Source organism: Leptodactylus fuscus, chromosome 5, assembly GCF_031893055.1.
Source record: "Leptodactylus fuscus isolate aLepFus1 chromosome 5, aLepFus1.hap2, whole genome shotgun sequence".
NCBI classification, from domain to species: Eukaryota; Metazoa; Chordata; class Amphibia; order Anura; family Leptodactylidae; genus Leptodactylus; species Leptodactylus fuscus.
In genome coordinates, this window is record NC_134269.1 from 145,837,186 (window position 1) to 145,909,274 (window position 72,089).

The 72,089-nt window shown below is 42.7% G+C and overlaps 1 protein-coding gene across 1 annotated transcript; it reads left to right on the forward strand.

The window, feature by feature from the left end:
- The first annotated feature begins 5,358 nt into the window (after positions 1–5,358).
- On the forward strand, positions 5,359–49,854 carry RAP1B (RAP1B, member of RAS oncogene family). Its single transcript, XM_075274439.1, has 8 exons — positions 5,359–5,508; positions 27,676–27,762; positions 34,037–34,105; positions 36,766–36,822; positions 37,908–38,048; positions 42,546–42,689; positions 46,120–46,235; positions 47,818–49,854. The coding sequence occupies exons 2-7, from the start codon at positions 27,706–27,708 to the stop codon at positions 46,204–46,206; spliced, it is 555 nt and encodes a 184-aa protein (XP_075130540.1). The 5' UTR covers positions 5,359–5,508; positions 27,676–27,705; the 3' UTR covers positions 46,207–46,235; positions 47,818–49,854.
- Positions 49,855–72,089: the final 22,235 nt, after the last annotated feature.

Sequence of the window (72,089 nt, forward strand, 5' to 3'; positions counted from 1 at the left end):
TGTAATTTTTGTGACCGTATAATGTTTCTGACCATGTGACTATAACAGGCCTCTTTCAAAGTTGCAAAATGCAGTACTGAATGGAGGACCAGAGAAATAGTGAGCACTGCATCTACAGCTTATGTGCAGTGTGTAGTACACCCAGGTCCTCCATTGCTGTATTCAGTGGTATAAATACCGGGTTAGAAATGGTATTCACTGCCACAGGACCAAGACATTAAGGGGATGTTTATTATTATTACTAGCCTCTGCCCGCGACTTCGTCTGCGTGTTGTTGGCGTCAATGATCTGCCTATATTCAGCAAATTGCCGTCGTCGATGGTTTGCCTGCTCTGGCGTTTCGGCAGCTCTCAGGGAGCCTTCACACGGAGTATACGCTCCACTCATTCTGACCGTAAAACTTGTTCAGAATAAGCGCGTAAAAACCAGCTCCCATTGATTTCTATGGGTGCCGGCATACGTGCGCTCCCCATTGAAATCAATGGGAGGCTTTTTCCCTATTACTTTCAACGTGATACGCAATAGAAATCAATGGGAGCTGGTTTTTACACGTTCATTCTGAACGAGTGTTACATTCAGAATGAGCGCAGCGTATACTCCGTGTGAAGGCTCCCTTAAAGGGGCTCTAGCAGCAAAATTTTGCTGTATGAGGCCCACATATGCGTGAATAGCCTTTAAAAAGGCTATTCAGGCACCACTAATCTTATTTTAAACCCCGTCACGTTTTAAAATAAAACTATAAAAACATATACTGTAGGTAAATCATACCTGAACGTGCATCAACGTCATCTTCTGGCACGCCTACCTCTTCTTTCGGCAATGCCCTCCAGTCTTGGCTCTTCCCCGGCTTCGTCTTCATCTTCTTCCAGCGGTTCAAATCCAATTGGTTGAAATCCAGGCCATGTGCAGTAGCGCTCCCTCCGGAGCTACTGTGCACACTCCGGCGGCACTGTCATTGAGAAAAATGGCACCAGAGTGTGTGCAGCAGCTCTGGAGGGAGCGCTACTGCGCACGCGCCAGATTTCAACCAATCTTATTTGAACCGCCGGAAGAAGATAAAGATGAAGCCGGGAAGAGCCAGGACCGGAGGGCGTCGCCGAAAGAAGATGAAAGAAGAGGTAGGCGTGCTACAAGATGACGTCGTATCGTGCACGACCACCCCCCGTGCATGCAAAGGTATGATTTACATATATGTTTTTAGAGTTTTATTTTAAAACGGAACGGGGGTTTAAACAGACCTGGCTTTATCAGAACCTGAGATAAGCTGCTGCAAAAGCAGTTTAATATAGTATGTGTTAATGGAGGTTACAAACTATGTATGTGCCAAATTTCATTCAAATCCAATCAGCCGTTTTTGCGTGATTGACTAACAAACATCCATTTATAATATTAGTAGGATAGGATAGGATTAGTAGGATAGGATAGGATAGGATCCCTTCTTTCCCTTGCTGTTGGGGTTCCTCAGGGCTCGGTCCTAGGCCCCCTGCTCTTTTCTCTCTACACAGCCCCCATTGGACAAACCATTGCCAGATTTGGCTTCAGGTACCATCTTTATGCTGATGACACCCAATTATACACATCTTCTCATGACATCACCCCTGCACTCATACAGAACACCAGTGACTGCCTTTCTGCTGTCTCTAATATCATGTCCTCACTCTATCTGAAACTAAATAAGATAAGATAATCCTTTAATAGTCCCACAGTGGGGAAATTTCAGTATGTTTCAGCTGCATAGTAATACAGATACATGATAATACACAGTAAATATTACAGAAGTAGTAGACACACATATGCTGAGAAAGATATACTAGGAGTCCTAAGGAACAGAGCAGCTAAGGAACAGAGAAGAAAGAAGGAGGACATTCATAATCATTAGTTCTCTGTGCGGAGTGTCTTCGCTTGGTCTGATGTAGATTATACAGCCTGGTTGCGGTTTGTAAGGAAGGACCTGCGATAGCACTCCTTCTCACACTTGAGGTGAAGCAGACGGTCACTTACAGTGCTGCCAAGTGCCATCAAGGTCTCATACATGGGGTGGGATTTGTTCTCCCGCATGGAGGTCACCACGGACAGTATCCTTCTGTCACCCACCACCTGTACTGGGTCCAAGGGGCTCCCCAGGACAGAGCTGGCCCTCCTGATCAGCCTGTCAAGTCTATTTCTGTCCCTGGTTGATATACTGCTCCCCCAGCAGGCCACACCGAAAAAGATGGCTGAGGCAACCACAGAGTTGAAGAAGGCCCTAAGAAGTGTCCCCTGGACTCCGAAGGCCCTCAGCCTCCTGAGCAGGTAGAGTCTGCTGTGGCCCTTTCTGTGCAGCGCCTCCAGGTGATCAGCCCAGTCTAGTTTATTATTGAGGAGCACACCCAGATACTTATAGGTCCTGACTATCTCAATACATGTTCCTTAGATCTCCACGAGGGTCGGAGCACCTCTCCGTTTACTAAAGTCCACCATCATCTCCTTGGTCTTCCCAGCATTAATCCTGAGCTGGTTCAGCTGGTACCATTCAACAAAATCCCGGTTTAAGTCTCTGTATTCCCTATCGTCACCATCAGTGATAAGGCCGACTATAGCAGAGTCATCAGAGTACTTCTGTAAGTAACAGCTGGAGGAGTTGTGCCTAAAGTCAGCAGTGTACAGTGTGAAGAGAAATGGGGCAAGAACTGTACCTTGTGGTGCCCCCATACTACAGATCACAGTGTCAGACACACAGTCCCGGGCTCTCACATACTGAGGGCGGTTTGTCAGGTAGTCTAGTATCCAGTTGGACAGGTGATGGTCCACTCCACCAATGTTCAGCTTCTCCCTCAGTAGCTCTGGCTGAATGGTGTTGAACGCACTGGAGAAATCAAAGAACATTTTTCTCACAGTGTTCCCGGGTTTCTCTAGGTGAGAGAGAGCTCTATGAAGAAGGTGGATGATGGCGTAATCCACCCCAATACCCGGCCGGTAGGCAAATTGGAGGGGGTCCAGAACGGAGCTCACTAGGGGGCGTAGGTGTGTCAGGACCAGTCTCTCTAGGACCTTCATCAGGTGGGATGTCTGTGATACAGGTCGGTAGTCATTGTAGTCCATCGGGTTGGGTTTCTTTGGGACTGGTACCACACAAGATGTTTTCCACAGTTGAGGTACCACTCCCAGCTTTAGACTCATATTGTACATGTGCGTAATAATACCACACAGCTGGTCACTGCACATTTTAAGAACTCTTGCGCTTATCCCATCGGGCCCTCCGGCTTTGTCTGCCTTAATCCTCTTGATTTCCCGACACACCAGAGACTCCTTGAGGATCAGGCATTCGGATTGCAATTTACTGCCAGTCGGTGGGGGTTGGGTCTTGGAGTGTGAGGGGAGGGGGGTTGCTTGTGAGGGGGGAGTTGGTTTGGAGTCGAATCTATTGAAGAATAGATTAAGCTCATTAAGCCACTTCCCGTCAGCTTCAATCTGATGAGCTGCCTTTTGTTTATGTCCGGATATCACCTTCAGACTGTCCCAGACCTCTCCAAGACTGAATTACTACTGTTTCCACCATCTAATAGATCTGTCCCTGATATATCCATTGTAGTCTCAGGCCTTACTATAACTCCTAGGCAGCAGACTTGCTGCCTCGGGGTCATGTTTGACGCAGACCTTTCCTTCACCCCTCATGTTGTATCGCACGTTCATGTCACCTCCACCTCAAAAACATCTCTAGAATACGCTCTTTCCTCACCAGAGATACACTAAAGACACTTATTGTCTCTCTGATTCATTCTTGCCTTGACTACTGTAACTCCTTACTAATCGGTCTTCCCCTCACTAAACTCTCCCCTCTACAATCTATTCTGAATGCAGCGACCAGACTCATCTATCAGGCTAGACGCTACAGCGATACCTCTGGTCTGTGCCAGTCGTTACATTGGCTGCCTATTCATTATAGAATAAAATATAAAGTTATCACCCTCATCCACAAGGCTCTCCATAATGCCGCACCTCCATACATTTCCTCCCTCAACTCTGTCTACCGCCCAACCCGTGTTCTCCGTTCACTCAATGATCTAACACTTACATCCTCTATTATCAGAACCTCCCACGCTCGTATGCAAGACTTCTCCCGAGCTGCACCACTTCTCTGGAATGCTGTACCCCGGACAATCAGATTAACTCCCAATTTCTACAGTTTCAAATGCAAACTAAAGACACATCTTTTCAGACAAGCCTATCACAATGTCTAACGTAAACCCTTAACCCTCCTCTGTCTCCGCTCCCACATTTCCCCACATGATATGATGTCATCTCATGCTAATTTTATAGGTCCAAGCTCCACCACATGTTAAAGGACACGACTGTTGACGGCTCATAAAGTCTTATGTTTGTGTAATGACAGTCACCTCTATTACAAAAGTGTCTGACCTCTGCATAAGCAATACCGCCCCTGCTACCTTTTGTCACCCCCTCTACCTCATAGATTGTAAGCTGTTGCGAGCAGGGCCCTCAGTCCCATTGTGTGAAACGACTTTCTTTGTAATGCATCTTTCTGTCTGTATTTGAACCCTACAAATTGTACAGCGCTGCGGAATATGTTGGCGCTATATAAATAAAATGTATTATTATTATTATTAGGATAGGATGTATCAACTTGTGTCATTGCAACCCTTGTACTTTTTAGTCGCACTCAAGCGTCTGTCAGAGTTGTGGATGTCTCTCAACTTTTGGGGGGTCAAAGAGGGGCACATTGTTCACTGGGGGCAGTTTATAATATGTAGACGTATCTATATGCTTGAATAGGTTTTAATTAAAATATTAGCACGAACAATACCTGAATACAGACATTTTATGGTCAAAATAACCAAATTATGACATATTATACAAATGTGGGTGTAAGATACAGCTAGGATTCAGAGAGATAGTTTTATGAAACAATATTGTTATATATTCTCACAGAGGGACAAAGGGACTTGGGTGACAGGTAGGGACTACACTTGTGAGGTAAAGTCCAGTGTGCCTTGTCGGTGGTCACACTGACTTACAACAATGTAACCTTATGTATTCCTGTGTGGTAAATGTCCCGCATTTCCGCAGGGTAACGTTACTTTATGTTACGTAGGGATGACATGTCATACGACTCTGAACGTTCATTTGCCTTGCACTGTTCACATGATATGTCCCACTCGTTTGGATATTGTACACCAGCAGTATGTAGGGCTGCAATGTGCCCCACCCCTTGTGGTGAACGGGTTAACACTTGTGAGACGCGTGCACACGCACAGTCCCTCCTAAGAGCCGGTGACGCGCGTTGTGGACGCGCACAGCGAGCGACAGGTCACCTCTCACAAGCCGATCTTCGGGAGCGCGCACGGGCTGAGGGAGACTGGCGCGGTGACGTCACGGGAGGGGGAGAGCTGGGAGCCTCACCCAGGCTGGGTTGGTGGCGCTGTGTGTCCCGAGCGGAGGAGGACAAGCGGGAGGCGGCGGGGATCCCAGGCAGCGCCCGGGCCCATCCAGGAGAGGGAGGACAGCAGGGTGAGTGTACGGGGCGTCGGTATCGCCTATGCCGAGAATGCACGGGCCACCTTTTTGGGCTCCAGGATGGGGTAGTGGAGTGAGGGCTGGGCCCAGGTACTGTACTACAGGGGCCGGCTGCAGTATACCGCTGGGGATGCCGGAATTGGGGACTTAAAGGGCAACTCTTTGTGACCGAGGGTGTGGGCAGCGCATCTCCGTGGGCAGACAATAGCTTGGTGTGTAAGTAGACGTGACAGGAGATGTGGCTATGCAGGGGCTGGCCACTCCTGGAATTGCTTGCAATGCTTGCCATTTTCTGCATACTTGTAATGTTTGTCATGGCACTCCTTTATGTGTGCACACATAGTGCCAGCTGTCCTCCCTAAGTGCACACTGTGGTATCTATGTGCAGGGCAGCCTTTGTGGCATCCGGGCTCAGCTCTGCTTGTTTTTTCTTCTATCACTGCTGATAAAACAAGAATTGCTTGGCTGCTAAGGGAAGCAGTTCCAAATTACTTAGGCTGGCACCAGTGGGCAGCGACTGTCACTGTCTCCTGTGCTTGCTGATCTTCTCTGAAAGTTCCTGTATTGTAAAATGTCTTCTGCTGCAGGAAGTCAGTGATGCAGGCAGTGGTGATGGACCCTGGGCAGTGCTGGCCTATGCAGAGATTGCTGTGCACTACTATTATTAACCACTTCACTGACGTGCCCAGGTGGACCAACACTACAACCACAAATGACTTCAGGGCAGCTGAGGTCAGGTAGTAGCGACTAATTAAAAGGTATTAGATGACATCTAGCGAGCAGCCCTACAATAAGTGATTAGATCCAGACCAGTGCAATAGTTAATGCAGCATCAGTTCCCTTGTATGGACCTACAAAATTGAGAAAGAGAATTGAGCCCCACCTAAACCATGAACGGAAAGAGGTTACTGAGCAGAGGATCTCCTCCCCTTTGTGGCCTGCAAAGGGAAGGAATATCAGTGTCTTGGAAAGAATGCTGGTTCCTGCTGATTATTAGTGACTGCTTAAATAATGTCACTTTTCTAGCACATGTGTAGCTGACCGATCTGTATTTAATGCAGCAGATCGTGTAAATCACACTTGGTATGGTCCATGTCTTGCTTTTGTTGCTGTGTTAAGCCTTAGCAAAGAAATTGTGACATTGGCAGAGGATGGCTCAATAGGGCTAGCTTGCAGAAAACAAGGGAGGGAAGCTGATTAATGCCAGATTGTATTAGAATAGATGATGTGTCTCACTTGCCATGTCTCATTGATGTTTCTCCTCTGATGGAGCTTGTATAATTCCTTACACTGTTGAAACAAAAATCAATGGCAATACTTTCCTTTTTGTAAATAGGCAGGCAGAGCTCATTTTCTTCCATTTATTGTAAATTTGCATTATACAGGCATATCGCATTCATTGATCGCAGTCGTAGTGTGTCTGTCAAAATCCACTGTACTTCTTGAGTCTTCAGTTTATTTTCACTTGCCATTTCTCCATATGGCTTGTGAATGTCCCACAGCAATAAGAGTAATTAGATTACTATAAAGGAATTGTCATCATATCTGGAATCTGAGTCACACTTAAGTATTTGACATGTGTGATAGTGAATATAGCCTGACTTTTCTCCTGCTTTAGTGATATTCATAGGTTATTTGTTGCAACTTGTTAGATTCTTTAGAGGTTTTTAGGCTGTGTTCCATTGTTGCAGTAGTGTCCTGGTGTGGATTTTTTATTTATTTTTCTTTTTTACAGGTGAAACCTGCCGGCGAGATGTTTCACCTGTAAAAATAGAGGCGCCAGTAACCATATTAACAAAAGTGGCATTTTACAGTAGAAATGTGTTTAACCATGCAGTTTTTGGCCACTCAGTGCGCTACTATACTATGTGAATCTTTGGAATTGATCACCAAATGTGACAATATCTCAGTATGGGGCTGGGCAGTTTTTCCAGCTTATTAAAAATATATCAGGTCTAATAAAGTCCTAATATAACACACTAAATTATGCTTTCATCTCTCAGGCATTGTCTCATTGGTTCCAACAAGGCCTAGGTGCCCGCTGGGCATTTTATCCTGGTATCTTTGGACTGTGTGTCTCAAGACACCAGGAAGCAAATACCAGAGGGGACTTGCTCAGTGTTGGAGCTAAACTGGCATGGGGACTGGAAATAGTTGACCGCCTTTCCTCAGATCTCTCTGATGCTCCCATAGAAGTGGATGGGCGCACTGGCCACCAAGTGATATTTAGCCTGGCATTGGTGTGTTTTTGAAAGACAGGCACAGATAAAATACATTTGTTGTTTTGCAAATGGCTTCCATTTGAAGACTATAGGACTATTATGTGAGTATTTTTTTCCCAGTATTTTTGTGACAAAAAACTTGTGCAGATATTCTAATTGTCTCTCTTGATTACAGTTTTATTTATATAGATCCTTTGTGTTAGAACATACTGTGGTCTGTTGCATGAAATTATTACATGGCTACAAGTAGGAATAGTTACTTTTTGTGATAATTTTAAAGAGAAGATGGCACCAGGAATCCAAAGCCCAATGACATACATCATCTAATGTGCGCTGTCGCCTTGAGGTTCTTTGTATATCCAAATTAACAATTCCAAAGATATGATTCCTTAGTTTTTATGTAAGTTTAGTCCTGGGCAGTGACACTATGAGCATCCTCTGTGTGCTGTGATGTCATTCAGCCTATCGACTTCAATAACCTTATTTCCTGGGCTATAAGGCTGGGTTTACACCAGTACTCTTTCTGTTCAGGGATTCCGTCCCCGAATCTGCTTGAAAAATGTGGAGTGAAGAGTCCTGCAGGCAAGACTTTTCTCGCTGCATTTTTTGGGCGGATTCGGGGACAGAAGTGCTTTTTATGCGTATTGGGTTTCCATTTTCAGGTCACCAAGCTGACCCAAAAAACAGAAACCCGAGCGCAGGTGTGGACTTACAGGTAAGACACACTTTTTAGCAAGGACCATTATACTGTGAGGGGGAACAAATGTCCCATGAGTGCACCCCACACAGTGTAATGCCACATTAGTGCTCCTCAAAGTGTAATGTCCCCTACATTCTTTATAAAGAGTACTTTTCATGTCCTCCGACACTGGCAGTATTATTTAGCACTAAGCCTGGTTCACATCTGTGTTTGGTATTCCGTATGGGGGAGACCGCTTGGGGACCCCACAAATGGAATACCGAACACATTAAAAAGCGGTTAGCTAAGAAACCACATGGACTCCATAGACTATAATGGGGTCCATGTGGTTTCTGCACAATGACCGCACGAATCATGTGGGGAGAAAGGTACTGCAAGCAGCATTTTTCTCTCCACATGATTCGTGCAGACACCACGCGGAAAACATACAGACTCCATTATAGTTTATGGGGTCTGTGTGGTTTCTTAGCTAACCGCGTTTTAATGCATTTAGTATTCAAAACAAATACTGAACGCAGATCTGAACCAAGCCTTAGAAAGCTGGCAGTGTACTGAATTCACAAAGTTAGCATTACTGGTATCCCTTAAGTGTCAGGCGATTTTTACAGCCTCGGATCATGGTTCAAACACACGCAGCAAAATCTGCAACAAAAAAAAACTGCATTTCCGCAACATTGGGCCTCAACCTTAGAGGGATTCTATCATCTAAACCCACGTAGGAATAGCCTTAAGAAAGGCTATTCTTCTCCTACCTTTAGATGTCATCTCCACGCCGCCGTTCCTTAGATATCCCGGTTTTAGTCCATATGCTAATTCGTTTTCTCGCAGCACTGGGGACAGTCCCCAGCTCTCAAACAGCACTAGGGGCATCCCCAGTACTGCAAGAAAGCTATCCAGCACAGCCTTCTTCTGTTTGCTGCCTCCGCCTCTTCTTTCTGGTTTGGCCGCAGGAAAATGGTGATTGACATGAGCAGTCGACGCTTTTTGAAGAAGACGTAATGGGACAAGGAAGAAGAGGCGGAGACCAAGAAGAAAGCAGCGCTGGATAGTTTTTCTTGCCCCTAGTGCTGTTTGAGCACTGGGGGCCATCCCCCAGTGCTGCGAGAAAACTAGCATATAGACGAAAACAGAGATATCTAAGAACGGCAGCGCGGAGAAGACTTCTAAAGGTAGGGGAACAATAGCCTTTCTTAAGACTAATCCGACGTGGGTTTAGCTAAAAACGGGATTCTAATGATAGAATCCCTTTTAAAAAAGTTGTCCAGGACCTAAAGGTGACCTATGATTATCATCAGTGTTAGATCACTAGAAATCTGACATCTAGACCCTGTCCTGATCAGGTGTTCCGGCTGCTGGAATCCACATACTAGGATTTGGCTACTGTACACCGCTACAGGTTAGCCCCTATCAGTTTTGCAGCGACAAGCCCCCTGAGAATGTCATGTGTGTCTTATCACTGTTATATTTAGCTTAGCAGATCTCTCCCTTTGATTTCTATGGGCTTAAAAATCATAATGATCTGTCAGGAGATCTGCATGTTGAAAGAAAGATATGAATGTAAAAGTCATGCTTGAAAAAAAGTTAAATGTGTATACAATCTTTTAAAGGGGTTATCTAAGTTAGCTCCCTACTAATGAGATATTAATGGCCTCACAGCTGGCCTCTGCACTGATTAGCTGGTCAGACTGTTGTCTCACTGTACTGTACATTACATAGAGCTGGAATTAGATGGCTCTGTACACTGTATAGTGGCCAAGCGCCATCACTACATCTCAGATCCAGTTTACATGAATGTGAACTGAGATGCAATCACTGTGCCTATCCATTATATAGTGTACAGAGCCACTACTGGCTCCATGTAATATAAGGGGGATAGACACACCTTCAAACAAGTGCTTCTTGCAGGGATCGGCTGTTGGCCCTGCCCTGTTCAGATATTTATGGTTGATACTAAGAATAGGCCATAAAAAGATATTACAAATAAAATCCCGTGCAACCCCTTTTAAATGTTGTTTTTCAGTGAATGGGGTGGTTATTTCAACATGAGCATGGATATCTAAAAGCCCCATTTAGATGAATAAAACAGTTGTAAAATTTTCTGCTACTATTCTGAAACGTGTAAACCTTGTCTTGGTTTGCCTTTTGCACATTGCTGGAAATTTACTGAATTGTTCTTACTTAAAACATATGCAAAGGGATTTTCTGACATATTTGTATTATTTAATATTGCTGTTGGGGGGGCTATAAACCTAACAAACCTGTTTTTGCCTCTCTTGTGCCCACATTGTTGGTGGTGGCAGCTTCATTCGTCTGTATATAGGTCCTCAGTCCCTTTGTGTCAGATGACCTTTGTAGCCACCTCTTCACAAACAGTTCATCACAGTAGTCACATACCTTTGTGAAGAGGTCAGTGCTGTGGTCTTTGACCGGCTGCAGCACAAGTGGAACCTATATATAGAGTAAGGGACCCTTCACATGGAGTAAGCGCTCGGCTCATTCCGAGCCGTACACGCGAGCGCTTCTAAACACTTCCCATTCACTTCAATGGGAGCGCGCGTAAAGCCGGCTTTACGAGCGCTCCCATTGAAGTGAATGGGAACTGTTTAGAAGAGCTCGCGTGTACAGCTCGGAATAAGCCGAGCACTTACGCCGTGTGAAGGGGCCTTAATGCTGCTGCAACTGGAAATGGAGGCCTGGGGTGAGTTGGCGAGTACTGGTTTATGTTTAAGGTCCCACTAGTAGCACTATTAAATAATAAAAATATGCGTTGGACAACCCTCTTAATATCCAGTCCAAATTTCTTCGGTTAAGGTTCCTATCCGTTCATGCCTTTTTTCATGGCAATATATTCACTGCACTCAGTAGAGCTTGTGCCATTTGGGGGCTCACTGCATCATATTTGACCATGCAGACTACTGAATTCATGGACTGTTTTTCCTGGATGAGACTCTGTTGTGTGCACGGCCACTTCACATTCGGGTAATTAAAACTTTGAGAAGTCTAGATCTTCATGTGAATCTAAATTTCCAGTTTTTGCTGGGTGTATCACTTTAATAAAGCGCCTATGAACAGAATTGCTCTTGGTAGTTACAGAAATGACATGAAAATAAACTGTTGCCGCCAGATGATTATCACATTTACCATGTTTGCACTCAGTTTTGTGTGCTGTCGTCTTCTTCCAGGATGTAAACTCTCATGACAGAGAAAAAGGAAGTTTAAAAAGTCACATTTTTCTATGGAAATGCATATATATATATATATATATATATATATATATTTATTTATTTTTATTTTTTTTGCATACGTATCCTTTGAACACAGCCTAAGAAGTCTGTTTTATTGCTTGCATTATCCTTTAAAGGACACTGATGATTTTTATTTATTTATTTTTTTGCACTCTCCTTTCAGGCAGACAACCTGGCAAGGGTCGGCCTTATTTATGAGGAGGCATGCTATTAGTCATAAATGAGGCGCACCCTCCGCCAGCAACAGCCATCATAAATCTGCCCCATTGTCTTTCTTTGTCCTTCTTTCTTCTTCTTTAGTAAGTCGTGTGATCACGTTGGGACCACTTTTTTAGTTTTTTTCTTTTTTTCTGTCATAGATTTCTGTGAAAATAAGAGGCTGTAATGTTAATGAAAACCACAGTGTGACCTAGGACTGGTTTTTATGACCTAAATCAAAATCGCCAGAAATTGATCATTTTAATTTGATTATGATTATTAGGTTCACACTAGTGTCGCCTCTCCGTTGTTCAGGTCCATGGGGGGACCCGAACATTGAAGAGGAAAACCGCTAAAATAGTAATAACACAAGTAGACCGACAGACTCTATTGACTATAATGGGGTCTGTCTTTATAAAATTGAAACCAGCAAAGAAAAAAAGCCCCCAGTGCAGGACTTTTTTCCCCGATGATTTTCAGTGGACACTCCAATGCAGTTGTAAATGTGGCCTTTGGACACTCCCCTACTTGTATGCCATGTCTCGTATTTATATGCCATACCTTGCCACTGAACTTTGGTTGTCCACATATTAGCACTGCTGTTGGAATAGTGTATAGTTAGTGACATATCCTTTAGTCAGTGGCAGTGTGAGACAGGATGGCATGCATAAAAAATAATTGAAATAACTGATGTGAACAAGTTCTTATGGATTTATTGAATTGACTTTCAGCTTTGGTTAGTTTGCAATAAATCGGCCAATTCTACTGTGACCTCAAATCGCGATTAATCGGGTATTTTACCTCGATTACTATTATTGGCGATCATTTAGGTCATGTCCCTTTTGAACCACACACCTTTCACCTACCCTGCACTCTGGCACAACTCCCTGATGTTTTCAGGGACCGCTGATTGGGCCAAAGTATCATGTGACATTGTGATACATAGACGCAAGCGCCCTAAACAGCAGGGAGACCAGGAGAGTTGAGTGATACTGTTTTTAATGTTTAGGGCCTGTGCACACGGAATAAACGCGCGCTCATTTGTGCATAATACACGTGTAAAAATCAGACTCCCATTGACTTCAATGACATTTTTTACACGTGTAAAAAACGCTTGTTTTTTTTTTTTTTGCGCGTTTAGGCCAACCTAAACTGCGAATATTGTAATAACTGAACTGAAAAAACAGATGTGAACAAACATTGCTTATCCTGGTTGATGTTAGGTTTCACCCAGTCCTACCTGAGACTAATCAAAGTCCCCATTCTTCTATCCAGTGGTTGTACTACATTTTTTTGGGGGAACAGTAAAAATACTCCTCTCAGCAATTTTGAGGAGTATTTGTTTTCACAAAGGAGTTCAAAATAAGCATTAATGGAAATAAATACTGTGTAGGCATAATAATGTTAAGCGGCCAATCAGCAAAGGGACAACTGGCATCTTCAGCGGAATTCAGGACGACACACAGTAGAAGCCCTCGAAGCAGAAGAACCAGGATGTTCTGGGAGGACCCCGGTGCATTGGGGACAGGTGAGTATACTTTTTTTTTTTTTTTCCTCTGCCCCTGGCTGATTTAAAAGTTAAAGGGGCTATCCAGTTTTGCCTGAACAATCCCTATAAGCAGAGAAACCATTGCTATAATGGTCTTCTATGTATAAACAGTGAATTTAGGGTTTCGTTATTGTGTAGTAAAAAAACAGGTTTCTCATATTCTTTGGGTTGGCATGATCATAGCATAACTTGTGATTATTTGTGGATAATAAGTGAATAACTATTAAGGCCTCATCCTTGCAGTATAAGATCTTGGCAGGTATATAGCCTATTATGAGCTCTTCAGTGTTTTGGGTTGATGTCAGCCACTGGATTACAAGGTTTGATATATTACAACTGTTACATGTAATGATTAGTATTAAAGGGGTTGTCTCATCTCAAGGATCCGATCTATACTGGTAGTTTATGTAAATTGAAGACTTTTCCTAAATATACTGCTTTAGAAATTCTGCTTTGTTCTCCTGCTATGTCACTTTATTCCTTCCATTGTTTTCACATCCTTACTGTAACCACGGACCTATAAGACAAGTGAGGTCACTTGCTCGCTGCTGCACAATTGTTCAGCTAATTGCAGTTTGCTGATAGTCTGATATCCCTCTATGTAAACAACCAGATAACATTGAGTCCATTCTGAAACAAGTATCTGTATATTATCTGATCTGCATAAGTGTTGTGAGACTTCTCTGCCCGTTTAGCAAGGGGGGGGAGGAGGAGGAGGAGAAGAAATACAGGAAGTGAAAATAAGACTGAACCAGACTGCAGAAACACTGACGTGGGAAAACCCCTTTAACTATCACTATTGAAGTCTTTGGTGCAAAAAATAATTAGACTGACTAATAGAATTCTACTTTGTCAATCACACTAGTTGGATTCACTGTGGATTCTTCAGAAAGCCCTGTGTGAATATTGCCTTATCATTAAAGTGATTGTCCAGGGAGATTAGAATCACTTACCTGTTCTGCGTGACTCCTGATGATGGACCTGGGAGTTCTGGCCTTGTCCTCACTACTAGGTCATGCGATCTGAAGAAGCACTCTGACCCGTATGTCAATCAGCCCTCTAACAGGTAATTTACCTGTTCCATGGGGCCTGGCATAGTTAAGCTTATGGTCATTTCAACAGAATGTAATGTATTTCTTTGGTAGATGCTGTGGAAACTAAGCCCAGGTTCACCAGGATGTAGTGGCAATGATATTTATGATTTTCCTTAGGAAAAAGGTAGAACTTGAGTCCTCAGATGTTTTCACTTAGCTTTTTAAGCTACCGGTATCTGCTGTACAACTATTGTTTTCTGGGTAATATCCTATTTGTTGCATTGCTGTATGTAAGTTTGCCTTGGATGTTTGTAAACACTGTTATCCAACATTTTTCAGAGTCTGATTCCTGTATGTACCACTAAAATCCCAAATGCGTACATCAAACATATCCATTGACCCTCAATTACCCAGTGGAGGACAGAAAAGTATATATCATTATATCTTTTACTCTATGGAATAGTGCTGTCTGCTCTGTTCCATATAATAGCATCCAGTAAAAATTCCAGATTACGCTAGGTTCAACTAAGCTAACCTGCTTAAAAAGTGGCTACCCGCGGTGGGTTTCTACCTAGTTTCCATTCTAAAAATGAGGCTACAAACCCTGAATGTAGTACAAGCTGCTGTGAACTAAGCCTTATAAGATAAGATAATCCTTTAATAGTCCCACAATGGGGATGTTGGGAAATCCAAGGGTATATTCACACATGATAGATTTGTTGCAGCCGTTTTTGCAAGAGATTTTGTTGTGCGCTGTATGAATATACCATATACAGATCCAGGCATAGGTTAGACCTTTCAGTGGGGCTAATCCATGTAAGAGCTCTCTTTTGAATCCACTTCAGTAAGTGAAATGGAAAAAATATGAACAGCAATCGTTCTCATCTCCTCTATATAATGTGGGGGTCCTCCTGATAGCATATGGAATTAGGGAATGATTTGCTGTAAGTTTTTAGACCATTTTATATGGGGAGAATTCTGGTACTCATGCTCTACAAGTATAGAGTGGGGAGACCGTACCTACGATTAGGGGATAAAAAGGTTGGGAGGCAATGCTGCCACCACTGATGCTGCTTAGGTGTCTTGTGATAACTAATAATTTTATGATTGTCATTGGTGATTGTTAATATTTACTTCAGTGGCCAATGGACAGTTGTCTGCACTTGTGCATGGTCAGGCAGTCACTGATTGGGACCGCCCACTGGACTCCTAAACTCAGAGTACGCAGAAAGTTAAATAACAAAATACAAATTGTACTATATATTTTCCCAGAAAACTCCTGACAGCTGCCATTTATATGACTCCCATAAAAGGGATAGGCCATAAAAAAAAAATACATACATAATTCCCATACAACTAATTTAACAGAGCAGAGGAAAAAGAGTCTCAGCATGGCAGCCCTTCATCAGGAACAGAAAACAGAATAAGAAACTCTACAATCTGGAAAATGGATTAGAAGTGATTTCTTTCACTATCTGGTTTTACTACATAAATTTGGTGACACGGTCCTTTTAAGTGAAATATGTAAGTTCAGGTGAATGCTGCGTTCTCGTCTGGGATCTGCTATACAATACTTGCAGCATACAGTCAGGTTCACTGGCACAGAATGTGATGCCTTTTATCTATGCCTCACTAGTACATGTCCTTGGGAACAATGCTACGGGAATGGCTTAATTGAAAATTAGGGGAAAAAGGATCAGCATTACATTATAATGGCATAGAGGTTTCCAACTACAACTGCATATACCTAGATAATTTACTGCCTCTAAATGTCCTCGCTGTGTCTCATAGTTATGCGAGTGTGTTGTAGATAATGGCTGGAGTTTCTTTATTAATGAGATTTTTTTGGAATCGGCTACACTGTGTTCTGGCTGAAAACGCAGCTCCACTGTCTGTGTAGTGGCTGTGACTGGTACTATAGCAATAGCTAGGTGCAGCCTATGTAGAGCTACGTGCTTATGGCTGTACTGTGTAATTGTCCTGTAGCTATCCTTACGTATTGTTGCCCACATTCATGATGGTTTCTGAAGTCAACTATGGACACTCCAATACTAAACTGTATAATACATTTGTATTGGTTAAAGAAAAACTCCACCAGTGTGACAGAAAAACTGCAGAATTTGGTTTACACTATTCAGAGTCCTGCGTCTCTGACCATGAGTGCTGGCGAGTACATGCCACTAGCCCGGTGTGTTAGGTCACCCAGATGTGAAATATTTTAACCCTAGAGATACAGTGGACTAGAACCATCCTTGCTGCTTTGTATAAATTATATGTGAATGGCTGGTGAGAAACATCTGTCTTGTTGTTCTCTAGTCATATTAAGTAGGGAAATGCTTTGACTATCTGGCAAGTGAGCATGACATTGAAGTAATGTGCACGCGCTTGGGGTGAGCTGCTAGAGAGGCCTCTACAGATGAGGAATTCAGGATTTGGCTGTACATGACCATATATGGCAGGGTCCGTCTGTTCCTACAAACTCAGGGAGCCTGTGCAATATTAGAATGGGAATTTACCGAAAACTCCTAGTTACCCATCGCGTTTTAGATGGAAAGTGAATGATGGTCAACTGTTTGCGTGTTATCCTGCATATTTTATTATTTTACCCTGTGTGTGATATTAATAAGAGAACTCTGTAGTCTGCAAATTATTCCTCATGTAGCAGAAATACCCGTAATGTATACAAATCTTAGGGCAATAACGTCTATAACTAATATGTGAACCTTCTATATAATACTGTATTTATATTAATGTGTGCTATGTGAATATTCATGATTTCTTTTCATGTAGTGCCATGAAATTTAGCATCCATTCAGAAGAATGATTTTCACGTCCATGGTGCAGTAGCTTGCCTTTCTTGTACTGAATGGGACAATATACACTACAGTGTTCTTTGGTCCTCCTGAAAAAAAATAAAACTGTAGTGTACATCCTATTGTGATCTGTTATTCAGAATAGCACGTGTCAGTGTGCAGTATTAGGCTATATGCACATAAATGTGTTGTTGTAATGACATCCACACGTCCACCCATGTCTTCATGGGCCTATTCATTTACTTTGAGTCAGGAATAGGTCCTGTCCTGAGTTTTGCCCATGATAATACACAGTTTGGTCTATGGGGTCATTAGAATATAATGGGTCAGTGTGCTATCTATGAAAAACACGACTAGTACACATTCATGCACATTAAACTCAATATTTATTGGGGCTGAACACCTAGACCTGCACTCCTTATTTATTTATTTACAGCCTTGCTTGGTTTGCACCAGGGAAACTAAATGGTTTGTGTGAATAGAGGCTTGAGGTGTATATACTAATTCTAGCCAGTGTCTTGTCACGTTATAAAGAAAAACTTTGAACCCCTAGATGGCTGCTGGTATCATTTGCTGATCATGAAAGTCTTGCTACTTAGTCCATTTCACCTGAAATGGGGAATTACTTGAGTATGCCACCACAGAAGACTCTCCTACAGAGTGTCTTTGTGTTCTGGGTTATAGAAGGGTCCTAAATGGTGAAACCCTCTCTATCTGAGTAGGAGTTATCTTCATGTGACAACCCCTTTAAGTGATTGCTGAAGTAGTAGATTATTGAAGTGTATTCAATCAAGTACATCTTAAATATTACACCAGCCTGTAGTGTGGACTGCTTAACTATTATAAGGAGTCTATCATAAACAAAGCTGTGTCTAAACCACTTATAATCTGTTGTAGGACTAGTTATTAGTGAACATACCTTTCACAAGAAAGATGTATTCACTATCCCTTAGCATATAAATACTATGAAAGCATTTTTGGTGGTAGACTCCCTTTCAATCATCTCCCGGTAATAGTTCTGTTGTGGGGTAATACCCAAATGGACTTGTCTATCCAGGGACTGTGTAAAATGCACATAACAGTAGAGTATGGCTTTCTACATATTTTTACTACTATGACCCAGTCTCTTGAAGTTGATGGTGTTTGCATGCTATATTTGACAGTAGTAGGGCTGGCATTTCTGGCCATGCTTCCATTAGGCCTCACGTATGCTCTTTTCTGCAGTCCGATTGGTGGATGAATGACTGTGCACAGTGCAGTAGTACGTCCTTAGTAAATTAATTGTTCCGGCTGAAGGTCACAAGGGGGTTTTACTCCCTGAAGCAACTCCCTGCATTGTCATGTTTTGTACACATCTGCCGGAATGATAATGAATGGATTCACAATGTAGTATATGGCACTGTCCAGAACATCAGAGGGATTGCTTTTCCTTGACTAATCCTCTGATTGGATTTGATAATGGGTGGGTTTCCAGTCCTGTGAGTCCTGCGACACATCTACATCCAGAGGAATTGTTACGATGCCCTCTGAGCAGACTAGGGGTTCATTTATTCCCAGGCCCTGAGTAAGTAGATCTATATATAGAAGGTTAATGAGGTAATATGCTTTAGGCTGGAGGGTCTGGGAAGTGAATAGGAAGCAAACTAACTCTGAGCTTTGACTGTCATTACTGCAGATTCTACCTGGCTGGAAAGGCACAAGATATGTGCAATGGGGCTTAACATTTCTCTTGTCAGCTCAATTTTTGGCTGTCAGTGCGTTTTATAGTGTGACTGAATCCTCTCCTTAAAAAGAAAGTCTCATGCTTTTAAATTTAGTTTATTAATTAGGTCTAAGGCTATGTTCACATCTGTGCCAGGTGTCCGCCTGCACAAATCCATCCGAAATTGTCGGATGACTTTTTCATCTGAAGACACCCGACGGACCCAGTTATCCTCCAATGGAACAGAACAACAGAAATGAAGGACCCTGATTTATAGTGTGTTTATTTCAATTTTTTTTTTTGTTTCAGCCATTTATTTTTAGGCATTTTTCCCGGAAATAGTGATAATGGAGACACCAGATTTCTTCCCGTATTGTCTATATAGATAGCATAGGAAGGTATGTATGTATGCTTTATGGTTGCTGAAAAGAATAGCAGAATTGACAGCTCTTGAGACCCCCACATGAATTCTGCTCGAATCAACTGAATCCTAGTAATGTCAGATCATAATTTGTGTTGGGTCCCCTATAGATCATATATTTTTATCCTATCCTGAAGATAGGCCTGGACAACCCCTGGAAGCATTTGTATACAGGACTTTACCACTTGACAGTCCAGGATAATACACTGACCTTTGTTTACTTGAGTTATATGAATTTTGGTGGCAATGCTCTCTTAGCGGACTGCGTTCTATAATAAGCGCTGTTCTCAAACAATCGTTTTATAGGTCTTAGACCAGAAAATGTAAAACACGTACAAATATAGCAATTCATTTCTTAATCTACAGCGCTATTTCCTGAAACACTGGGTGTTGGCTGCTTACAGAAGTCAGCTTGTCACTCTCACACAAGACATCAGATCTTCAGTGTCTTTGGTAATGGTGTGTTATTACTTTGGGTGGATCTGACAAGTGCACTTAAGGCGATATCAAAATAAACCAACTTCTGCTATATGGTACTCTAGTTTTGTGTGTTCACTTTGTGCCTACATGATGGCACCAGGGCTCTCTGCAGGGAAAACATTCACACGTACCGGAGGTGGTATGTGTAGTGCTTAAGCCGCAAATAGATGAGAAGATTTATCCTGGCTCACAGAAGCCTTCTGATGTTTTTTTGTTAATAGGATATTTCTTTATTAATCTGCATCAATGATTTTATACTACTCTTCTAAAAGGCTTCCACAAGGTTTCCTATGAAAAGAGCCGTATGGAGACAGGCACACCATACTGATTCCTTGCTCAATGCTTTGCTTTGTACATTAGACCTAAGATTTCTTAATCGCCATGGTGACTGAAGTTTGTCCTGTTATGTTGTAGAGGCTTTAGTTATGAATTATGTTTATTATTAGTAACAGAAGATCAATAAAGTGATAAACTCATAGAAACAAATGTAGCAATTTTCTTTTGGAACTTCCTCCTTAGTTCATAATCTCGAACCAAATTTGCAACAAAAAGCTAATTTACATTGCGCCACATTTATCATGTGTCCTAGACACTTTTTAGACACTCTTACGACTTGTGCAAAAAGGGTTAAGGCTTTACAGGACAGGCTGTGGCTTAGCATGTAGTGAGTGTGACACAAGTTGCTACACCATGCCCAAAAATTGTGATGCATTTTTCTCCATAAAGTAAGCCAGTTAAGATTTGTTGTAAAGTTAGATTAGAGAGTCTAATAATATGGCAGGTTTATCATCCAGTATCAGACTATGATAAATCTGGTGCATTTTAAGACTGTTTAGTTTAACTTTGCACCATCTAAATTTTAGACTGTAATAGTAAGTTTTCCTCATTGAGTACACTTAAAGGGATTCTATCATTAGAATCCTATTTTTTTTTTTTATATATTAACACATAGGAATAGCCTTAAGAAAGGCTATTCTCCTACCTTTAGAAGTGTTCTCCGCACCGCCGTTCCGGTGATATTCCCGTTTTCTGTAGTATGCAAATGATTTTTCTCGCAGCACTGGGGGCGTTCCTCAGCACTCAAACAACACTGGGGCGTTCCCAATACTGCTTTAAAAAAATCTCCAGCGACACCTCTGTCTTCTTCTGGAATGCCTCTCACCATGTCGTCTTCCGCCACCGGTCTTCAAAATCCTAGGCATGTGCAGTCGGCTCTGCCATCGGGCTTCGGGCAGAGCCGACTGCGCATGTCTGTGGCCATTTTCCTGTGGCAGCTTACACTATACGCTTGTGTCAGTTTTTTCATTCACACATGTTCTAGGCCACAAATATCCATTAAAGGGCCTGTCCAGGATAACCCCTTTTTTGTATGAAGTGAGGGAAGGTGGGAAAAACACCACTCTCCTGTCTCCAGTACTCTGGTGTCTTCCAGTGCGATCCAGTCCTTCTGCTCCAGTGTTTTCTTCTGGCAGAAGTGTCTGCCACATACATGATGCGTAATGACATCGATGAAACCCCTGAGACCTAATTGGTGGCTGCTGATGTCTGACAAGTGCTGAAGAGGACAGGAAGACGCACCTGAGTATAGTGAAGATGAGAAACATAATTTTTTTTTTTGTTTGATCACCTCTCCTAGCTCTCTGAAGAGACCCCAGAGTACAGTATATTATTAGATTGTGAGTGATGAGTTCCAAAAGTTTGGGAAAATTTATTGACACCACTATGGGACATTATACTGTGTGGAGGGGTCACTATGGGACATTATTCTGTATGATTGTGTGTTTTTGCACAAAAAATGCAGGCAGTTTACCAATAAAAATGCTTGCATTTTTGTGCAAAAGTGCACCGTGACTGCAGATTTACAGTGAACTGACCAAAATGGCCCAGGACTAGATGCAGCTATAGCTGCATCCAGATACATAGTTGTCACCACCCTAAGGATGCTGCCACATGGTGCTCCTGGACGCATACATTTACCAATAATTGAGGTCTACACATGTACTGTCGTTGCTTCTAAGGCTTAGTTCACACTGAGTTTTTTGGTCAGGGTTTTGAGGCCGTAAACTCCTCAAAACCCGGATCAAAAAGACAGTTCCCATTGAAATCAATGGGAGCCACTCAGGAGGCTTTTCCAAGGGCCGGTTTTGCCGGCTCCTGGAAAAAAGAACGGACGTGTCCATTCTTCAGGCCGAGTCGCAGAAGAAATCCCTCCTCCGGATTAGGCCCATTCATTGAGCCTGATCCGGAGGAGGGTGCGCGGATGGAAGTCGGTGCCGTGCACCGGCATTTAGTTCCACAACACGTTTTATGGATCGGAACCTGAGGCAGCCTAATGTAACTGTAAGGGGGTTAACCTGCAGTAAAATCTTTATGGATAAAGCTTAAAATTAGCCTCCTATTTAATAGGATTGACTGTTGCCATTCATACGGCTTCAGCATTTTCTGCGGCATATATAAAGTTCGTATAGCAGTGGAGAAGAAATAAATGACTTGTTACTAATTGCTGCGAATTCTGCGTGAGAGTCTTGCAGAAATCTTGGCAGGAAGCAACATGACGATTAGTCCCGTTAAATGAGGCGAATCCATGTGCAGCTCCATTACAAATACACTAGATTTCTCTGACGTTTTTCTCGCATGTGAACATACTTACTGTTATCAGTAATATGCCATGGCGGGACTCAATTGCCTATTTACTAAAATATTTTTCCATGGTTTAAAAATTCTGGAAACTCACATTGGTATTGGTTTATTTCAATGGGTTACCCCTGTTTCTGATGTTGATGGCCTATGCTTAGGATGTGCCATCAATATTAGATATATGGGGGTCTGGCGCCTGGGACTCCCGCAGAACACCTGTACTGTTTACATATGATCAACTGCTCTGTGCTCTCGCTGTACAAACTGTAGCGGTGGATGTAGGCACTGAATGACTGCCCCATAGACATGAATAGGACAACACTTCAGTACCTACACTCTCTTAGTACAAGTGATCTGCATGGGTCTTGGGTGTTGGACCACTGCAGATCTTGACTTCAACTCCTCTATTTTTCTACAGCCCAGCTTTGGCTCAGACTCCTTCATAAAGGCTGACAACCATGGTCAGACAGCTGCTGGCAAAGTTCCTCTAATTCAGGGGAATTGCATGATGTAATTAGGAAGTCAGAAGCTGCCTCAGTGTTGCAAACCAATAGAGGGCGCTCACTGGAATGTGCAAGCCTGTCTTCCCTGATGTAGTTAGGATGACAGATTTCCAGTGAAGTAACCCGATAAAGGCTGCTCCCTTTAGCATCATGCTCGACCTTCCAAGAGGCCTTTATTTTGCAATGACGCTGGGATTATTACCAGGTATAGTCTCTCAATCGAGGACGGCCGTTTTGATGTACTTGCATCTCATCAGCTCGATGTAGAGAGGACTATAACCTGGTAGAGTTGAGAGGCTTAAACAGGGTTAAGGGGATATTGTCACTCCTTAGGGAGAGACCACCATATAGGTGTGTGGAGATTTATTAAGCCTTTAGCACTCCACTTCGTAAGGAACCATGGGAAGAATATGCAAATCTGTCTTCCATGATGTAATTAGGATGTCAGAAGCTGCCTCAGTGTTGCAAACCAATAGAGGGCACTCACTGGAATGTGCAAGCCTGTTGATTGAGAGACTATACCTGGTAATAATCCCAGCGTCATTGCAAAATAAAGGCCTCTTGGAAGGTCAAGCATGATGCTAAAGGGAGCAGCCTTTATTGGGTTATTTCACTGGAATTCTGACTTCCTAATTACATCATGGAAGACAGATTTGCATATTCTTCCCATGGTTCCTTGCGAAGTGGAGTGCTAAAGGCTTTATAAATCTCCACACACCTATATGGCGGTCTCTCCCTAAGGAGTGACAATATCCCCTTCAGGGGAATTGTCAGTGATTGTGACAGTAATGCAAAAGAGGAACAGAATGAAGAAAAGAGGCTTCACTGCCTCCTGAGGTGGAACAATCATGACCCTCAGGTGACACCAAACATATCTTCAACTGACCAAGAGAAGGAAGAACACTCTGGAAGAAATGGTCAACTATATCGTTTTATATAGGGACCTTTGTTTCATAGAACGTAGGATAACTCTTCTAAACTTTCTTCAATTCCTAAGAAATAATAAATAATCCAGCAGGTATATCTAAATATTAATATAATATTTAATAACTAATCATTTTATTCCGAGACTACTCAAAACTGGTCAGGACTCTGACTTCACAACTCTGGAGGTTTTTGATGACAGACTCCATGTAAGGGAATTTTCCATGTTGTCGACATGGTGTTTGGAGCCCTCATTTAGCATATACATGGTTCCCAACATATATCTTACCAAATGTAAAATTACCATTGTGCTCTAGTTACTCTATTTCATACAAAGCTATAAAGTTTAATCCTGTGCTACACATGTTCTTACAATGGGATCCTATAAGCGATATATCTCATTGTATGCCTATATACTGGGACAGGCTGCAGCCTACCTTGGATGAAGCCTCTGAACATGATGTGACTGGAGCCTTAAACATGGTAATTCTTGAAGCATTTATGTTTTCAGTAAGATTCCAAAGTAAACTAAGCTAATTCTAAAAAACATATACATTGGTCCCTCAAGTTACGGTGGTGCATGTAATGGTGTTTTCTCGACTATTGTCACTTTAAACCATGCATTGAGGAGCTATATGAGCTTACCGTATTTTTCGGACTATAAGACGCACTTTTTTTCCTCCCAATATGGGAGGAAAATGTGTGTGCGTCTTATAGTCCGAATGCAGCGTGTGCTGCGTCTGTGTCCTGTCTATGAGGAGCAGCACGGAGAGCAGCACGGTGCCTGCCTGCTCTGCCCCTCCTTCCCTGTCTGTGTCGCGTGTTTGCAGGAGCGAGATATGAGAGGCAGGGAAGTAGGGGCGGGCCAGACAGGTGAAGGAAGCGTGGTTTCAAGCTTGCCGAGAAAACCACGCCTCCTTCACCCGTCTGGCCCGCCCCTACTTCCCTGCCTGTGTGGCTTCATTGCAAGAGCCAGATCTGAGAGGCAGTGAAGGAGGGACGAGCCAGATGGGTGAAAGAGGCGTGTTTTCAAGTTTGCTTAGAAAACCACACCTCCTTCACCCGTCTGGCCCGCCCCTTTTTCTCTTCTTGCATAGCTTCACTGCAGGGTGTCTCTTTCCATCCATGGATGAGAATAGATAGATAGATAGATAGATAGATAGATAGATAGATAGATAGATTAGATAGATATGTTCAAATCACCCCCATATCCCTAGAATACATATAAAACAAAAACATTACTGTGAAACACATACACATTTGGTATCCCTGTGTCCGAAAGCCCCCGGTTCTATTTACATTGGTGAAATATTATATTATTAGGTTATTAAATATTTCACCAATTTTTTTCCTTAAAATTTTTTTTTTCCCTATTTTCCTCTTCTAAAACCTTTAGTGCGTCTTATGGTCCGAAAAATACGGTATATACTTGTCCAACATCATCTAGCATTTTTCAGCACAAGTACTGAAAGCATTTAATAAATGTCATTGACTTTCAGGGCGGATCTGAGTGAAGCGTATCATTAAAAAAAAATTGGGTCTGTCTTGTAAAGAATAGAATAATACTTCAAAGTATAAAAAGTGCTGCCACTGGCGTTTACAACTTAGGCTAGATTCTCATCTGTGTTAGAGATTCCATTAGGAGTGTCTAGAATTTCAGAGACAATAGTGCGTATTTTATTGTTCTGCACACTTGAAATACACTAGATTGTTTTATGTTTAGGTTTTTGATTTTTTTTCTCCACCTCCACCTGACATCTACTGCATATGGTCAACTTGGCAAAATGCATGATGTGGCACAAAAATGCAATGATGTTTAACGTATTTGTTTTTACTTGATCTTGTGACTTTGAGAAGACATTTGTGACAATAAATGCATTGTGTCTTTTAGACAACCCCTTGTTATATGACCTGTTATCGTGGTAGAGACAAACTTTTGTACATGGCTGATTCTAAAAGCCCATCTACAAATTATTGAAGCTATTATTAAAGCCTGGTTCACAGTGTCATGCTACTGCCTGTGAAATGGGATTTTCAGTCACCTTGTGTCAGATTGCTGAGCACACGCTTGCTCTCCCAGTGTAAGGACAGAGCATCTTCAACCTTCGACAGTTACGTGCATGGATTAATAGATTTGGTGATTATTTTATGTCTGGTTTGCTGATCACTAGAGATGAGCTAGTATTCGATTGAGTAGGTATTCGATCGAATACTACAATATTCAGAATACTCGTACTCTGTCGAATACCACGCGACAAACGCAGTAAAAATTTGATTCCCCTCTCACCTTCCCTGGTGCTTTTTTTACACCAATAACTATGCAGGGGAGATGGGACAGGAACTAGGACAACATAGGCATTTGAAAAAAACTTTGTGAAAGGAGTCTTATTGTCCAGTCATGTAGTAAGTTTCAGCTTTATATCTGTAATAATATTGCTATTATCAACAGGAGAGACAAAATAATTGCTGAGACTACTTCTCTCTGTCAAACTTACTCAAACCCCATAGCAAATTAGCTTTATTAGCAAAATTTACAGTCTTTTAGCTCTTTCCAAATCAAATGAGAATACTGTTTAACAGCTCTATACAGTATAATAATAGGGATGTAACAAGTGGTTTCTCAAGTGCTACTCAGAATGCCATTTCTAATGACAACTACAGGCGCAGGCTGGGTTCACAAGTTCAGGTGTATACATGCAGTTTTTTAAGCCAAAACCCAGAGGCGATTTGAAAAATAGAGAAATAGTATGTTTTCTGTACTGCATCTGAAAGACTGTGTATGTGAACCCACACTCAATAATTCATATCCCTTCATGAGGTTAGGGTTCCACAGTAAGATTTGTTCAGATTCTTGGATGAAGTATAGGGAACAGGTGCTACTGACTGTGAATAAAACTGTGTTGCTACTGAACAAACCTGACTGTAGAAATGCAGCCTAAGGGCCCTTCCACACGACCTGAGTCCCGTCCATAGAAAAGGGTCCATGTGTGCAATAGTTTCTGGACTGAACTGCCATGTGCATAGGAGTCACAATAATGCATTTATGATGTACTGAGCTCCCGAATTGCATAATATCATTATGTCAGTTCATTACTATAGTTATCAGATCATTCGGGAGCTCACTGTATCATTACTGAGTATAGAGTGCTATACCGGCAAAGCTAGATGGCAAACGGTTTGTTCAAACAACCATCCTGCTGCTTTCAGACTAGTGATGTGCCCCTTTTCAAAGACTGGGCAAAATGTCTGAGTACATCATACAAAAATGTCTAGCAGTTAAAGATATCTTGCCAGGAGGTATACTTGCCAAAAGTAGCCTCAAAGATCCTTTTTATAGGGCAGAGGGGGAATCAGTTTTACGCCCTCTTGAGGCAAGACTATAATCACTTGCCTACTGAGATCTGACATTTCTGAGTGTTTTCATTTTTATTTTTTTGTCAATTAGTGAATTTGGCATTTAGTTTTTCTTAAGCATTTAATAATGTGTGTATCAAGCCATGCATGTGTTTGCATGTGACCGTACTGAAAAGAGTCCTTGGAGACACTTTAAAGATTGTATTATTGAAGTGGTTAATGTCCTAATATGATATCAGAATCTGCTCTCTTTACATGCAAGAGCAATTTCCTGCTTTCCGATTCCCAGCAGAATACACAGTCCATTTATACTTGTGATATTTGTTCTTTGTTTTGTTTATGGAAACCGTATTTAATATGGTCTCTTTTCTTGTTCTAGGTGTGGAGTGGTTAACTCAAAGCCTGCACCATGCGTGAATACAAGCTGGTTGTCCTTGGGTCAGGTGGTGTTGGGAAGTCTGCATTGGTAAGTAGTTGGTTTATTATTAGTCATAGGGTTTGTTTTTTGTTTTGTTTTTTTTTATCAGTGGAGGTCTTGATACTCCCAAATGATCACAAGGACCAAATGGCAGAAGTGCTTGGAGATGAGAAATTCATATAGATGCTGAACATGTCTACCTTATTGCTCTAGCACTCTCTTAGGGGTCTTAACTCCTAGTACCCCGCTGATCCAAACCCTCTGATATGCTGCAGATTCTCCATACAGATTTGTGGGTGAAAAGCTCACAGTGTATTACCACATGCTGCTGAACAATATCTCTACCTACTGATATGGTGAAGATTTTTTTTAGCCACATTTTTGCACAGTTTTATATGGAGTTATCCTAAATCATAAACTCTGTAAATGTAGATTCTTGAAAGAGTTGTCTTCAGCTTGAACTTTTACTCGGTAGATTTCCAGTTTGAGTCTGTTCTGATTTTGCTGTTATCCGCTTAGTGCAACAGCTCAAATTGAGCAGCTAAACTAGGACAGAATTTAGAAAAAATAAAAAGAGAGAAAAAGTACTGAAACATTAGGGCTAGTTCACACGTGGGCAAAGGGGAGTTTTTTGACAGCGGATTTCGCTTCAAAATCAGCCCCTTTACAATGGAGCCCTATGTGAACAGCTAGCTTTTTTTTTCCGCTAGCTTTTTTTTCCACTAGCTTTTTTTTTCTGCTAGTTATTTTTCAGCTAGCAGAAAAAAGAAGCGACATGACCTTTCTTCAGGCGTTTTCCGCCTGAAGAAAGCAATAGAAGTGAATGGGAGGCAAAAACAGCGCAGGTTTTTTTCAGCACGGTTTTTTGCAAAAAACCGCTAGCTGTTTTTTGCAAAAAACTGCGCGGAAAAAAACGCTAGCGTTTTTTTTTTTAGCCCATTCACTTCTATAGGAGGGGAAAACAGCCTGGCTTTTTTTGGAAGCGGTTTTTACAAAAAAAAGCTCCAAAAAAAGCCTGGCAATGTCAAAAAAAAGCTTCCTAATTAGGAAGCGGTTTTTTTCAGGACCAAAATAAGCCAGGAGGTTTTTACGTGTGAACTAGCCCTTAGGGTCAGTTCACACGTGAAAACCGCCTAGCTTATTTGTGCGAGGTAAAAAACCTCGGGGAGTTTTTTTGACGCTGTTTTTTGCATTCCACGCGGTTTTTGACGAGGAGGGGAAAACAGCCTGGCTTTTTTTGGAAGCGGTTTTTACAAAAAAAAGCTCCAAAAAAAGCCTGGCAATGTCAAAAAAAAGCTTCCTAATTAGGAAGCGGTTTTTTTCAGGACCAAAATAAGCCAGGAGGTTTTTACGTGTGAACTAGCCCTTAGGGTCAGTTCACACGTGAAAACCGCCTAGCTTATTTGTGCGAGGTAAAAAACCTCGGGGAGTTTTTTTGACGCTGTTTTTTTGCATTCCACGCGGTTTTTGACGAGGTTTTTGACGCGGTTTTCGCTAGCGGTTTTTGCTAGGTTTTTTTTTCCCCTATATGTGCTATAGAAACTGCAGGCGAAAACCGCGCGGTTTTGTGTGCAAAAAACCGCGCGGTTTTTTACCGCGCGGTTTTCGCCTCCCATTCACTTCTATGCAATTCTTCAGGCGTTTTCCGCCTGAAGAAAGGTCATGTCGCTTCTTCAGGCGGAAAACGCTAGGAGGAAAAAAAAAGCTAGTGGTTTACATAGACCACCATGTTAAAGGAGAGGTTTTTGAAGCGAATTCCGCTGTCAAAAACCTCCCCTTTGCCCACGTGTGAACTAGCCCTAAGAGAAACCAACAGAGACAAATATTATAATGCTATGGAGTCGGTGGTGACGTTTAGAAAAATGGTGTCATTTGTTTGTTATAGTCAGCTCTGTTCCCTGTTCTTTCCTGTGTCAGATGCCTTGCGTCTGTTTGTTCTGGCACTCTCATTTATTAGTTTTTAGACTTGCACAGTGAGTTGAATGCTGATGGGGGAGGATGTTACTACTGCTAGGAGAAGGTGAGCTTTGTTGGCTGCTTGTTTTGTTTCTCCTTGGTAGTCTGAGGAAGTGGAAGGGTTAATGCTACCAACTTTGGAGAAATAAATAAGGAGACTTCACTGTGGCACCAACTGCTACCATCTTTTACAATATACTCAGAGGATCTGAATTTCAGAGAATGAAAAAAGTCACAGCAAACGCGTACATTACATGACTCCAGCACCTTACCAGTATAAATGCAACAAGGCCAAGTCACAGCAAAATACAAGAAACTAAAGAAACTAGCAAAGACGCTTACCTGTCACTACACACTGACCTGTCTCTACACAGACATGCTGTCATTTACTACAAGCGTAACTATAATGCAGTGTTACCTGTGCCTTTATACATAACCTTAGGCTCAATGGTGTCATCTGCAGCTCAGCCTGTAGCACAGCTCTGCTGCTGGTCCCACATTCTGCTACCCATTTTAGTGGTGCATGTGAGGGGCACTTTTCACTCATAAACCCTTTAGATGTCTCTATTGTCCCTATTTCTAAAGGATTTATTTCCTAAGATTTGGAAAATAACCTCCCCCTTTTACCCTTTCTGTAAAGAGAAGACTGGAAGAGAGGGACACTGCACCATTAGGCGAAAACTAGCACGTGAAACACCCCACAGTTGCTGCAGATGACATCACATGCCCTATTCCCTGCACAGGTTATGATGTCACAGCTCAGATTCACTATGTAGATAGTCTATAGGGGGGGGGCTACTTTTCACAACGTAATATATATGAAAAATACATACAATATAGAAGAACAGCAATATGAATGGAGCAAAGGAGCTGGGCAGGGAGCAACCTGTACAACCACTCATTGTATGTCCTGAAGGCAGGAGGGTCTTCATTGCACTGGTCACCTCTGGAAGCAAAGATGGAAGTGCCACCTGGGCAGCAAAGTGAGGTACTCCCACCCGAGACACTGATGGGATGCATACAAGCTTATCTTGCTGTCCTTAAGACACATGGGAGGCTGCTCCCACAATGCTTGGAGGATACTTGGGAAGCCTAAGGGGTAGACAAGATTGGGAGGGATTTAATGGCTGCAGTTACTAGAACTGGGATCTGAAGCCCTGAACCTTGATCAGGTCCTAAATTAGCTTTGAGATGCTTAGGAGAGGTGTCTGATGGATTTTACTTTGAATAGCTACAGAAGCCAAACTACACATTTTTAGTAGAATGTAAAATATAAAATCCACTTAAATTGCTCTGAAGACTTCTATAGCTATTAATTTTGGCTGGACACTCGAATCTCAGAATCCTGTTCCAAAGAAACTAGAACATGAAGGGGTGTGTAATATTGTGATTAATTACAGTCATAATTGTCAATGTTTTAAACAAAGGCTTAAAATAACGTGTTCATTAACTGTATGGGTCAGTGCAAAGTGTCCACTATAGCTGACCACTCGGTTCTAATTGGTCTCTATTGGTGACTCTCTAACGCCCACATGTTTAAACATTCAATTGAATGGTACAATACTAAAATTCTCAGAACAGCCCTGGTGAAAAGTACGGCACTCAATGTAAGCAATGAAGAGGCTGCAGTGCTTGTACAAGTGCTTTGGTCCCATCAAACGACCGACCACTGATGTGCTAAGAACCAGAACACAACTGATCTAAAACTCATGGCCTGTTTTTAAGGATAAGCCATCAATCGTAAAAATTTGGATAAACCCCTCTGACTGTGGAGTCAAATGTGATCGATTTTGGATGGAGCCAGAGTTGGGGGGGGGGGGGGGGAGTTACTGCCTAATAATATGAAATGATTAATATTTTTAATTTTATAGTAGACCATTTTTAATTATATGCAGAGTTTACTTTCATAGGAAATCAATCACTGGCTGTTTAATGAATTAGAGGAGCTTTACCAGGGCTGTCAGCCATTTGTGAAGGAAATAAAGTTGGAACAGGAGTGTAGGTCAGAAAGTGTAGGTGGAAAAGTAGAACAGTTGGTGGTTTGACCTACCAACTCCGCAGCCTTGCTTTCTCAGTCAGTGAACACATTGTGATTATATATAATAAACTGTATAGTGATCTGTGTATCATTATGAAATTAAGTGCATTAATATAGATTAAAGGTCTTATCCCGAGGATAGTTCTCTAATATCAGACCTGTGGGAGTATGATGCCCTACACTCTCACAGGCAGGTCACAAATTGAATGTCAGCGGAGGCATGGGATCCCTGTGGATAACTGGTTTGAAGTGGTAGTGGCACTCCTTTAGCACTGCTTCCAATTCACAGACCATGTAATAGCACATTCATTTGTCACTTAGTCATCAATTAATAAGCTTAGACGGCCACTTTAAAAGTGTTTTCCATAATGTCCCCATGACCGCATTTATTTCCACTGTAGCCGTCATGGTGGATTAATGGAAACCAAGGTACCAGTAAGACTAATTCCCATTTTCCATCACTTCTTCCTTGATGGCTTGAAATGTAGACAGTCTTAGTGGACTAATGGAAAATGAATTGCTAGTAAGTCTAACTCCTGTTTTCCATCCTACAAATTTTGATATCCCAAAGATAGGTCTCTAATATCAGACCTCTGGGGGCCTGACACCCTCCACTCCAACAGATCAGCAGTTCTTAGCAGATGATACACGGAGTATGGAGCAGGAAGCAGACAGTCACCGAGCTGGCCACTACACGGAGAACAGAGCTGCCTGCTTTCTGCTCCTTCTCTGTGTATCGGCTGTTGAGAACAGCTGATCAGTGGAGGTGCTGGTGTTCTACCCCCACCAATCTGGTTTCATGATCTATTTTTAGAATAGGTCACGAATATTTTTAGCCCAGAAAACACCTTTTAATTATGGTCCAATGTTCTACAAACGCTGTGTTCCTCACTTGACTGAATCTGACTAGAAAGATCAATAACATTATACTGCCTATTAAGTCTGCACTGCTAATGGGAATAGGGAGATGTTGCACTGCTTTTTCCAGAGACATTTAGATAAGCTTAGAACAGTATGTGACACCATTAATGAGAGAAGTGAGAGTTCCTGTGTACTTTATCTGTTTGTACTAGTCTCCAAGGCTTCCTGGTGCACATTCAATGGACAGGAAAGTCAGGCTGTTGGTTAACACAAGACTATGACTTAGCAATGGGAAAAGTGGCACATAAGCCGTTTATTACTGGCCACTATCATCCACCTCATACAGCACCGTAATCTGCTCTTTTGCATGGTAAAGAATTGTATGGTTTAAGGGATAATGGTTTATAGGATATTTTATTGCATATATTATATTTATGTTGTTTTTTCTTAAATATTTTTCTAAAGTACAATTTGTATTCTTGGTGATATGTCACATCATGTTAAACAATTATGTCCTAAACGCATCAGGTTACCTCTGTCTGTCTGTCTGTCACCATGTTAACCTAAAGTCATATCTTTTGTTGTGTAGCTGTATGCAAACTGGTGTTCTCTGAACAGGCCAGAAATGGAGCTGTAAGAAAGCAGCACTTTAAGGTTTATGGGAAAGCTGTGTTTTTTTTGTTTTTTTTTTCTTATTCAGATTTTGCCTGTTTTTTTTTTTTTTTTTTTTTTTTAAAGTCATACACAGGAGTGGCTACAACAGGAATAGAAAATACAAAGGAACCACTTATACATCCACCTTTTGCTCAATCCATACCTCGCTTTGGGTAAAAAAAACCCCAAAAAACAGGCAAATCCTGAACATAAAAAGCAGCATTTCTGCAATGTTTGGCCTTAGACCATTCACCAGCCTTAGACTATGATATTTTTCTTGAGTATGAATTTATAGAAAGTACAGAAAAGTCTTTCTGTCATGTCACCATGGTCACTACTTTATAAAAGAATTAATAATAAAGCTGGTTTGATCAGTTGCTTGAAAAAGTACAATTTAATACTATTTTTGCCCTTTTTTCTGCCTCATGCAGTTTGCATCTTTTAAGGCTATGTTCACACTACCGTTATTAATGTCTGCAGTAATCATGTAACCTAGTAACCATGCTCCAGTTAATGTAAGTTGTAATGAATAGGCGCTATCATCTGTCTTGTTTGTTTACTTTAGTAACTGCATCAAAAGTCCTGCATGCACAACTTTTTCTTCCATAAGAAAAGTAATAAAACATGACTTAAGAAAGCTTGATGTGAATACAGGTTGGACACCCAACAGAGGGGACGTTGTCTGCATCTGTCATTTAATGTTCGTTGTTCTCATCCTGTGACAGAGGACATTAAATAACTGTAGTGTAAACCCACCATAATGCTTGTCATTTTGTAATAGTCATTAATAGCTATTTTTGTTTTATTTTACAGACTGTCCAATTTGTTCAAGGAATTTTTGTTGAAAAATATGACCCCACAATAGAAGACTCTTATAGAAAGGTTGGTTATACAAATAACTTCTTCGGTGTCATACCTTTTATTTTCAGTATTTCATACTTGTACATTTGGGGTTTTCCATACAATGCACAAAAACAAGTACAATACTAACAATGACCAACTGTATAGTCTGTAGTCAGACTTCTATAGTGGTAATAGGAAAGATGTAGAATGGTTACCTAATGATATGTTGTGCTATGGTATTTGTAAAATTGTCACCTCTTAAGGACTCCTTCACACGGGGCAAGAGGGGGCAGATTTTGGCGCTGAATCCACGTCATAATCCGCCCCGTCACAATAGAGTTCTATGTAGACTGCTAGCTTACTTTTTTCCGTGAGCGGCATATTGCTACTCACGGAAAAAAGAAACTGGCTGTCCTTTCTTCAGGCAGATTCCACAGCTGATTCAAATACGCCTGCCACGGCTTCCGACACTCGCGGCAGCACGCTCCGGACTAGGCCCATTCATTTGGGCCTACTCCGGAGCGGGAAGCCGCGATTGTCATAAGCCGCAACAGGCGTATTCTGGTCCTATTCTGACGGGGCTTCCTGCGTCAAAATCGGGACAAAAATACGCCCCCCTTGCCCCATGTGAACTAGGCCTAAGGGTTTGCTGTGTTATGGGTTGTTTTTGTAACAATAAAAATTATGTAATGAAAGTTTTTTTTTTCCCCACCACAGACTTCGTATGTTGATAGGATATGCTATAATTTTGTCATCGGTAGGGTATAAATTCTTAAATAGCCTCCCTAACTCCCAAAACAGAGGGATTGCACCAGAAGCGGAGAGTGTTTTTGTATAAATGAATTCTGTAAAATTTAGGAATAACTCTTCACTCCTAACACTGTGTCATGGTTCCCTGACCGACTGTGATTTATGTCTAGTATTTTTCTTAGGCCCCATACACACTGTATTGTATTGCGCCCTTGTATGAGGTCCGAGTTTTACTGAGGTACAATACAGCTTTTTTGTTTTGTATATACCATACCCATATGCCGTAGGTACTGCTCACAGGTTCTATCTATTGGTCCTGTGTACAGTGCTTTCTGGGCATTGAATGGTTGGCATGGTAACTGTGCCACCCAGTGTGCAGTTGCAGCTTCCAGTATGCCTGAAATAAGATTGGGCAGTAGGATATCATAGGGGTTATGCTATAAGTAATAGTTACATATGTTTAAGGCTGGAAATAATACAGGTTTATCGAATCCAACTTGTACAGAAGCTTTATTTGTTAAGATAATAGAGAATATTGCCATTATTGGTGGATTTATTTTGTGCATATTTTGTAGAGAATACTACTTCACCTTCAGTGCTCAGTCATTGAAAAATCAGTTGTAGCAATACTCGTACATCATGTCTCAGTACGGTCTATGATTTACATTTACCCGAACTACAATAAGAAGCAATGTAAGAGCATCATGCTTTATAGCCCCAACACCTTCGCATTGCTTCTGCAGGTAAAAGTGGCCAAAAATTCCACCTGTAGGTTTATTCTATACATGTATACATATTGTAAAGAGTTAGCACTTGATATTTTTTTTCCATTCAAGCTCCACTGCACAAATACCCAGTCAAAGTCTGCAAATGATACTGTCAGCAGTTCCTGCAAAGTATTGCCATGGCCTTCCATTGCCTGCAGCTTTGGAAGGACATTGCTTGCACATCATTCTGACTGCAAGTGACATTTTATTCTTCTGCAATAGAAGTGTCATGTGCTGTTGCTGGACATCAGCTAGACAGAAGCTCTCTTATGTAAGAACAAACAGTGCCGGAAAAAAGTAGTGCAATTGTGTGATAATGTTGAACTATATAGTATATAGTTGAATTATTTTGGGACATAGACAAGAGATGCTTAGTGAGAGGAATTGTTAGGCTTTAGTATTCTCTCTGATAATAGGCCTTTTCTAACTTAAGATTGAGTTTGATTCCGTTTGTGGAATTGCTTTGGACCGAAATGATAAGATGTAATATGTTTTATTATCCATATCCTTCTTAAAAGGAATCTATCAGCAGGGAAATGGTGATGCAGTCATCCGCATTACCTAACAGTACCCAGTGCCAAAACCACCCCCACTCCTTTCTTTTTTTTTGAGTCTTGAAGTCTCAAGAAAACACCAGTCTTCAAGAAAATCAGCGTTTTCCTGAAACACAAATTGGCATCAGTGATAAAAAGTCATGCCCAGCATGGCTCCATGAAGTTCATCGACATCTTCACTGCCTCTCAGACACAAGGAAAGTGTTAGTTTCCCATGCCTGCGCGGTGCAGGTCCTGAAGCTTGCATTAGACGAATGGGTCTGCCTTGGGAGCTGTACTGTGCATCCACTGGCCACAAATGACTTATGTCTAAGAGGTGTGATAATAGTAAAGATGTCAATCAACTTCACAGCGTGGCTCCTGGCATGGTATTCAGGCTACACCACACCCTCCTATCTGGAAAAGGGTAAATTATCTTGAAAATGAAGCCAAAATTACAAAAAGATAAGGTATGGGGTTGCTTTTCAGACTGTTTACTTGCTAGGGAACGCAACTGGTTGCATTACCATGTTCCTGCAGACAGATTGGATTCCCTTTTAAGCCTTGTTATATTGCACAGATGGTAGATTTACGTCTACTCGCCTTTTATAGTTTTCGACACCTATATTTTTACCTTTTGTTTTCACAGCAAGTTGAAGTTGACGGTCAACAATGTATGCTCGAAATTTTAGACACAGCAGGAACGGTAAGTTTTTTGGATGTATGTGTGAGAGCAATGTGACATAAATTCACAAGCACTTTTTGATCCATGCCTGCCAGATTAACCATACAAAATGTACTTTTATAACATCTTATTATTGACATATTTTCCATATTGTTCCAGTGTTGTTTTGTTTGATAGCAGTAAGGGCTGAAGTAGTTAGCACGTCTAAAATAAACATATAGTTTAAATGGGTTGTCTAGTTCCCGACCAATATTAAGAGGCAAATGTTATTTGTATATTAAAAAAATCCTACTGTTTTCCAATATTCTTTCTGTATCAATTCATTCTGCTTACATCCAGTGGATAAAAATCAGTCCATGGTCATGTGATGGACACACAGGCACACAGCTCCTTATAGTTATAGCACAGTAATCAGACATCTGCCTGGAAACGAGCTGTGCACCTGTGTGTCCATCACATGACCATGGACTGTATATCACATGACCATAGACGGATTTTTATAAGCAGAATGAATGACAGCAAGCAGAGATCTAGAAAGAGGAATTAATACAGAAACAGTATTGGGAAAATTATATAACTTATATTATTTACTTATACAAACAATAATATTTGTGACTTTTGGTTTTAAAGCGGAAAACCCCTTTGGCTCAGTTCACACGGGGGGTCGCATACGGGCGGATTTTGACCATATTCTAACGTGGGAAGCTGCGTCAGAATATGTCAAAATCTCCCTGCCGTGACTTCCGACAGTTGCAGCACTCCGGTCTGGCGTAGGCCCAAATGAATGGGCCTAGTATGGAGCGTGCTGCCGCGAGGCAGCTGCCGCGGCGGCTGAATCAGTCGCCAATTCCGCCTGAAGAAAAGGGCATCTCGCTTATTTTTTTCGCTAGCGGCAACATGCCATTAGCGGAAAAAAGAACACTAGCTGTCTCCTTAGACCACCATTGTGAGGGGGCGGATTATGACATGGATTCCGCGCCACAATCCACCCCCTCTGTGCCAGTGTGAATGGGCCCTTTAAGTACAAAAGACAAACGTTAATAATGTTCAGACTTGCATCATGGAAATTGCAGACCGTAGTGTAACCTGCGTTTTTATTTCTACAGGAACAATTTACAGCAATGCGAGATCTTTATATGAAGAATGGACAAGGCTTTGCATTAGTGTACTCCATAACTGCACAGTCTACATTCAATGATTTACAGGACCTCAGAGAACAGATCCTCCGAGTCAAAGACACTGATGATGTAAGTGCTGTGCTGCTGACATGGTATAAGCTGTAAAGCTGTTTCCTACATATTTTACAAGTGTTTGTGGTGCTGACAACTGGTAACCATGTAGTCTAAGGATAACTCTGATCTATATTTGAGATCATCGTTCCCAGCCGTACCCTGTACCATGTGTAAATAAATGTGGTGTAACAGTGGACCATGTTAAGGTTTAGTCCCTGGACCATGTGCAGGAGTAATTGTACCGATTTTGGTTTTCAGATGTCTGATTTATAAACTGATCTAACATATTTTGGGTTAATTGTTTATTTTTTACCTTGATTATTACTTTATAGTTAAGAAAAGTTGGTTTGTACACATCACAAGTAAATATCCCTGGATGTGGCCTTCATTTATATTGTACTCCTGTATAGTGTTAAGCTGAATATCTATAATTTTCCCTACAGCATCACTTTGTCTTGTTATCTCTCTTCTAACTGAAAGTCTGCAAATGAATGGCATCCTCAGCAATATTCTGACTTATCTGATGAGTTCATTAATGCCCTGTATATATAATGTACTTCATAGTCAAATGCAGATATCAAATGCACCTAGGTGCTGTGTGGGAGGCATTACTTTTTCATCGCTCTTCTCCATAGTGATGAGATTTACTTCTCTGCAATTGTATTCAAGCTTTATTTAGTACAGTGCAGAATTGAAGTATTATCCACTTGGCTGCTCATATCAGCTTTGTACACAAGAATTATGTTTTCTACATGTTTGATAGAATTAATTCTCCCAGAAAACCCACTTGATTATCCGAGTGCGGCAGTACAAGAACACACAACGGTAATAAATCTGCTTACTCCGAACAGGAAACAGTGGGTCTCTTTTGCATCCTACTCTACAAGCGGAATGCCATGTGTGCTCTTCCTGTAGATGGCGCTGCAGTGTGTAGTCTTCAATAGCTAGGAAGTGGGGCTGTTCTTGGGCAAGCTTTTTAGCTTTTATGAGGATGGCATTGCCTTGAACAGAATTTGTGATGGTATAACAGGATCACTTCTGCTGTTACTTTCTATAGAGAGTCTTCTACATGTGTGGATAACAAATGGTTATGTGTGTATAAGTGAGTAAATGCACAGCACTATTGGTTTTGTGGGAGAGTTGAAAAGAAAACCAAACAAGTCATAAAACACTTTCCTCTAAATTGGCCGTAAAACTAGTATCACCACATCCTTTCATTGGCAAAGTTAATATATGTACTGTTGTTCTTGTTAATGCATTTTCATTTCCTGGTATACACATTATCACACAAAATAATTAAAAAAAAAAAGTAAATTTTGCATATTCTGGTTAGTGGGGTGTATGTGAGCTCTCAGCTGCAAAGACTTTTGCATACATACACTCACCGGCCACTTTATTAGGTACACCATGCTAGTAACGGGTTGGACCCCCTTTTGCCTTCAGAACTGCCTCAATTCTTTGTGGCATAGATTCAACAAGGTGCTGGAAGCATTCCTCAGAGATTTTGGTCCATATTGACATGATGGCATCACACAGTTGCCGCAGATTTGTCGGCTGCACATCCATGATGCGAATCTCCCGTTCCACCACATTCCAAAGATGCTCTATTGGATTGAGATCTGGTGACTGTGGAGGCCATTGGAGTACAGTGAACTCATTGTCATGTTCAAGAAACCAGTCTGAGATGATTCCAGCTTTATGACATGGCGCATTATCCTGCTGAAAGTAGCCATCAGATGTTGGGTACATTGTGGTCATAAAGGGATGGACATGGTCAGCAACAATACTCAGGTAGGCTTTGGCGTTGCAACGATGCTCAATTGGTACCAAGGGGCCCAAAGAGTGCCAAGAAAATATTCCCCACACCATGACACCACCACCACCAGCCTGAACCGTTGATACAAGGCAGGATGGATCCATGCTTTCATGTTGTTGACGCCAAATTCTGACCCTACCATCCGAATGTCGCAGCAGAAATCGAGACTCATCAGACCAGGCAACGTTTTTCCAATCTTCAATTGTCCAATTTCGATGAGCTTGTGCAAATTGTAGCCTCAGTTTCCTGTTCTTAGCTGAAAGGAGTGGCACCCAGTGTGGTCTTCTGCTGCTGTAGCCCATCTGCCTCAAAGTTCGACGTACTGTGCGTTCATAGATGCTCTTCTGGCTACCTTGGTTGTAACGGGTGGCTATTTGAGTCACTGTTGCCTTTCTATCAGCTCGAACCAGTCTGGCCATTCTCCTCTGACCTCTGGCATCAACAACGCATTTCCGCCCACAGAACTGCCGCTCACTGGATGTTTTTTCTTTTTCGGACCATTCTCTGTAAACCCTAGAGATGGTTGTGCGTGAAAATCCCAGTAGATCAGCAGTTTCTGAAATACTCAGACCAGCCCTTCTGGCACCAACAACCATGCCACGTTCAAAGGCACTCAAATCACCTTTCTTCCCCATACTGATGCTCGGTTTGAACTGCAGGAGATTGTCTTGACATGCCTAAATGCACTGGGTTGCCGCCATGTGATTGGCTGATTAGAAATTAAGTGTTAACGAGCAGTTGGACAGGTGTACCTAATAAAGTGGCCGGTGAGTGTATGTAACAGTGAGAAAGCAGACTCAGGGAAGTCATATTTGTTGTGCTAGTGTCTTTTACATTGCCCCTAGCCTCACTACAACAATTAGAAATGGTGGACTGGTGATGGGGGGGCTGCTGATCTTCATTCTCACTTGGTTGCTTTTATATAATTGTGTTTTACCTGCACTATTAGTATTCCTCTTGTGTACTGTGACAACAATGAATCGCATGGTTAGCTAACCAGAATGCCAGTAATAGCTTTCACAATTATAGAAATTGTATGTGCACGTGCTTCTTTACATCTCTTAGTGTATAGGCCTGATGGCAGTGCAGATTCCCTGCTAGGACTATATGCTAGGAATTTAGCCCACCAACGGGAAAAAGCCTTTGGCATTCTAATGTTGGTTTTGTTTTTATTTGCATAGATTTTGCCCCATTGTGCACTGGTCCACATTAGTACACAAGTCTCAAGCAGTACACAAACTGCCCTGTATGTGTGTCCAGAATGATAGCGCCCTCTTCTACATGGTGACTCCCCCTATGGCTCACCATGCAGAAGAGGGCGCTATCATTCTGGACACACATACAGGGCAGCAGCCCTGGCTCTTACCACCACCAAGCCTGGATGAGCCACAGAGCCCTGAGCAAACCCAATACCCCCAAACCAAGCATCAGCCATCTGCCCAGCCAAAACCCCCAACATGCCCTGAACAAGGCTCAAATAAAAGGAGTCCTTGAGAGAGACAAAGCGGTACATCGAGGAATGGAGAAGCGCAATAAATAACTCCAAGAAACTCACCGTGTACCAGTCATTGCAAAGGGACTACACCATGGCCACCTACCTGGAGAGTATATGCCACCCCAAACACAGACAGACCCTGAGCCGGTACAGACTGAGTGCCCACAACCTGGAGATGGAGACGGGGCGACACAGGCAGACGTACAAGCCACGGGAGAACAGACTGTGCCAGCATGTGACCAGGGGGCCCTAGAAGACGAGACCCACGTCTGCTTTCAAAGACTCTCTGCCCACATCCCAGACTTCACATCTGCAGATGAGAAGAGGAAACTCTACATCATACTGGGAGAAGAAGAGGCCACTGTGGAGATCGCTGCCCAATATGTGTCCAGCTGTCACCAAATAAGAGGAAGATAAGACCCCACGGACTGTTATACCCCCAATCACTCACCCCCCACCATACCCATCACTCCCTCCCTCCCAACCCCCAACTCTCCCCCCCTAACCCCCAACTCTCCCCCCCTAACCCCCAACTCTCCCCCCCCCTAACCCCTAACTCCCCCCCCCCCACACACACACACACACGCACGCACACTTTACTAGCTTTGGCAATGCCAAATATCTATTCGGACGTGCCAATAAAGCCTGTTTGGTTTGATTTGATTTGTCTTCTCTCAAACAAAGCCCGTAACTATTGCCTATTTCCCGAATGGTTTCTTTAAGTAAGAGTCTGTGAGCATCTAACCAATAAACTTAATTATCTTTTCAGTGTATTGGGGAGAAATTTACTGCACTTATTGGATGTTCACACTGATCTCATTCTTCAGGAAGCAAACCTGATGCAAGCTTCCTTCTGCCATGTTTTTACATTAGTGTGAATGCAAACAAGGGGTTCTGTGTCTGCAACAGTTACTGTCGCCTTTAAAGTCTGTTGCTCATCTGTTATACAGCGAATAATAACGGTAATGTGAACCTACCCTAAGAGGCTCCATCCTCTTAGTAATTCAGATGCATTCCCATATGCCAGAATTGAAACCCACGCCAGTCAGAAAATGACATTGATTTCCTATATACCTTAAGCCAGTCTTTGCTGCAAAAAGATCCATGCACCAAAGAAGCGTGACTTGTATTCCTACATATGCCATTTTTAATAATGTTGTAAAGATATAGTCTAATTTCTAACCATTGTTTTAATGTCTAGGTGCCAATGATTTTGGTTGGGAACAAATGTGACTTGGAAGATGAAAGGGTTGTTGGCAAAGAACAGGGGCAGAATCTAGCAAGACAGTGGAACAATTGTGCATTCCTGGAGTCTTCTGCCAAGTCCAAGATTAATGTCAATGAGGTAAGTATTATATCAATAGTTAAGTTATTAAAATTTTTGTATGTGTAGGGTTTACTGAGGTCAGATATTTGTAATAAGCATATTTCACCATGGTTTGCAGTGTTTGTGGTTAAAAGCTTGTCATTTAGTGCTCTGGACTATGTTATTACACAGGTCTGCGACTAAAAAGCTGTTTATTTTCGGATAATTTCCATGTATGTTGATGTGCTGAAAACAAATAACACATTGAAAAAATAAAAAATAATTAAAATAAAATTATTTAACATTTTTGATAATACTTGATAATACTCGTCTATGGACGAGCACTGTGAGCAGAGGGAGGGGCGTTCCTCTCCGCTCACACTGTACAGAGCGATAGGCACTTCTGTGGAGAAGGACGTTCCTGACAGACTGTCAGAAATGCCCTTCTGATTGTAAAGAGCTACGGTATCGGGACCGATAGCGCTTTACCCAGGGCACAGATCGGGAAAGCCGATTGATGTTGGATGAAAACATGTTTGCCTCCGTGTATATAAACAACTCCTCCCACCATGACATATAAATGTTTGCCAATGATGGGGAAAAGCGGGCCCCCATCGGGGCTCCGCAAATGGTAAAGAAGGAAAGATCTTTACTACTTAGGGACAATGACAAAAGGAAAAACAGAACCAAAGAGCAACATAAAGGAATGTATTTCTGTACAAACTATAGCAACAACTATAAAGAAATAACGAGCATAGTACGAAAGTACTTACCCATACTCTATCAGGATACCATCCTCACAGAAATTTTAAATGAAGGGTGCAAATTTGTTTCTAGGAAGGGAAGGTCTTTATCAGACATGCTCTCCCCAAGTAATCTTCCAAAAATAACAACTGATAATAAGGATACATGGCTGACTTATCGGGGCTTCCACAAATGTGGAGCACCACGATGTCAGTCATGTAAATATGCCAAAAAAGGTAGCTCTTTTGTCAATAAGGTTTCCCAAAAAAATTATACAATACGAAGTTTTTTGAATTGCAAGTCGGACCATGTAGTATATGTTATTTGGTGCAATGCATGTGACATGTATTATGTTGGGTGTACCACTCGTATGCTAAAGGTTAGAATAGCTGAGCACATAGCAGATGCAACCAAAATAACTACAGGTAGTATTTCAGGTGCATCCAAACATTTTCACCAACAGCATCAGGGATCCCTGCAAACGGTCCAATTTTGGGCGATAGAACGCGTAGAAAAACCACTGAGAGGGGGGGACTGGAAGAGAAAATTATTAAAAAGAGAATTCTTTTGGATTCTTGAATTAGGAACAAGATTTCCAGCTGGTCTGAATTATAAAACTGACCTGTCATATTTATATCAATAATAGTAATACATGGTGATATTTTGCAACATAAAAACAAAATAGAATAAAATAATACAAAAATATAAACAATAAAATGTACATCCTCAACAACAGAGTCAGTACTTGCTTCTAGATAGAAAAGTAGTTAGATAAAAAAAAGGGATCAGACTAACCTCTGTCAACACACATATTACGGTGGCACCTATCTTTATTTTTGGCATACAATAATAAGCTGTCCTGCAGGTCTCGCGGAGACATCAGAGTCGGTGATTGGTATCAGGATATGAGACATCACATGACTCATGTTTTACATGTTCCCATAACAACCATAGTCACGTACAAACCAGGGGGTAGGATACCACGTGATAGACGCAAAACGTGCTACTATAGCAACAAAATAAACGTCGTGGTAATACATAGTGAAGGACATGGATTGTTTTGCCCAAAGTGAGAGCGTCACTCCCAACATAGATTCCACCACAGTAAGTAAATATTGCAGTGTAATAATGGAAGGTGTAGTTTTTGTAGGTAGATATTTCTTATTTCACATATTCTCGTAATCCTATTTAATGGGGAAAGTCCATAATAACAGTTTTTTCGGCAATTCCGATATGTAAAGCAGGAGTGTATTCAAAATATTTATACTCAAATGGAACACGGTCAAATTCAAGATATTTTATATGGTTTTTATGTGTAATACATAATTGTATTGATGTTGTATTGTATTGTGAAGTGAATATATGTTTTGTGGGTATGTTATTTTGTTGAATCACAACTGTGGCTAGACTACATTACAGCTGTAGCAGATACGGATTAATTAACATCTAACCTAGGAGAGGGTATAAAGCCACAGTTTTCTCATTCAGTCTTTACTTCGCCATGAGGAAGGGGCTTTGACCCTGAAACGCGTAGGCGGCTAAAGTTTTTTTCGTGTATCCATTGTCCTATGTAACCCAAGTATCGTCTATATGTAAGTGCTGTGTCTTTTTGCTATTTTTTACTGGTTTCTGGTGATTGTGGAATTTTAAATGGCTCAATTAAAAGTATGTAAATCTTTTAAGTCTACACTAGACTGGATGCTGAATCACTATTTTTTTCTGGGACTGTCTAACAATACCTGTACCGGCAGGGTTTAGTTTTTCGTGCATCAGTGCTAGTATATTACACAATGGGATCACACAAAACACCAAGGCTGTGATATACAATTTTTAAAGTATATAGAACTGCCTGTGCCCAATTCAATGAAAGGTCCTCTTTTAAGGTATTGCCTTATTTAACTTAGTTATCTAAATTGTCAGGAAATGTGGTGTCCTATGACAAAATGAAAGTCATTTTTGGATTCACCGCACCCAAAAAACATAAAGATTACGTAGAATAATGAAAACAGCTTTGAAATTTTTTTTTTTTTGCAGACCTGTGTTATTCTTGCTAATTTTTATACCCTTTCTAAACCAGATCCTTCTTGGTCACAAGTGTTCACAAGACTGATTATTCCCAATCAGCTGACAAAGGAGCAAATGATTGAGCCATAAATTTTCCTGTGAAAACGGAGGTTATGCTGCCAACATAATAAAACCATATTGGGGGGGGGGGGGGGGGGCAAAATTTAGTTTGCAACTAGCCATGTAAAGGCTGATGCAATTGATGGGGCGATAACGATTTTATATCAACATTTGGAGCTTGCCTTGTCTGAGCATTATGTTCGAATTGTGATCCTAAAGGCTGTTTTATGTGGGCGAACATGAAGCATACATAGGACAACAATGAACCAATAAATAAGCAAACACTTGGTAGTCAGGTGATCAGATTATTTATGTAGGCATAAACAGGTTTGCCAGTCAGCAGCATGTCTTTCTATGTAAACAGAGGACGTGCTGCTGACATAATGGTATTGCATTGGGGGTAAATGATCTCAGTAGCAATTGTTGCCGCCCCAATGCGGTGCAGACAAGCTTCAATGGACATATTATCCAGTCAATCAGCTTTCATCTCACATTAGCATTGACCCATATGAAAGCCCTTAGAACATTATGAAAGTAATCTATTTGTTGTATCTCTATCCCTATGAATTAATGTATAATTTCCTTACATTTCCATCCACAGATTTTTTATGATCTTGTGCGACAAATTAACAGAAAAACTCCCGTACCAGGCAAGGCACGCAAAAAGTCAACATGTCGGCTGCTTTAATACACAGATGTGCTGTAGCTCTGAGCCAGGTAACAATCATTGATAACTTTAATCATGGTCTATGTAGGAAAAGATTAACAGTGAAATCCAGATACAATGTGGACATTCTCCCACTTGTTCAGCCAATTCTGTTACCCAGCAAAACACATTTCATGCACTCATTAGATGGAGAATAAGCATATTGCTAAGCAGTATAAAATGACTTTAAGGCCGGGGCCACTACCGGCCGGAAACCCCGCGATTTGCCCGCGACGGAAACATCGCAGAATTTTACAGTAACTGCAAAGTGGATGGGATTCTTGCAAATCCCATTCCCACTTTGCAGTGTAAACCATGGCTCAGACATGCCATGATTTCCAAAACTGGCGCGTTTTTGGAAATCACAGCATGTCAATTATATCTACAGAAAAGCCGGCAGCTTCCTGTAGATATCACTGTAACAGAAAGTCCACGGAGAGAACCCTGTGAACTTTTTGTTTAAAGCGCTGCGGGAAGAACCATGATGCTTTCTCACAACGCTTTATAGCTGCAAGTCGTCCGTGGGGCCTTGGCCTAAACCTATTGCTTGAAGCCTTTATATACAGTTATGTTTTCTAAATTTGATCTCACAGTAATTGTTTGATATAGATTATTATTATTAGACTATGTGATCCATAATAATAATAATAATTAAATGGAATATTTAATAAAAGTTTGAATCAAGGTTTTTAAGAATTTTTTTCAAACTATGTACAGTATATAAACTTTTTCTGTAATTTATAGAACCCTTATAATATGCTGACTTTTCCTGTTCTGTATACTGTACACTTTTCAGCTTCATTATCACAAGGAGAAATAAAATGAAAGATAAAATATGTATAGGATCCACCATTCACAATAGTTGACAATCCCAACTCCCCACCTCCCCTCTGTATAGGTAATTCAATATGTCTAGAAAAACTCCCACACAAGTCTGAGTCGTCTCCTGACTTGCTACATTATTGGTCCATGTGGCTAATGTAAAGCCACTGTACAGAAAATAGGATTAAAACCACTACAGTGGAAATGTATAGCCAGCACCAACTTTCCCCAGCAATACTGGCCGTTTACTAATGGTCTGAGAACTTGAACCTTCAGGGTGCGATGGTGTGAAGAGATCAGTTGTCTTTCTGCGAAGTTAAAATACTGCATCTCTCCTGTAGTAATCAATTCACATTCATGTTTTTAAGATTTCTGTAAGTCATAAAAATAGAAGCACAGTCACGTAAATAATTATTTAAAAGTATCAAGCCATATAGTAGAAAGGTGGCCATAGACATAATAGGTAAAGCCCGCAGAAACTGTTGCTGAGACCATCCAATGCATGGGGAAATCCTGACTCTCCTTGGTAGATGAGATTGAAATCACTTTCCTAATTACTGTTAATCCTAAACAAAAGCAGCAATAATAAAACTGAACTCAATAGAATAAAAACTAGTTTGTTAGAGTAGTCAAAAAATTAGAATTTTGCTAGTAACGACCATATAAGAGGCCTGTCTATCTCCTTGTTTTGGATATCAGTTTAGAGCTTATTTTTTGTATTTCATATGATCCAAATTCAATGAGCACCAATAATTCTGTCTCATATTGCAGGTCTGAAGAACTGTTGTCTAACAACAGTGCCAGCATTCCAACTCAAATTATCCTGTCAACAACTCCAATGGACTTTCCTGTGGTGGTACCCTTTACAGTATGGATGGAAGTTGCAAGCTCAGATTGTGCACCATCAGACCCCCTCCTAAAGTCACAAGAAAGATGCCTGCTTTGAGAAGTTTTTCACGTATGCAACTGGGAGCAACAGAGCCCACATCCAGTATTACTGCTAACAGAGACATTGTTCACTCAGCAATGTTTTCACGCGTCTAAAAAACGTGTACTGTATTCTTTCACAAGCCCTTCCTTTCTATCGGAGTGTACAATGAAAAGCACCACTATTTTAGCTTACTAAACAAGAAAGTCCAAAGAGCTCCTCTATAGACTACTCCCAATGACCTTGCATCTTTGGTATTTGTAGCTTCTTGTAACTATTTTTTTTCCCTTCCTTTAAAAAATACAAGAGCAACATCTATTGTGTTGTACAAAGTGCTTCTCACCGTTATGATTTTTTGCCTTTCTTCTTCTTTCCTTCATTCATTTTTAGGGAATCCTGTGGAGACTTGTATTGCACCCTTCTGGAGGCAAAGGAGTCATTATAATAAATTTATTTCTCATAGTCTGTCTTGGTTGAACATTCTGACTTTGATATCTCCTTGGCGGGACGTTCATAAGTTCCTTTCTGTTTATTACTCAAGTGTTTCCATTTCCCCACTCTGTTTACATAGGGACAAATGTTTATAGATGTGTATACAGTGGGGGTCTACAACAAGAAGTGTATATTTTAAGAGTTCTTTTTTTAATGATTTATCAATATTTTGTAAATCATTTCCAAGCTTCTGCAGCTGTAGATTCTCACTGTGAGCCCTTGTCTTTCCCCTTGCTTGCTCATGCATATGTGTATTTGCAATACCAAATAATACAGATTTAGTACCTTTTCCTGTCAGTGGTTGTTTCCCATGTGTATTGTTTTGGTTGCGTTGTTAAATGGTGGAAGAGTCCAGTGGATGTGAATGTGGGACGTAATTTTAACTCCTGTGTTATCAGTCACAAGGCCTGCGTTGCGGTAATTCATTTTTTTTGCTGGTTTATTTATCAATGCCTTGTTGCTTTGTATGCATTAACGTTTGGGTGTAAAAATTGTGTATATATCCAGCAGGGAACCACAGTAATTCAATTGACCAACCTAATGCTACAACTGCTTTATGGTGGCCAAATGTAAACTAAAAAGCCTTAAATAAAGTGGTGCAATTTTGTATAACTTAGCATCAGTTCAGTATATTTGCATTGCCATGCAAGGGCTCTCATTATGAGTATCTGCCACTTTAGTGCTTTCTACTAACAGCACCTGTTAACTCCGGCATCACTTAAGCGCACCGCATACACACTCTGCAGCATCCCTTATTTACGTGCCAATTAGGAGAAACGATGTATAGGTCCTCAAGTGTCCAAGGCCACTTCTTCAAAATGATACAAGAACGTTTTGTGAAAGTCAATTGAATTCTTTGTTCTGGAAGGTGCGTGTAGCAGTATGAAAAATGCAGCGCTTCTTGGAAACATCACAAATAGCAATGAAACCGTAAAGAGTTTAATGAATTTCTTGAGTTGACTTGCAGGTGTTTTTGTTCACATTGTGCATTAAAGGTTAATTATCTCATTGTTTTCTTTCTGCTTATTTTGTTCAGGCAGCAAACTGAAAGATATAGTCAGCTGAGGAGAATCTCCATTTCCTCTTAGTTTTTACGTGACTTCTATTTGCATTGCCACAGTGGCAGCCTGCTCTCTAACGCTCCTTTTTTCCCATTGCTTACAGATCCTGTTTATTTTTCTCCCATTCGAATTGATGTCTGAACACAGACAGAAATAAAATACTGTAATATCTTGTATGCAAATTTGTCTCCTGATCCTCTAAGGCTGTGGCATGTACACATCAGTTCTGTTTACTAGCTCCATCAGTAAAAAGCCACAACATGTCTCAATCTGTAGTGTCTGTTATAAGCAAAGACTCTTTACCAAAATAAAATGACTTTGGTTTTAGTGTGCAATTTATTCATATAAATATCAGTTTACAATTTATACAAGATCTCCTTTTTACAAAGAATAGTGATCACTTTGATGGATTTAGGAGCACCTCCTAGTGAAATGCTCTCAACATTGAAATTGCAACACCAAGATGGACAAGCCGTAAAGTTATGTAAATTAAGGAAGTTGCAGGTGTCGCCAAGACCTGCAAATGATCAAATATTCAAGCACCCAGCCACTCTGACAGGTGGAGGGGCATAAAAGCAAAATTTTTAGCCATACAAAACCTCAAAAATAGCATCAAGTGGTGGCGGATGACTGTGATGCCTCCTCTTCATCATTAGGTAAGCCCGACTTCTCACACAGAAGTGAAGCAACATACTGGTATCCACTGCTACACAGTTTGTATTACACTTGAGAAAGGACAGGTGCCTGAAACGCGTCATGTTTAATAAACTGTTCAAGACCATACTTTGGTGTGCGCGCTTACTCTCTACCCCTCCACTCCTGCCAGGCTTGCCTGAGGAATCACCTATCATTGCATCATGCTGTTCCACAGCGTAAGGGAAAGCGCTGCTGCTATAACACCTTTTATATGCTCATATGATGTTGTGGCTATTTCACAACATCAATAGGTAAGAGACCAATCACATATGATCACCAAGAGTGTTTGTATTTACTACACTATATTGGCGCTTGGTGTCTCTCCCATTTTATCTTTTTCCTCTTCATCATAGTGATAGTTATTGCAATCTGAGTGACAAAATCCTTGAACTTAGAGACCTTGGTTTATCACTGTGGTAGATCGCTGTGATCCTAGCTTGAGATGACAGCAGCACTGTTCAATGTTTTGTATCCTAATTGGATGTCAGATCCCAAGTCTAGGGTAGCAAACGGTGTCAACACAATTTATCAGAAGGCATTTACACAACACTCGGCGTTAAGCTACAGATTTTTCATTGACCACATGCCACCACTCTGAAAAGTTGTCATGGTGCACAGCAAGACCGCAATAAAGGCAGAGATAGGATCTAACAAGGGAACATCACACAGGTTCTACTCGCAGGATTATGGTGTGGGGTGGCATAATGTATGGTAAAGAAACCCCCTCGAGCCTTAATTTCAGGTACACTAACAGTTTGGCACATTAAATTGATTGTGCAGACAATTCTCCAATGTGTCCAATGGGACATTTTTCAACAGGACAAGGCCAGTCTCCTGTAGAGCACATCTGGGATGTCAAAGTGCATTCAATGTGGCATAACGTCACCATTAATAACCTCATTGATATCATGCCAAAGTATTTTCATGCGTGGTGCTCGTGCTTAATACTGAATAAACTGATGTTTTGAATATGGCTTCCATTTTTTTTTTCTTGCTTGCATATGAATAACATATTTGTCGATCCTGTGATTTACATAATCGTGAAACTTTTAGTTTTTGGTGTTGCAATGTTGAGAACAGTATTTGACTATTAACATATTTTCTTTTTTTTTTAGTTTTACATTTTTATTAATGGCCACCATTGTTGTGAGGCAGCTGGCACCTGACCACTGCAGCCATTCAGTAGCCATCATGTGCTATAATACTGATAAATGCACCAAAAATACTGCTGAATGATTTGAAGCCACAATGCCAGTATACCACGTCTGGGGGCACCGCTGGACCATCTGTTAGATTGATTGGGGGAGGGGATATTTCTAACGTTTGCTGCTGTTTTTATTTTACTATAAAATTTGCCTTCAGCACTTCCACTACATAGCAGTATTACTATTCCATGTAAGCTTTTACTACCTGGAAGACTGATAAAAGGAGAGGTATTTCAAGAAGTCATCTGAATGAAGCTAAACATTCCTCTAAAGCCCCCTTCCCACAGAGTAACGCGCTGCTCATTTAGACAGGTATACACGTGTCATAGCGAGGCGCTTGAAAAAAGATCCCATTGATTTCAATGGGTGCTTTTCTTACGCGCGCTACACATTGAAATCAATGGGAGGCTTTATAACCCATTGATTTCAACGTGTAGCGCGCGTAAGCCGGTACCCATTGAAGTCAATGGGATCTGTTTTGAAGCACCTCGCTCTGACACGTGTATAGGTGTCTAAATGAGTGGCGTGTTGGGACCGGGGCCTAAGAGGCGTCTTCATAGGTTGCCATGCAGATTCTGTGCATCATATTTATAAAAATGTGAAGCTATATGAAAATGACACAGTATGTTGTTCCTAGTTTTATTAAGCTAGGATGTCATTGTCATATTTTGCCTATTAAATATTAGACTTTTATATATTCAGAGGCTATGGAGGCGAGGACAGTAGATTTTTTTTGCAGCCTTTTTCTTTGTCATTTTCTTCAAATGCAGTGAAATACATTTTCCTTGTACAGGATGTTTGACCTGTTTTTTTTTTTTTGGTTTTTTTTTTTAAATAAAATAGAACATTTATTTGTTTCACACTGAAAGCAAAACCACAGAACATGTCCAGTTCCTGAGCTCACCAGGACATCCTGTCACTGTATAACTTTATGAAACCGTTCTCAGAATTCACAGCATTTTATGCAGTGGAAATGCATTTGAAGTCATTGAGGGGTGAACAGAGTTGTGTTGAGCCTGTGACCCTTTGCAGTGAAATGCTAGCCAACATCATCAATGAAAATATTGCATGTCTTTATTTGTATTATGAGAAATAACCCAGCTTTTTCTTGGGCTGATCCTATCCTCAAGAGCAATGCCTCAACCATTTCATTGGTATTGAATTTCTTCTGACCGAACATTGTAGAAAGGATTTAGTGGCATGTCTGTCAGGAATATGGATCTGTACATAATGCGTGTCTTAATGGTATTTAGTCTGGTGGAATTTCTTTACTTTATGAATACTCTAGCCACACTCTGTTAATATAGATTTTTCCTTATAGTTCATTACCCACATGATGTCCAGGTACATTGTCTGGACAGAGATGCTTTATGTGGATCAGATAAACATTACTGGTGTTGTTTCCACTGCAGCAAGATAAATATTGTCTTAATAGAGTTTTCTGTTATATTCTGCAGTCAGAAACAAAAACGTAACACATAACCCTCTTTGACCCAGGTTGTCGTCTCTGTATTCTGTTTATATAGACCCAGTATTCACAGCAGTAAAATTTTTCTTGGTTTCCCATATGATCCTACCCATATTTTTCTAAAAAACTACTTGTATGATGACCATGGTTATAGAAGAAGAAAAACACTACTGTGCATATATTCTAAAAACACATATTTCTCATCAGAAAAGGCATATTCCTTTAGGAGAGTAGTCTTGTACTAGTAGAGCCCATTATTTTTGACTCTCAATATAACAGCACATCTTCATTGTAAGTTGTTGGCTAAGAAAACCCGTGGACCCCATAGACTATAATCGGGTCTGTGTGGTTTCCGTATGAAAAGTGCGGAGAGAAAAGTGCTGCTTGCAGGACTTTTCTCTCCACTTATTTCATGCGTTAGGTGAATGGAATGATCCGGATGCAGATGTGAACAGGGCCTTGTTGATTTTTTATTTTTTTTTTGCCACCCCCTAATGGAAAACTGCTGCATAGTTTATACATTTTACCAAAATTGGTAAATTACTCTAGGAATTGTAGCGTACAGCAACTTAAGTGTGACAGTTACACTTTGCATGATGTCCCTAAGGATGTGATTAAGGCTAAAGCCCTGTAGCTTTATACAACTGTGTGCTGCAGGAGTCATCTTGTGATCCATGATGGCATCATGATTAGAGATGAGCGAACAGTGTTCTATCGAACACATGTTCGATCGGATATCAGGGTGTTCGCCATGTTCGAATCGAATCGAACACCACGTGGTAAAGTGCGCCAAAATTCGATTCCCCTCCCACCTTCCCTGGCGCCTTTTTTGCACCAATAACAGCGCAGGGGAGGTGGGACAGGAACTACGACACTGGGGGCATTGAAAAAAATTGGAAAAAGTCATTGGCTGCCGAAATCAGGTGACCTCCATTTTAGACGAATAGTGGATTTCAAATCCGGGTCATATGAGAATGTGAACTTTGTGACTATGAGACAGGGATAGCTGTACAGGCAGGGATAGCTAGGGATAACCTTTATTTAGGGGGGAATGTTATTAAAAATAACTTTTTGGGGCTCTATCGGGTGTGTAATTGTGATTTTTGTGAGATAAACTTTTTTCCCATAGGGATGCATTGGCCAGCGCTGATTGGCCGAATTCCGTACTCTGGCCAATCAGTGCTGGCCAATGCATTCTATTAGCTTGATGAAGCAGAGTGTGCACAAGGGTTCAAGCGCACCCTCGGCTCTGATGTAGCAGAGCCGAGGCTGCACAAGGGTTCAAGCGCACCCTCGGCTCTGATGTAGGAGAGCCGAGGGTGCACTTGAACCCTTGTGCACCCTCAGCTCTGCTACATCAGAGCCGAGGGTGCGCTTGAACCCTTGTGCACACTCTGCTTCATCAAGCTAATAGAATGCATTGGCCAGCGCTGATTGGCCAATGTATTCTATTAGCCTGATGAAGTAGAGCTGAATGTGTGTGCTAAGCACACACATTCAGCTCTACTTCATCGGGCTAATAGAATGCATTGGCCAGCGCTGATTGGCCAGAGTACGGAACTCGACCAATCAGCGCTGGCTCTGCTGGAGGAGGCGGAGTCTAAGATCGCTCCACACCAGTCTCCATTCAGGTCCGACCTTAGACTCCGCCTCCTCCGGCAGAGCCAGCGCTGATTGGCCGAATTCCGTACTCTGGCCAATCAGCACTGGCTAATGCATTGTATTGGCTTGATGAAGCAGTGCTGAATGTGTGTGCTTAGCACACACATTCAGCTCTACTTCATCGGGCTAATAGAATGCATTGGCCAGCGCTGATTGGCCGAATTCCGTACTCTGGCCAATCAGCACTGGCTAATGCATTGTATTGGCTTGATGAAGCAGTGCTGAATGTGTGTGCTTAGCACACACATTCAGCTCTACTTCATCGGGCTAATAGAATGCATTGGCCAGCGCTGATTGGCCGAATTCCGTACTCTGGCCAATCAGCACTGGCTAATGCATTGTATTGGCTTGATGAAGCAGTGCTGAATGTGTGTGCTTAGCACACACATTCAGCTCTACTTCATCGGGCTAATAGAATGCATTGGCCAATCAGCGCTGGCCAATGCATTCTATTAGCGTGAACTGAGTTTGCACAGGGGTTCTAGTGCACCCTCGGCTCTGCTACATCAGATTGCTACATCTGATGTAGCAGTGCCGAGTGTGCATCAGATGTGTAGTTGAGCAAAACTGACTCAGCACTGCTAAGTCTGCATTCGCATAGGAATGCATTGGCCAGCCTTCGGCCAATCAGCGCTGGCTCTGCCGGAGGAGGCGGAGTCTAAGGTCGGACCTGAATGGAGACTGGTGTGGAGCGATCTTAGACTCCGCCTCCTCCAGCAGAGCCAGCGCTGATTGGCCGAATTCCGTACTCTGGCCAATCAGCACTGGCTAATGCATTGTATTGGCTTGATGAAGCAGTGCTGAATGTGTGTGCTTAGCACACACATTCAGCTCTACTTCATCGGGCTAATAGAATGCATTGGCCAGCGCTGATTGGCCGAATTCCGTACTCTGGCCAATCAGCACTGGCTAATGCATTGTATTGGCTTGATGAAGCAGTGCTGAATGTGTGTGCTTAGCACACACATTCAGCTCTACTTCATCGGGCTAATAGAATGCATTGGCCAATCAGCGCTGGCCAATGCATTCTATTAGCGTGAACTGAGTTTGCACAGGGGTTCTAGTGCACCCTCGGCTCTGCTACATCAGATTGCTACATCTGATGTAGCAGTGCCGAGTGTGCATCAGATGTGTAGTTGAGCAAAACTGACTCAGCACTGCTAAGTCTGCATTCGCATAGGAATGCATTGGCCAGCCTTCGGCCAATCAGCGCTGGCTCTGCCGGAGGAGGCGGAGTCTAAGGTCGGACCTGAATGGAGACTGGTGTGGAGCGATCTTAGACTCCGCCTCCTCCAGCAGAGCCAGCGCTGATTGGCCGAATTCCGTACTCTGGCCAATCAGCACTGGCTAATGCATTGTATTGGCTTGATGAAGCAGTGCTGAATGTGTGTGCTTAGCACACACATTCAGCTCTACTTCATCGGGCTAATAGAATGCATTGGCCAATCAGCGCTGGCCAATGCATTCTATTAGCGTGAACTGAGTTTGCACAGGGGTTCTAGTGCACCCTCGGCTCTGCTACATCAGATTGCTACATCTGATGTAGCAGTGCCGAGTGTGCATCAGATGTGTAGTTGAGCAAAACTGACTCAGCACTGCTAAGTCTGCATTCGCATAGGAATGCATTGGCCAGCCTTCGGCCAATCAGCGCTGGCTCTGCCGGAGGAGGCGGAGTCTAAGGTCGGACCTGAATGGAGACTGGTGTGGAGCTATCTTAGACTCCGCCTCCTCCAGCAGAGCCAGCGCTGATTGGTCGAGTTCCGTACTCTGGCCAATCAGCACTGGCCAATGCATTTCTATGGGGAAAAGTTAGCTTGCGAAAATCGCAAACTGACAGGGATTTCCATGAAATAAAGTGACTTTTATGCCCCCAGACATGCTTCCCCTGCTGTCCCAGTGTCATTCCAGGGTGTTGGTATCATTTCCTGGGGTGTCATAGTGGACTTGGTGACCCTCCAGACACGAATTTGGGTTTCCCCCTTAACGAGTTTATGTTCCCCATAGACTATAATGGGGTTCGAAACCCATTCGAACACTCGAACAGTGAGCGGCTGTTCGAATCGAATTTCGAACCTCGAACATTTTAGTGTTCGCTCATCTCTAATCATGATGAAACTCCCTCTGCTGGACAGGAAATCTGATAAAGATAAAAGTGGAACACACTTTTCCTAACTTCAGTACAGGTTTCCTGTCCATCTGGGTGGGTTATTTTGGGTGGTTCATGTTACAATAAAATCAGTGGTATTACCTTTGTGTTTGCAGAGTCCTGTAGACACAGCATGATGGGGTTAAATCTGGAGGCATAAGGCGTTAGGGTAAGTTCACACGGGGTTTTTTGGACTGGATTTTGACACGGAATCTGCCTCAGAATCCGGTCCAAAAAACACCTCCTATTGACTTAAATGGGAGCCATTCGCTTCCTTTTTCCGGGAGGGGTTTCTCGTCACTCGTGGAAAAAAGAAGTGACATGCCCTTTCTTCCCGCAGATTCCGCGGCTAAATCAGCTGTGGGCGTCCGCAGCGCGACAATCCCTCCTGACTAGGCATATTCATTTGGGCCTAATCCTGGGCGGAATGCCGCGACTGGATGCTGGTGCACTGCTCCGGCATCACCGCGGGAGGCGTTTTTTTTGGAGCGGATTCTGAGACGGATTCCGGTGTCAAAATCCACTACAAAAAAACTGTGAACTCAGCCTTATGGGAAGCAGCCTCAAATCTGTTCCTGGTTCCCATTTCCTTACAAGCAGTTTCCTCTTCCTCCTAGGAATTGGCATCCTAGCCGAGCGAGGACACTTTTTGACGAGCCATTATTTTCTTTGCAGTATCAGATTGCTAAGCAAGAGCTGTGCCTATAGATCTTTATGGGCTGTGCACCCTGTGCTATTACTGCTTGTAACGTGCACAGGCAGTGGAAAACGTGAACACAGGCTTACACCAGGACAGACAGGTGTACAATATAAACAGGGTGTCACGGAGCAAAGGTATACGTCTTCCTCCGGATGGTCTTTTGAATCAACACGGACGTAACAGTTTAGTATATAGTTGTAGTGAGCAGTTAGTATGTGTTAGCCGGCCTGTGCACAGCTCTGCAGAGAGCCAGGATATAGTTACAGGACCAAGGAACCAAAGTTATCATTGGATTGTGACTTCTGTGGACTTATTGTTATTACGGTTGATGTGACCGCCACCGGCTACTAACTTTGTGGATTACAATAAACTGCTGTTGTCTCCCGACCTCTTGCGTCCGTGTTGATTCAAAAGACCATCCGGAGGAAGACGTATACCTTTGCTCCGTGACAACTGGTTGGCAGCGGTGGGATCAACAGCGGACAGCGAGATGGACTACAGCAGCTCAGCGATTAATGGAGCCACAACCTCAGAATACAGGAACTGGACTATGGCAAGTCTACAAGTAAGGGCCCGGGAACTAAACCTGAGTTACCAGGGAAGAACGAAAGAGCAACTGATCGAGGCACTGGAGGAGATGACCCTGCAAAGCGACCATGAGGAGGGCTGCCCCCAGGAGACAGTAGAGATACGGGAGTGGCAGGTACAGACCCAAAAGAGCAGATGGGTTGTTTTGTATGAGGAGGAATTGGCAGTGCTGGGGCTAGGAGCAACTGCAGAGCAAAGGAGTAGAGCATTACAGAGGGCTCAGGAAACGGAGAAGGAGGAACAGAGAATGGCGCATGAAAAGGAAAGAATGGCGCATGAAAGGCGAATGGCTGAGATAACTACGAGGAATTATAATCAAACGCCGACCCCCAGCCCAACAGTGAGAGAACCACCATATGTGTCCCATAAACACTTCAAGACCTTTGATGAAGCGGCTGGGGATGTTGATGGATATTTTCAGGACTTCGAACACCAGTGCCACCTGATGGAAGTCCCAGAGAAGGATTGGGTCCGGTATCTGGTGGGGCACCTACGAGATGGGGCTGCGGAAGCTCTCAGAGCCATGGACCCTAGTGATCAGCGGGACTATGAGGCCATTAAAAGAGCGGTGCAGAAGTATTATGCAGTCACTCCAGAGACCTACCGAGTTCAGTTCCGCTCTTTGTCTTACAATGGGGGAAGCTCCTTCCACATGTTCGCCCACAAGTTGAAGCAAGCATGCAAGCGCTGGCTAGAAGGAGAGGAGGCTGTCACAGTCGATAAGATCCTCCAAGTCATACTTAAGGAACAGTTCTTTTCCCAGTGCCCCGCTGAGATCCGTGAGTGGGTGCTGGAACGGAACCCAGCCACAGTTGAGCAAGCTGCTTCTCTTGCAGATGAGGGCCTGACCATCAAGCCGCAGTGGAAGAGGTTGTTTGCAGAGGAGCGGAAAACTACCACAGTCCGCCAGACACCCTTCAGCCAGCCACCCACCTTTCGTGTCCGGCCTCAGGATTACAATTCCCCCTCTACCCCTGCCCCAGCCCATCGGCCTCCAGCTATGAACAACCCTGTCCCTAGACAACGACCCACTGGAAGAATGCTAGAGCGCAGATGTTTTGGGTGCGGGCGGCCTGGACATTTGCAAGCTAGTTGCCCTGCTAACATGGGGGCACGGGCCACCGTGGCATCCCGGCCTATTCACTACCTGGGAACCACCCCTAGGACAGAAAGTTTGGCCCCATTTCCAGATGACTCCATGAATGACCCATCTGTTCCACCTCCAGGGGTCTATGGGATTCAGCCTTCCGCCACACATCCCGCAAACCTTCAGAGGAAGCACTTGCAGGAGGTCCTACTGGATGGCCGAACAGTTGTTGGATTCCGGGACTCGGGAGCTTTCCTAACGGTAGCGGACCCCCGAGTTGTGCGACCCGAGGCCCTAGAGGAGGGCCCTGGCATTTCTATCAAGTTGGCAGGGGGTACTCAAAGACGTATTCCTAAAGCTACCGTGGAACTCGACTATGGTTATGGACCAAAACGATGCACAGTTGGTGTGATGAGCGGGCTGCCGGCCGATGTTCTGTTAGGCAACGATGTTGGAAATCTACAGTGCCACTTTGTGGGAGCAGTGACCCGAAGCCAAGCTCAGAGAGACGCCAACATGGATCGACCGGATTTTCTGCCAGATGCCAGCCCTTCAAACCTACAACTTTACCATTCAGTACCGCCGAGGGAACCAACACCAGAACGCAGATGGGTTATCCCGGCAGGAGGACATATGAGCTATAGAGACTGATGTGCATTCCCCAATTTACCTGTGTAGGCCAATTGTGTCATGCACATGTTTTGACAGGGGGAGGGGTTGTCACGGGATGGTTAGAGTCTATACTATAGGCAATGTGTAATATATATTTCATGTGGAATGTATTCTCTAACCTGTTGTAAACATCAGTGTGTAGTTGGCTGATTGGGGTCTAGTGTGTTAGCACATTGTATGCAAATACCTCTAACTAGTGAGGACCAGTGAGGACAATGGGTGGAGATAATCTGATCAGTGTCTCCAAGAAGATGTTGGACTGTGCATTGTTCAAAAGAGACAGGGAGTCTGCTCTCCTTGGCATAGGTGAGGGGGGAAGGATCTGTGACTCAGCCCTTCCCACCCCCAGGTATAGGAAGTAACAGTTTAGTATATAGTTGTAGTGAGCAGTTAGTATGTGTTAGCCGGCCTGTGCACAGCTCTGCAGAGAGCCAGGATATAGTTACAGGACCAAGGAACCAAAGTTATCATTGGATTGTGACTTCTGTGGACTTATTGTTATTACGGTTGATGTGACCGCCACCGGCTACTAACTTTGTGGATTACAATAAACTGCTGTTGTCTCCCGACCTCTTGCGTCCGTGTTGATTCAAAAGACCATCCGGAGGAAGACGTATACCTTTGCTCCGTGACACAGGGATATTGGACTGGAACAGAATACGTAGTCCGGAGGCTTCAGGAATAGAGATGAGCGAACACTAAAATGTTCCGGGTTCGAAATCCGATTCGAACAGCCGTACACTGTTCGACTGTTCGAACGGGTTTCGAACCCCATTATAGTCTAAGGGGGTAAATGCTCGTTTCAGGGGTAGGCAACATTCGATCAAATTCTACTTACCAAGTCCATGAGTGAGGGTCCCTGCGTCCTCTTCCGGCCTTGAATTCACTCTACAAGCGGACATGCGCAGTCGGCTTTGCCCAGGCCCGATGCCTGGCAGAGTGAATTCAGAGCCGGAAGAGGACGCGGGACGCTGTGCAGGGAGAAGACTTCTAAATGTAAGAGAAGAACCAGCGGTAAGAGAAGAACCAGCGTTGATTGGCAATGTATAGCATTCTGCCAATCAACGCTGGTTCTGCATCAAATCTTAACTTCGAACAGCTAGTACTACTCGCTCATCTCTATTCAGGAATATTGCAGAAAACCCTGAGGGTACAGGTATTAGAGACAGAAGCGCAAAGTCTACAGAAGCAGACAGAGACTCAAGCATAAGACTGAGGCCTCACGTTGCAGTTTTTTCTGCATCTTTTGAACCAAAGAGTGTATTGAGCAGATGGTAGTAGTAGAAGTATTTCCTATATATGTCTCACTCCTCACTCACACAAAAAAAAACTGAAAAATCTACAACAACAAAAAAAAGCTGTGTTTCTGCAATGTGGGCCCTCAGACTAACAGACAAACCATGAGCATGTATGCAAACAGAACTAACTTATTGAGAAGTCTTCGGATAGGAAAAAGGTTTCCCTGTCGTCCGTACCAGCGGCACAATGTGGGGTATTTCTGCCCCTGTGTGCTGGTAGGACAGGCGGATATTTAATTAGCCAAGCAAATGCGTGGCAGGCCCTATAAGAGGGCACAAGAACCTCCCCTCTGCGTGTTTTTTTCTGTCTTGTGTGGACAGAGGACAGGTGGGAGGACTTGTGTCCTCTTAGAGAAGCTCAGCAGGATCACTCACCTCCTGAGTGGTTGTTTTCTTCTTGTCACCTTCTGTGCCCTGCGGGGAGAAGGTGCTTGTTAGCCATGTGTGGCTACCCCCCTCTATCCCCCCCTCCCCCCCGCTCCTTGTGACTTACCTGACATTTTGGTGAGAGTCCGGGGACTCCGCATGCCGCCTCTGGTGGCCGCGCGGACTGCCGGCGGGTGGAACCACACTGTCGTGTATCCTGTTCCCCGCCGGCCGCTGTAAGCGCGCACTTCCGGTTTCGCCGGAAGTATCATGGCGCCATGGCAACGGCCTGGCGCCGGCGGCCGCTCGCTCAGGGGAGATTCAGGCCTTATTAAAGGCCGGAAAAGACGGGGAGATGTGGGGGTAAGTGCCCTGGTTAAGGGCCTCTTGAGGGGGGGGGAATGTATATCTTTGCAGACCCCTGATTACAGGGGTAGTTGTCTGGGCAGGTTGCCTCACCTGCTTTGATTGTGGCTCCGCCCACTTCCAGCCAGCCAGAATTAAAAGGCTGACTGGCCTGGTGTCAGAGACCTTCCTGCAGTCCACGGGTTTTCTTAGTCTGTCAAAATCCGGTCAGACAACGACGGTGGTAGTCTATATAAACAAACAAGGGGGCACCAGGTCACCAACCTTGCTGAGAGAGACGAATCTCATATTTGCCTGGGCAGAGAAGAATCTAGTCCAGTTATCCGCTGTTCACATAAAGGGCTCCCTGAACATAGTAGCGGATCAGCTGAGTCGGGGTATTACCGTATCAGGAGAATGGTCTCTCAATCCAGACGTATTTCAACAGATCGTCCAGAGATGGGGTCTCCCGTAGGTCGATCTTATGGCTACCCGACTCAACGCCAAGGTGGGGACCTTCTGCTCTCTGTACCAGGAGGACAATCCCTTGGCGGTGGATGCCCTGTCCATCCCATAGAGGTTCAGGCTGTTTTACATATTCCCTCCAATTCCAATCATACCGAAGGTATTGATAAAAATAAGACAAGACCAAGCCTTGGGAATAGCCATAATCCCGTTCTGGCCAAAAAGGGCTTGGTTTTCTTAGCTCATACAAATGAGTCAGGACATATATTGGAGGCTTCCCCCTCTCCCAGACCTGGTAACCCAAGGAGAGCTGAGATGCCAGGATCTGAGGAGACTCAACCTGACAGCCTGGAGGTTGACCAGTCCCTATTGAGGAATAGAGGACTGTCACAAGCCGTCTTGAAGACCCTATCCAGCGCCAGAGCAGATTCGACTAACAGGAACTACCGTCGAATAGGTAACATCTTTAATGACTGGTGTCTGCAGCATCAAGTGGACTCCACCGATCCCTCTACGGAGGCGATCCTGGACTTCCTTCAAGACGGACTAGACAGAGGTCTTGCTGCGGCCACACTCAAGGTACACGTAGCGGCCCTGTCCGCCTATCTGGGGAGGTGTTTGTCTCAGGATTCCTTAGTAAGCACCTTTATTAAAGGGGCAACTAGGCTGAGACTGGTGGTAAACACCCCTGTCCACCAATGGGACCTTATTCCGGTCCTGAACGCTCTATGTGACCAGCCATTTGAACCTCTGGAAGAGGTCTCCCTCAGGTCACTAACCGGCAAAATGGCGCTGCTATTGGCAGTCACAACTGCCAAACGCGTTAGTGAACTACAAGCTTTGTCCGCTGAGGAGCCATATACCACCTTCTTTCTCTGACCATGTACAGCTTAGGTTCCTCCCTGGGTTTCGTCCCAAGGTGCCATCTGCTGTAAACAGGAACCAACTGATTTCCCTTCCAGTATTTTTTCCTTTCCCTTCTTCTGCTGAAAAAGAAAGATGGCACAAGCTGGATGTGGTTAGATGCCTGCAGATCTACTTGCAGCGCACGCACCCCTTTAGGCGGACTGAAAACCTGTTGGTCAGCTACACGGGGAAAAACAAGGGAGTTACCGAGACTATTAGAGTCACCTATACCGCCCAAGGGCTGTTGGCTCCTTCCCTCCTTCATGCCCATTCAACCAGGGCAGTGTCCACTTCACGGGCAGAAAGAAGTGCTTTGTCTGTGGACCAAATATGCGCAGCTGCCTCTTGGGCATCTGAAATAGAGAATAGAGAGATACCGAGCACACTTATAGTGTAGATGGTCTATTATAAATATATAGATGAATTATCTGGTGTTTATGAAAAGAACTCAGGACCTGGTGGCCTCTCACCTGATCGGGTTGTGACTCCGTTCACAACTCCGTTTTCAGCAATATTAGGCTTCGTCAGAGTGAGAGTGGCAGCACGTCTCTATAACACTGGTCAAAAACCAGGAGGATGCACCAATGGAAGAACAAAAGGACGGCGCTCTCAGGTCCAAAGGAATTTATTCAAAAAGAAGATTGCACCGCAAAAACAGTTGCCGCGTTTCGGGTCGGAACCCTTTATCAAGTGCGTAACTTCACTAATCGAGCTTCACTCAAGCTAGGAAGAAATAAACTCTATCCGGAGCGCCTCGGCCTATTTAACCGTACCATGGAGCGGTACGGTTAAATAGGCCGAGGCGCTCCGGATAGAGTTTATTTCTTCCTAGCTTGAGTGAAGCTCGATTAGTGAAGTTACGCACTTGATAAAGGGTTCCGACCCGAAACGCGGCAACTGTTTTTGCGGTGCAATCTTCTTTTTGAATAAATTCCTTTGGACCTGAGAGCGCCGTCCTTTTGTTCTTCTCTTGGGCATCTGAATCCACCTTCATTCGGCATTACCGCCTGAAGGACCAAGTGGCAGATTCCACTGCCTTTGCCCAGACCGTTTTAAAGAGGACCTTTCACCACTTTTGGGCACATGCAGTGTTATATACTGCTGGAAAGCTGACAGTGCGCTGAATTCAGTGCACTGTCGGCTTTCCCGATCTGTGCCCGGTGTAAAGAGCTTACGGTGCCGGTACCGTAGTGCTCTATGGTCAGAAGGGCGTTTCTGACCATTAGCCAGGAACGTCCTTCTGCCTCGCGGCGCCTATCACGCTGTGCTGTGGAACCGGGAGGAACGCCCCCTCCCTCTGCTCACACAGCTCGTCCATAGACCAGCATTATCAGGAGCGGGAGGGGGGAGTTCCTCCCTGCTCCACAGCACAGCGTGATTGGCGCCGTGAGGCAGAAGGACGTCTCTGGCTAATGGTCAGAAACGCCCTTCTGACCATAGAGCACTACGGTACCGGCACCGTAAGCTCAGATCGGGAAAGCCGACAGTGCGCTGAATTCAGCGCACTGTCAGCTTTCCAGCAGTATATAACACTGCATGTGCCCAAAAGTGGTGAAAGGTCCTCTTTAAGTTCGGTCATGGGTTAGTCCCACCCATCTTGGGGACCTGCTTGCTATATCCCCACATTGTGCCGCTGGTACGGACGACAGGGAACAAGTGATTATGAAGATAATCTTGTTTCCCTTAGTCCTAACAGCGGCACAAGATTTCCCACCCTGGGAATCATATCTTATGTATAAAACTGTATATAAATGTTATGGAGGTACTTTTGTATTTACACGCAGAGGGGAGGTTCTTGTGCCCTCTTATAGGGCCTGCCACGCATTTGATTGGCTAATTAAATATCCGCCTGTCCTACCAGCATACAGGGGCAGAAATACCCCACATTGTGCCGCTATTAGGACTAAGGGAAACAAGATTATCTTCATAATCACTTGTTCCCTGTCTTGTGAAGTCAAATGCTCTGTTTCATTCCAGAAGGTCTTTTAAAAAGCAGGGCCAAAGAGCTCAGGATGCTATGAAAATGTAAAATATAATATCTAGAGATGAGCGAGTACTGTTCGGATAAGCCGATCCGAACAGCACGCTCCATAGAAATGAATGGATGCACCTGGTACTTCCGTTTTGACGGCGGCCGGCCGCTTAACCCCCCGCGTGCCGGCTACGTCCATTCATTTCTATGTGCGCGTGCTGTTCGGATCGGCTGATCCGAACAGTACTCGCTCATCTCTAATAATATCCAAGGGATATTTTTTCAGCCTCTGAAGCTGTTCCTCAGGTAAAGACAATCAACAATGATGCTAGGAGTTTGATGAGATGTTGTCAGCTCTTTCTGTATGGTAAAAGATTTCAGCAAACCAGTGGGTCCTTTCCTCCATTGGACATATTTTGTGATAAGATTCCCATCCTTTTTCAAGAGTTAGATTCCCTGCCACTAGCTTTATGGGAAATAAATTGAATGCCCTTGAATGTGGCATGAGCTGGAAAAAAAGAACTGAAATGTGCAATCTTTGGAGCCAAATGAGTATGTGCCAAAAATTGCACCTTTTATCACCCTGGTAAGAGATAAATTTTCTTTATGACATCATGATCTTTCAGTTAAGGCAGAGTTCAGACAGCTTATATTTGCTGTAGAATCCACGCCAAAACGGTGCAACAATGTATGTGATGGTGTTTTAACATTCCCTATATACGCAGTCAAGTTCAAACTTATAATGGCTCAGCTCCACTTGATCCCAGTTTAGTGTTCTCTCCAGTTGCCCCCCTTTTTTATAATTAATTTGATCCCAGTTTAAACTGTGGGGACAGCTGGAGGGGGATATTAAACTGTGGGAACATTAAATTGTTGGTGTATCAGGAGAGGGATGTTATACTGTGGCGGGCAGCTGGAGGGGGATATTATAATGTGGGGGCATGTGGGGACTATGCCAGGGTGACTATAGGGGTATTATACTGTGGGGGCACAAAGAGAAATGGATGGGAATGGGAGTAAAAGTGGAACTGGATAAGGCTACATTTGCCATCCCTCTTTCAGTCTTTTGGGAGTCCTTTCCCACACAGTTGTATTAGGGTGGAATTACACATGTACATATCTAAACAATTTGGTGCATTTTAGATGAATTGATGAAAATGTCTATGCCCAAAGAAACCAATCACAGCACATTTTTCATTTCCTTCATTTTTTGAAAAATACAATGTGAAATGTTGCTATATGCCAGAAGGACTATTTTTATGAGACCATTTCATAAATGTGCCCAATTATTTTTACTGGTGGATACAAAAGTCGAAGTATATACAAGTCAATACTGTGGGTCTACTGTGTTGATATTTTTGTAGGGGCTACAACAGAGGAATAATAATGTGAAAAATAACTGTCAAAATTTGAAAAACCTCTAAAACAGTCACTTTATATAAAAGATATTACTACTGTATTTCAGGTATATTTTATTTATCCTAGTGGTCATTTGCAGCTAGAAGATACATACAGTGAATATACAGAACTGATATGCATTCTAGGAAAATATGCTGTGTGTGTTTTGCCAGTTTCTATGTCACGTCCAAGCTTTTTCTTTCCACCACCTGTCAATGTTTCATAAATTATTCAGTGTTACTGGATGATTTATGAATTACTCCCAATCAATTAACACTGCGCCGATTCTCCAAAGTTAGGGCAGCGTAGTTAAATGCCACTTCAAGGGAGGTTGTAACTGGGAACACAGAGCCAAATCCTTCATGCATCATAGCAGGCCAGACTGCTTTAGTCATTGCAGTAAATGGAACAAAGATGAAATGTCTAATCCTCTAGGGAACAAATGAAAATGATGCTGCATAGGTTAACTACATTAACTAAAGGCCCTGTCTGGAGAGCTCTAGTACAGCTGACAGATCCCTCCTATACATATTAAAATGAATCAGCATCAGTTAATCTACATAAGAGTAGTGCTCTCTTTGATCTTATGGTAAATGTGTCTTTCCTCTTAACAAAGCCTTTATCCAGGCTCATTGTCTGCTATGGGATGCGACAGCATTTACTACAATTTCTGAATGTATGTTTTATTGTAGATTCAGATAATGGATATTGATTTATCTTGCACTGCTGATATAATTGGGTTGGATTTGTGTGTGGAAGTAAATCCCAGTTTGGTGGTCTCTATTTACATAACCTGCCTCCAGGGGTCCAACAGCTGAGGGGATATTATTAACCGAATTATAGTATACATGCATGCACAGAAGAAGTTAATTGGGGACTAAAGGGCTGAAGCTGTCTTCCAAAGATGATACATTTATGATCATTATCACCAAGGCCTATCTGAAACAGATGTTGCCATTCTCTTAAAAATGATTTCTCTGTTATCGATGTATGCATGTGTATTGACGTCATTACTATCCCTTTGAGTCTATAATAGATAGATATTTGTAAATTCATTCCCACTATGTAACATGGAAAAACAACATCTAGAAATATTAGATCATGTTGCCAAAAATTTCTTATTTTGCAGTTGCAGTTACTTTATAGTGGAATAAATGTCCTAAAAGAATAATGCTACACCCCCTCCTGAACCCACCATTATGTTATTGAATTTTTTTTTTTTTTTTTTATACAATAAGAAAAGAAAAAACAATTACGAGTTACAGGGCGAACACCCGCCCTGCGAACAGAAAAAGCACACAGTGCAACACAAAATACAATCATAGAAGAATAAAAAAAAAATAAAAAAAAAAATTAAAGACAAAGAAAACAACATAGAAAAAAGAAAAAGGAAAAAGGGGGGGGAGGAGGAGGGAGGGGGTTAGTGGGACAGATGGGTGGGGGAGAGGACTAAATGTGGGGGGTGAAAGGGTAGGTAGGGGTGAGTGTGAGCAGTCAGGAAACCAGAGAGAGCGCTCGTCAGGTCATCCATACCACAGCCAGTTGGGAAGGGCTCGGGAGGAACCACTGGTCAAATACCTGAGACGAACAACAAGAGCATCAATCAGAGGAGGGGTCAGAACCCAGAAGCGTCCGGTACTCTGCAGACTGTTGAAACCTGAACCAGTAGAACCAGGTTTTGATGTACGCCTCAGTCGTGCCATGCAGGAAAGACGTGAGATTTTCCATGCGCATTATCTCGTTGACCTTCGAAATCCAGAGGGAGAGAGGAGGAGGATCCACTCGTTTCCAAAAAAGGGGGATACAAGCCCGGGCAGCGAGGATCAGGAATCTAAGTAGGGAGCGCTTAAAGACCTTTACAGAAGACTCACAATGATTAAGGAGGAACAGGGCAGGGCCCAAATGGTGAGAAGTTTCAGTAAGCTGGAGGGTTATCCGCTTGACCCCCTCCCAGAAGGACGAAAGGGCAGGACAGGACCAAAAAATGTGTAGCAGTGTGCCTTCCTCATCGCCACAGCGCCAACATAATGGGGAGACCTGAGGAAACATAGCATGGAGTCTCGTAGGAACCCTATACCATCGGGACAAGATTTTGTAGCTGGCCTCCTGGTGGCGAGAGCTGATGGAAGCAGTATTAGAAAGGCGAAAAATGCGCCTACGCTGCTCCTGAGAGAGGGAAAGGGACAAATCAGATTCCCATTTCAGCAAGAACGGCGGAACAAAATCCTCTGGAGGTTCAACCAGGATCCGGTAAGTGAGCGAGAGGGAGTGGCGAAGGGGGCCAGCACCAACACAAATCTTCTCCAAGGGGGTAGGTTCGACGCGGAACACTGCAGGAGCAGGGAGAGAATGTAAAAAGTGACGAAGTTGCATCCCCCGCCAAGCATCCAAAGGGGGCAGCTCAGGAGGGGCCTGGGAATTCAGAAGTGTCACCATTATGTTATCGACAGATCTGTTTTGCAATGTTTACCCTGAAAAGTATAGGTGAAGTGAGAGATGATAAACAGTGTCAGGCCTGGTTCGCATCTGCGTAAGGTATTCCATTTGAAGGTTTACTTGGGGACCCCCGAACGGAATACCGAACACATTAATAAGAAGTTAACTTAGAAACCACACAAATCCCATAGACTATAATGGGGACCATGTGTTTTCCACGCGATGTCGGCACGAATCATGCAGAGAGAAAAGTGCTGCTTGCATACTCATGGAGTATGCTAATATGAAAAAATATTTATTTAAGTGGGTTTTTTTCATTGCTCACCCAATATACAGTCTTGCAGCCATACAAGTCCTGCGGCCTCATGCAACCTATCATTCCATGCCCTGCTGCCACAGCTACCACCAAATGAAATGGATCTTGTGAAGTTCGTCCATCTGTAGTTCTAACTAGATCAGAGGTCCTCAAACTGCGGCCCGCGGGCCACATGCGGCCCACCAAGCACTTCTGTCTGGCCCCACCGACAACGCCGGCAGGCGTGCATTTATAATGAAGCTCCTGGGGAGCTCGGGCCAGGCCATGGAGCACACTTCACTTTACCTATTAGAGGGCACTGCTCCCGATGTCTGTGCGACCTGCTCTGCCTCCGGCCCACTGTTTAAAAAGTTTGATGACCCCTGAACTAGATGGTAAATAAATAGAAGTCAACACTGCATTGGATAAATCTTTATAAGCTACACTCATCTCCCACCACTATGATACTCAGGGTTATACTTCCGCTTTAAAATCAATGTCTTACAGATACTATTCGTGAATACTAACTTTGCTAAACAACTACTTATATTCTGTATACTCACTAATCATATGCCGATCATTATCACTTGAGCACATTGTTTCATTTCATTGCTTTCTTTTGCTATACTGTATATTAGTATAATATTTAGTAAAGTCAGTAAGGGAGATTTATCAACCCTTGTGCCAGAAAACTGGCAGAAAAAAAGTCAGAAACCATGGATTTGCATGTTTTAAAATATCATTTAAACAATTTGCACAAATGACTTTTTGATGCCACCCTTGCCATTTTCTAAAAGCAGGGCATGTCAGGTGCCTCATCATAAATTAAAGGGTTATTCCTAACTCATCAAACTGCTTCCAAGATGGGAATGACTACTGCTTTACGCTGTTTCCGTGTCTCCCATACAGGAGAATCTGAGCTATGGACACAGCACAATGAGCTACACTGTTTCTGTACAGTTACATAAATAGCATTGCTAAATCTGTTATGCTGTTTCCATTGCTCCCATTATCCTCTTTGGGAGTTACAGGAACAGTGTAGAGTAGCACTGCTTGGCTTTTCCATAAATTCTAACCTAGCAGTTGAGACTTGGGAAAAGCTATTCCCATCCTCAGCAAATTGCTAATAACCCTTTAAGAGCATCCCATGGCAGCGTAGGGGATATCTACCCCATTGTGTTTTCATTGAAATTACTGGCTTGTTACATTCTTGATTTTCACTGTTTATCAAAGCAACTGTAAAACACTTGTACACAAAGGAGGAAGCAGAACTCCAATATAACGTAAATCCAAGAAAAGACTTTTACTCAATGTACAGTTTCTGATCCTGAGTCTGTGCTGCTGCCTATGCATTTAAGACCCCAGCCTGGTCTCGATTACTGAACCTGAACTACCAGCTCTGACCCATTGGCTTGTCTACAACCTTGTACCACTGATCTTCAGCCTGTTTCTGACTATTCCTCTGCTTGTACCCTCTGGTGCCTCATATCAGAGTCTGTCTGGTCCTTGGTCAGCAGTCACCTATCCCAGTACCAACTGGTAGGAGGCAGAATAAGTGCTGCATCATAAAGATTAAATCGAGGGCACCAAGCATTATAGCTGTGCATTATGCATTTCTTGAGAATCCTTTATTGTGAGCCAAAAGGTTGCTTAAAACTACTGTATATGTCTTTGCTCTAGCAGCAAAGGCTTATTATATGAGTGGATTGATGTAGAGGGTTTTCTCATTTGCATTAAGTCTTATTTCTCAGAAAGATGACTTCTTCACACTTTGATCATATGTGGTAATTAGCGATTATATTAGCATTTCATAGAAAGGAAGAGTATTGCTCTATATAAGAAATGAGAAATCTTCATGTCTAATGACTACAAAGAAATGTCTCACTAAGCTGCCCTGCTTCGGTGCGCCATGAAAGTAGATCATTATTGTATATAATGACTGCAGAGCCCCTTATGACATGCATACTCCTTGATACAGCTAATGGTTTTACATTTAGAAATAAAGTCATTGGTTCTCTTGAGGAAAAATTGAGTGGGACACCTATACATTACACCTACAGGAGCTTTTATGACATCCCTTTCTAAGTTCATCGGTATTTTCCCCTTGACATGCCTCTTTTTGGACTTGTTTGTCCATCTATGCACCAGCTAATGGCGTTGTTTAACCCTGTATTTGTTCCAAATAAAATTGTTCCATATAAAATATATGTTTCATAAGTTCCATATGTATTCTATTCTATTCCATATAAAACTTCAATAAAACTTGCTTACACCTAAATCCATGGTTATTAATATGGAGTTGGTTGACTTCTACAACTAAAACAACTGAGAAGACTTTCTACAAAATTTTGGAGGGCTTCTATGTGCTCATTCATTAAAAATAACTTTTATTTATATAGCGCCAACTTATTCCGCAGCACTGTACATTTGTGAGGTTAGGCACTGATGTTGGGTGAGAGGGCCTGGTTCACAATCTCTGTTCTAGTAAACCATAAAGGTGTTCAGTGGGGTTCAGGCCTAGGTACTGTGTGGGCCTGTCAAGTTCTTTCAGATCAGAACCACCTAATCATGCCTTTATGGACCTTGCTCTGTGTGCTGGGGCACAATTGTCCAAAATGTCTTGGTGTGAAGCATAAAAGGGATTAATTGGTTTATAAAAAAATATTGTCCAAATAACAGAATGCTTCAATATAAATAACTTGCTAATATACACGACAGTTAAATTCGGCATTGTTTTGCTATTTTACATTCGTTTCACATGACTACATATGTGAGGTTTGCAAGCTCAGTACCCTTCTCAGAGAGTACTGAGGACAGTAAATGAAATGTAACAGCAGCATGTGACTTGATTGGCGGT

Bases quoted from the DNA above. Each gene is read 5' to 3' on its own strand.
- RAP1B (XM_075274439.1), top strand. From the start codon at position 27,706: ATGCGTGAATACAAGCTGGTTGTCCTTGGGTCAGGTGGTGTTGGGAAG. The intron at 34,106-36,765 runs GTTGGTTATACA...TTGTTTTCACAG, and splicing joins TAGAAGACTCTTATAGAAAG to CAAGTTGAAGTTGACGGTCA. The intron at 42,690-46,119 runs GTAAGTATTATA...TTCCATCCACAG, and splicing joins CCAAGATTAATGTCAATGAG to ATTTTTTATGATCTTGTGCG.